The 70,931-nt window shown below is 48.3% G+C and overlaps 2 protein-coding genes across 2 annotated transcripts; one reads left to right on the forward strand and one right to left on the reverse strand.

Moving 5' to 3' along the window:
- The first annotated feature begins 4,352 nt into the window (after nucleotides 1-4,352).
- LOC143838845 (phospholipase A2 inhibitor and Ly6/PLAUR domain-containing protein-like) lies at nucleotides 4,353-24,121 on the forward strand. Its single transcript, XM_077340754.1, has 6 exons — nucleotides 4,353-4,449; nucleotides 7,684-7,761; nucleotides 17,187-17,303; nucleotides 18,181-18,336; nucleotides 19,971-20,114; nucleotides 23,961-24,121. Exons 1-6 carry the CDS (start codon nucleotides 4,353-4,355, stop codon nucleotides 24,119-24,121), a joined length of 753 nt encoding a protein of 250 aa, XP_077196869.1.
- A 3,410-nt stretch (nucleotides 24,122-27,531) lies between these two features.
- LOC143837212 (uncharacterized) lies at nucleotides 27,532-48,198 on the reverse strand. Its single transcript, XM_077336805.1, has 5 exons — nucleotides 48,041-48,198; nucleotides 35,605-37,338; nucleotides 33,540-33,695; nucleotides 30,987-31,127; nucleotides 27,532-28,025 (listed from the first exon to the last, which is right to left on the reverse strand). Exons 2-5 carry the CDS (start codon nucleotides 37,271-37,273, stop codon nucleotides 27,805-27,807), a joined length of 2,187 nt encoding a protein of 728 aa, XP_077192920.1. The 5' UTR covers nucleotides 37,274-37,338; nucleotides 48,041-48,198; the 3' UTR covers nucleotides 27,532-27,804.
- Between the last annotated feature and the right edge of the window lie 22,733 nt (nucleotides 48,199-70,931).

Below are 70,931 nucleotides of genomic sequence, written 5' to 3' on the forward strand. Positions count from 1 at the left end.
TATATATATATAAAGCATTTTTAAACATTTATCGGGTGATAGGACCATATATGGTCATGTTGACTTGCCCCCCCTCCCAAAATGGCCACTGGAGGGGGTGGGAAGTGGAGTGGCCCCTGGTAGGCATGTACACAACTATGCTTCCCAACCACATTATACACAATCACCCCTCTTCTGGGGTTTCTTAAGCCTAAAAAATATTTCAGGGGGTTCTCAATTGTAAAAAAGTTGAGAAAGGTTAGTAGTGTCAGACAAGGATCTGGGAGACCCAATTTTGAATTCCTACTCTGCCTTGGAAGCTTGCTGAGCCATCTTGGGCAAGTCACTCTCTCAGCCTTCACCTAACTCACAGGAGGATAAAATAGAGGAGAGGAAAGTGATGTCATCTGGCTTTGGGTCCACCTATGGAAAAAGGTGAGGTAGCAATAAAGAAAATAAGTAAACAAATAAATGCAGTCTACAGCCGTTGTTCATGGCCCATCAGGTGCCCAGATGGTCCTCCTGGCCTAAAGTTGCCAACTTGGGTAAATTGGGGAGGGTGGAGCTTGGGGTGGGCTCGGGGTGGGGAAGGAGCTTTGCACGGATAAAATGCCACACCATCCACTCATCCAAGCAGCCGTTGTGTCCAGGGGAACTCACTGATGTAGTCTGGAGGCCTCCTGTATTTCCAGGAGATGGCTGGTCTGCTTTGGGAAGTTGGAAGCCCCTTCCTTAGCCCAATGTCTGCCATTCCAAGGAAGCAGCAAAATGAATTTATAGAGCCTCTGACAGGCAGGTTTAGCTGGGTAAGTCACCAGTTATGCCAGCCGGAGCTTGGAGAGATGGAATGAAGGAACAAAATACACTTCCGCATCTATTATTCGATTGCCCTGAATTTCTGCCATACGATCAGTATCTTGGGGACTATATGGAAAAACCTGAAATATTTGTGTGCTGAAGAGAAACATCTGGTGAAAAAGATGCTGTGTGAGAAGGAGCCTTCAATGATTGTGGACACTGCAAAAATTTGGCTGAATATTTCAAGAACAACTCTCACTAACGTAGAGGGGTTGCATTATAAGGCACTTTAATTGTTATTCATATGCCTCTGTTGGGCAATATTGCCTTTTTTGTCTGTGCGCATTGAAGTTTATGCCAATAAAGTTTTCTGAATCTGAATGTCACAACGAACAAATCCTGGCCAGTGAGGAAATAGTGAGGCAAGAATGGGTGTCCACAGGTGTACTTAGCCAGGTGGGTGTGGGGATAATAGAGGCTTAAGCAGGAATTAATGAAGAAGTTCATGCTTGTTTGCTCCCCCTCTCTTTCTCTCTCTCTTGCCCACAGCAAAGGAGTTTGTTTAGAGCCGAGGCCAGGGTTCGAACTGCTCTGTTTCGAGCCGGTGAGGTAATTGACCTTCGCTTGCATAAAGATGTAGTTTTGCCAGTCGGGGTGAGGAAAGGACACTGGCAGATGGCCAGCTGCATGTGAAGTGATGGGACTAGGGTTGCGCACTCTGGCACACTTCAGTCGCTTCAGCGAGCACCAAAGGCCAAGGCAGCCAGCACTGTGGTGTGGTGGGAGGGGGTGGCCCCGGCGCCAGCAAACCAGCCAGCACCCACACACAGGCACAAAGCTCTGCGCCTGTGTGTGGACGCCAGCTGGTGTGCCGCCACCACCCCTGCCCTCTGCGCCTTGGCACTGGCCACCTTGGGCGTCAGTGCTCATTGAAGCGACCAAAACATGCTGGGGTGTACAACTCAAGATGGGCCTGCTTGGCCAGACTAGCCGACCCCTCCTCTGCCATGAAAGCACACACAATTCCATAGAGGGATCAGGATGGGAACCTGCCCTAGATCGGCAGGCTCACTCATCGGCGTGCAGGGAGGCAATGTTGGCCACATCAAGAAGGATCCAGCTTAACAGCAAATGGATGAGGACTGAGTGCCGCCATGGGGGAAAGAACTCTGAAAAAACTCCAAAGGCGCTTCCCACTTAAGGTGGCCTCCCTCCAGGTGGTGCAAAATTGTGGGAGTTTGGACAGGGCCCTGATCTCTTCAGCAAGCTCGTTCCACCAGGTGGGGGACAGGACCAAGAAGGCTCTGGCCCTGGTTGAGGTCCAATGTGCTTCTTTGGGGCCAGGGATCCGCAGCCAGTTGGAGGTGGCAGAGTGTACGGCTCTTTGTTATTTGTCTGGTTATTGAGAATGAACCAAGATCTTCACTCCAGTTGCTCGTGGGCTTGAAAAGGGCCCTAAATAGGCCAGTTCTGGCCCCCAGGCCTTATGCTTGACACCCCTGCCCTGGGGTTTTCAAGTCAAGAGATGTTCAGAGCTGGGCAGAGTCTGCACTTACTTTGTTTATTCCATTGTCAATCCTGTTGAATTCAGATCGCTTTGAACTTGGGTCTTCCTCTCTCCCCCCCTTCCCCATAGAAACAGGGAAGTCTTCTGCACGTGGTTACGGAGGCTCAGAAAAAGGGGGGAGGCAAATGGAGACCCTTTCTTTGTTTTCTTGAATGGGGGAGAGGATCCAAGAAGTCAGAGGAGCGAGGAAAAAAATCTTTTCTTTTCTTGAAGGTGGGGGGGGGAACGAAGAAGGCACAAAAAAAAAAATCCAAGGCCGACAGAAGTTTAGAGAAATTATGGGCTTCTCCTTTAAGGCAGGCTTGTCACATGATCACCTGTAGCCAATCACGGGTCCTCTACCATGGAGAAGAGCCCAGATTCAAAACAATGCGATTTTCTGAATATATTCAGGATTAACAGCACTCCAAGATATCGCACAATAAAGGTAGGGTCACTCCGGATCAATCCTTCTTGCTGCAGAAGGAAAATTTAAATCGCCCCAAATCCAAACAGAAATCGCATTCTGTGTAGAGGGCAGGGACTGAATCGATCTGGGGTTGGAATAAAAGCTCCGTGCAGTTTACACCCTGGTTTGCCACTGACTGCCTCTGCATGGGAGCCCTGGCATTCCTCTATGGCTCCTCCATCCAAATACTAACTAGGATTGATGCTGCCCAGCTTCCAATGAGATTGGGCCCACCTGGGTTATCCAGGCCACGGCCTCTTCCTCGTGGCTCTTCTGATTCTTCTTCACTGAAGACCAGACGTACAAAACTGTTCAGTGGTTTCATTTGGGGAGCTGCCCTTGTTTAGCCATTGTTTTGTAACAAAGAAAGTAGGGCAGTCTTCTCTTGCAGCGTTTGAGGCTGAGAGGGTGTTGTTACCAGCTCTAGTCAGGGGAATGTTGGCACAGTAATTAACACAGCAACAGTGCACAACCCGATTAAAAAGTACACCTTGATACAAAAAGGGGGCACTGGGGTGGCAAAAAACAGAATGGGAGGTAAATATTCAGTATTCATGGAAGTAAGATGATTTTTAAAGGTTATATAAATATCTCTGTCTGTCTGCCTGCCTGCCTGCCTGCCTGCCTGCCTGCCTGCCTGTCTGTCTGTCTGTCTGTCTGTCTATCTATCTATCTATCTATCTATCTATCTATCTATCTATCTATCTATCTATCTATCTACCTACCTACCTACCTACCTACCTACCTACCTACCTACCTACCTACCTACCTACCTACCTACCTACCTATCTATCTATCTATCTATCTATCTATCTATCTATCTATCTATCTATCTATCTATCTGGTATATAAAACAAAATGTCCTCGTGTGATATTTTAAGACACTGTCTATAAATTACTGTAATTACTGCATTCCTTACTTCAGACATTTTCAATTTCAAATTTCATAACAGATGTACTTATTATTGGTTTCATAGCGTGAGGAAGAGTGCTTGCACTCGAAAGCTCACGCCTTGAATAAATCTTTGTTGGTCTTAAAGGTGCCACTGGACTCTGATTTGATTGTACATATCCCCATGTATTTTGCCATTTATACTTACTTGCTATAACTTTTAATATATACTTCAGTTTAAAAGGAAATCTATTAAATATCTCACAGTGGAACACAAAGGATATTTTTTTTGTTTACGATCCACTTCCTTATACCTTTACTAGATTTAAAGCCCATTTTACAGGAAAATAAAATGGGCGCTAGAAGGGTTTAGCCTTCCCCCGGGGGACTGCTACAGGGTTCTGTGCGGGTGGGGGGGCAGGCGGTAGACGGGGATGGAGTGGTGTGGTTGCGCAGCGGGGCTGGGGCCGGCGAGTGGGGTGTGACTCACGGGGGGCAGGCTCCTCGGATCTCCTCGTAGTGTTGGCTGGGTGGCGAGTCCGGCGTGGCGGCCTGTCGTCGGAGCAATGGGGCGGGGGACGGCCTGTGTCCGCGTCGGCGTAGAGGGCGGCCGGCGATGCTTGGTGGGGCCGGTTGGCGTGGAGCAGGTCGGAGGCGTCGTCGTTGCCATGGCGGCCATCTTGGTGCGTGTTGGGAGGCTGGTGACGCGGCTAAGTCGCAGAAGAGGGCAGGAAGCGTTGAAGGTTGGCGGCGAGGCACGGCTGGGTAGGGTAGGAGTGTTGGCGGCGGTGGTTTGGTGGGGGCGGCGGGGGCGTTGTCTCAGTGTTGATGTTCGCGGCATCCTTCTCCTGGCCGCTGGAGTGGCGTCGCGGCGTCAGCGAGGCGGCGTGGCCACTCCAGCAGCCGGGAGAAGGCAGAGTTGTGCGTGTGTGCGGGTGGAAAGGAGCAGGGCCCTGCTCCTTTCCCCACATTGAGGTGGAGGCAATGGCAGCCAAGGTGGCAATGGGGAGGCGCGCTTCGCGCCTCCCCATTGCCTCCTTGGTCCAGGATTGACACTCAGAGGAGCGAATCAGGAGCCGCTTTGCGGCTCCTGATTTGCTCCTCCGAGTTTTTATCCCGGACAGAGCCCACCCTAACACCTCCCCACCAGCCCTTAGCGTTTTATTTAGTCCGCGGCGCCTGCGGCGCCCGCGGGCGGTTTAAAGATATTCAAAACTTGTTCTCGTTCTGCTTCTGCACTGTCATATGATTATATAGTTTATATTCAACTGTTTCTCATTCTGTCCTCTGCTTTCACAAGAGAGAGAGAGAGAGAGAGAGAGAGAGAGAGAGAGAGAGAGAGAGAGAGAGAGAGAGAGAGAGAGAGAGAGAGAAAGAAAGAAAGAAAGAAAGAAAGAAAGAAAGAAAGAAAGAAAGAAAGAAAGAAAGAAAGAAAGAAAGAAAGAAAGAAAGAAAGAAAGAGTGAGGAGGGAGGGAGAGAGAGAGATAAAAGAAAGAGTAGGGGAGGAAAAGAGGGGGAGGGAGAAAGAATGGAAAGAAGGAAGGGAAGGATAGAAGGAAGGGAGAGAAGAAAGGAAGAAACTAGGCCATGGAGAAGACTAGAGGGGGGAAGGGGAGGGGTGGCTATGGCCTTCCCCCCACCCATGAAGAGGCCCAACTTGGTACCACCTTCCAGCACTCCGGCCTCTGGCCAGGGGTGAAGAAGACAGTGGTTGACTGATGACCACTTGGCGCAGTGGTTAAAGGTGGCACCTTGTGACCTGGAGAGCCGGGGGGGGTGGAAGGCTGGAAGAGAGAGCCAGTGATGGTGGGAACATGGATTCAGCACTTAGCTCCTCCACTGGAGGACAGTAGGGCTGGTGCACATGATGATCCTGCTGAAGACGAGGAAGGTGTCCATGTGACACTACCCCCTTGCTTTCTGAGGCTTCCCTGGGGCTAATGGATTGCCTGTTGGCATGGATTTGTTCTGCCCACCAATTACCCGGACATCCCCTCCCCCCTTTTTTTTTGATGTGATGTTTGGTGGGCCTCCAGGTCTCTCCTGGCGGCTGGCACCCCTAGATCATTAGTAGTGCTACTGGAGCTGAGAGATCCCCCCCCCCACATACACATTGCCAGGCATCCCCCCATCTCCAGGGGAACCCAGGTGAGCTCTGAGTGGACTTCAGTGGGTTTCCAGTTCTCACCTGGAGGCTGACACCCATGCATTGCTTGGGCAGCCAGTCATAGCTGCCCCCCACGGCTCTGGTATGCAGTGCCCCTTTTCCCCAAGGGAGGTGATGGGAATGACGACTGCTCTCTGCTCTCCATCATCTCCTGCCTGGAGGGGTGGCATCTGCATGCTGGACCTGAGAGTGAGAGTCTCTCCTTGTTTTGGCAATTTTCATGTATACAAAGTCTTCGTGGTTTGAGGCTCCAAACTTTCAGGGTAGCTCAGCGAGCCTCTTCCCCCCAAGTTTCAAGAACATTGGACCAGTAGATCCAATTCTAGGAGCTCCCCATCTTACCTCCATTATATCCAATGATGAGAAACAATAGACCAGGAGTAGTCAAACTGCGGCCCTCCAGATGTCCATGGACTACAATTCCCACGAGCCCCTGCCAGCGAATGCTGGCAGGGGCTCCAGGGAATTGTAGTCCATGGACATCTAGAGGGCCACAGTTTGACTACCCCTGCAATAGACTCTCTGTTCTGTTAATACATTCTCACCACTGGAAGTAATGGCCCATTATGTCCTAGGGTGAAGATCAGAATAGAGAGTCGTTTTTTCCATCTATCATTGGATATAATAGAGGCAGGATGGGGGCACACAATGTGGGAGCCCCTAGAATTGGATCCCGCGGTCCAATGTTTTTGAAACCTGTAACGGAGTTAGAGACGAGCCTACCGAAGCCATCCTGAAAGTTTGGAGCCTCTAACTTAAACCGCCACCCCCTCAGGCCATGGAGACTTCATAAACCTGAAATTCCCCATTAAAGTCAATGGCCCCATTGACTTTAATGGCCGTAGTGCCTTGGAGACCTCGAAGCTGGACTTTGGATGGGCTTTTAATGGTTCAAAGTAGGTTCTTTCAAACCCAAAGCAATCAGATTTTTTTCCTTAGTGCCGAGCCGTGACCCTGGTTGAGACCAGCTTGATCTCCTTGGGGTAGGAGATCCTGAGCAAATTTTGCTCACTAGACTTAAAGCTGTTTTGCGGGGGAGGAATTGGGAGAGCCTGTCCTGTAGATACAATGGTTCCAGATCATGTAGGGCAGGGGTGGCCAAACAGTGGCTATGTAGATGTCCATGGACTACAATTCCCATGAGCTACTTTCGCATCATGTTGGCATGGGCTTATAGGAATTGTTGTCCATGGATATCTGGAGAGCCACAGTTTGGTCGCCCCTGGTGTAAGGCCTTGAAGGTGAGAACCAGGACCCTGACCCTGCTCCGGTCCTCAACCTGTTGCCAGGGCTCTTTTCACTTTTCATGCCAAGGCTTATGCTCCAGGGCATGCCTTGCCTGAAACAATACCTGGTGAAAGGGCAAGGTGAATGATCCTATCAGTGACAGTCCCCAGCCTCAGCACAGGGTTGTGCGATTCGGCCGTCGAAGCGGCCGTTCCCTCCGGGCGCAGCCAGCGCCGCGCCGCAGGGGGGGGAGGGCGGTGCCAGCAGCGGCGTGACAGTGGGCACAACCACGCAGGCGCGGAATTCCACTGTCATGCTGCTGCTGGCACTGTCCCCCCCCCCACGGGCACAGCGCTGGCTGCGCCCGGAGGGAACGGCCGACGAAGCGGCCGAATCGCACCACCCTACTGCCAACATTCTACTGACCTGATACGTTGATGAAATCTTGATCTCCATAGAGTGCCTGTTGCTTTCCCCACTCTCCTTGTGCAAGAGTATTAACCTAGCCATGCAGGACCGGCTTGCCACATTTCTCCCCATTCCACCCACTCTCATAGACTTCATTAGCCTTTTTGCGATAGCTGTGCTCCCTCACTAAATCCAGTGCATCCAGGCACCTGTTCCCCAAGCACCATGCTTGGACTCATTCTCTTTGGGCTGCTCTCCGCTCTCTTCACTTCAGGTAAGTCTGCAAGCAGTTAACTGGGAGTCGGGTAGACTCATGGAGAAATGGAGGAAGGGAAAGGGTTCAGGGGTGGATTTCCTCATTGATGCGAATCCCATACCATAATGATTTTAAAAAGCAAAATTACAAATAAATATAATATAAAATACAGACTCTATATCTAAACTAATAATAACATGCTTAGGATTCATCAGTATGGACTGTTATTGGTCTCTTTACCTTGGGCTGATTATGCACTTACTATGTTTTTTTCCGTTGTGGAGCCTGCTGAATTCAGAGCAATTTGAACGTGGGTCTTGCTCTCCCCCCCCCCACACACACATTGAAACAGAAAAGTGTTCTGCACATGATTAGGGAGGCTCAGAAGAGGGGGAGCCAAGCACAGCAGGAGCCTCTTACTTTTTTTTCTTGAAGGGGGGGGGAGTATTGGAGACAGTAGAGGAGGGGGAATAAATCCAAGAGGTAAATCTCTGCCAATAGAAGTTAGGGCTTCTGGAGCTTCTGCCGAGAGAAGTTAGGGCTTCCCCTTTAAGGGAAACCCTGCAACCTGGGAACGAGGAAGCCTTTGAACTGATGCCCTGGCCAATCAGGGCTTTTCTACAGTGCTGGAGGTTCAAGGCAGCAAGTTAGTTCAGGAAAAGCAGAGAGCTGCACCTTTACTCATGCCGACTTTTCAAATATTGAGGGTTATATCCACTCCAGGATATTGCGAGGGGAAGCTAGGGTCATTCCAGATCAATCCTGCTTGTTGCAGAGGGAAAATGTAAATCATCCAAAATCAAAATGGAAATCTCATTCAATGTAGATGGCAAGGACTGAATCAACCTGAAATTGGAATAAAAGCTTCATGCAGATTCAGCCCTGGTTGCAAGCCATCCAAATCTAGCCACTGTATAAAATGTCTTTGAATTCCTATCTGAAAGAACAATTCTCAGCAAACATGCCTTCCTGTAACAGGCAAAGTTGTGCAGATTGGGAGACTTTTTATATTACTTGCAGCCAAAAATGACATGTTCTAAGGCCTTTATAGTTTCAGCACAACAAGAACATATATGTTCATCATATGATTTTTTAACATATACCTGCCTTCAAGAACAGCATCGCATTGTACATTCACAATTTACTATGTGAGATTGGCAGGGCATGTGCTTTACTTTGCTGAAGGTACCTAAATCAAATAGCTGTTTATTTCATTCTGTTTAAGTCAAGCTGCTCTTGTCTTGTTTCTAAAACCGGGAAATCTCTTAGGATACGATCTCTCACACAAAGATTCTTAGGCCCTTTGGACTCTTGCAGCTTCCCAAACTCTGTATCCTTCTGTATCCACTATCCAGGGCTCCCTTTAAACCCAGTACAAACAGGCTGTCCCTAAACTGCCTCAGCAGGGTAAACCATGTGGGGTAAAAACGGCATCTGCCCAGGATGTCCCCAGAACATGGGTGCAAAATGGACATGGAAGTTGCAGTACAACAAACACAGCTGTTAGAATAAGATTAATTCACGGTTTATTATTTTCCCCCCGGTATGGAGATATTAGAGCCTCTTGTGGTGCAAAGTGGTAAGGCAGCAGACATGCAGTCTGAAGCTCTGCCCATGAGGCTGGGAGTTCAATCCCAGCAGCTGGCTCAAGGTTGACTCAGCCTTCCATCCTTCCGAGGTCGGTCAAATGAGTACCCAGCTTGCTGCTGGGGGGTAAACAGTAATGACTGGGGAAGGCACTGGTAAACCACCCCGTATTGAGTCTGAAAATGCTAGAAGGCGTCACCCCAAGGGTCAGACAAGACTCGGTGCTTGCACAGGGGATACCTTTACCTTTACCTTTTATGGAGCTATTAGATATGGAATGATAAATGTTCAGAACTGAAAAATGGATCCTGAAGAGAGGGTAAGCTGAATACAGCTGTTATAACAAGATTAACTCACAGAGTTTAAATTTTTCCATTTGGGACATGTTTCAAAGATGCAAATTAATTAAAAAAACAAACAGATATTCACTTGCTAGGTTGCCAGCTTTCAGGTGGGGCTTGGTGTCCTCCTGGAACTGCAACTACAGAAGACAGTTCTGCCAAAATGACAGCAGATGAGAAGTTTGAGGGGCAGGGCTGCCAACCTCCAGATGGAGCATGGAGATCTCCCAGAATTCCAACTGTTCTCCAGACTGCAGAGCAGAATTCCCCATAGAGAAAACGGCAGCTTTCATGGGTGGCGTTTAATGCATCAATCCCTTGCTGAGCTTCTTTATCCCCAGGCTCTGCCCTAAATCTCCAGGAATGTCCCAATCTATCTTACTCAGAGGCTGGGTGGGGGCAGGAAGCCTGTCAGTGTCCCTACGGGGGAGGCACAGGAGCCTGTGTTAAAAGGGCAGTGTGTGGTTTGATCACCCTGTTCTCTTTCCAAATCCCCTCCCCGTGGGTTTCCCCCTTCAAGGCTCTGGATCGCTGAATGAAAAAGCCCAGGGTTTGCCTGGAAGACGATGCCTTCAACTCTGGATCGAGCCCAAACTGAGTTCAGTTTAGCCAGGATATGAGCAGTACCAGTTACACTAAAAGAAGCCAGTATGGTGTAGAGGTGAAGACCGGTGGCTTCTAATCTAGGGAGCCGGGTTTGATTCCCTGCTCTTCCACATGCAGCCCGCTGGTTACCTTGGGATCATCACAGTCCTGATAGAGCTGTCCTTACAGAGCAATTCTGTCAGAGCTCTCTCAGCTCCATCTACCTCGCAGGTGTCTTGTGGGGAGAGGAATGGAAGGAGCTTTGAGACTCCTATGGATAGTGAAAAGCGGGGCATAAAGCCTAACTCTTCCTCTTCTTCTTCTTAAAAAAAAACTCCAAACACTTCAGATTGAAGGCTAGTGATCTAGATCAGGGGTAGTCAATCTGTGGTCCTCCAGATGTTCATGGACTACAATTCACATGAGCCCCTGCCAGCAAATTCACACTTTGAGGCTCACTCTGAGGTCAAATTGGACCATTTTGGAAGGGGAGGACGGACTTTCCCAGTTCAGACTGAGCAGGGTGGTTTTGCAAGGGGGAAATCTGAAGTGGCCTGCATTTGGTCATCGGAGTAGCAGCGTGTTTTCCCCACTTGACTGGTATAACCAAATATCCCTGAATAAAAACAAACCCCTAAATTGGCTTTTATTTGGAGTCTACCACATAGGTAGCCAATCAGATTCACTGATCTGTAGCTGACTGAAATAATAACTGAACTATACCCCTAAGGTATTTTTCAGGTATTATTTTCCTTTTCAGGTTGGAGGTCCCAGATGGTACCTGAAAACTGGCACACCTATCGTGGACGCATCTAGGAAGCTGACCCCTTGGTAGAATTTGGCAAAAGCTGGCAGCATCTATTGGTGAGGCCTGCATGATTCTCCCAGCAGCAGCAGGGCAACTTCATGTGGGTTTAGGGCGGAGGGCTGGAAACATCTGGCAGATCACAAGAGTGGCCTAACAGGTTTTAGGGTGGAGTGTCAAGAGCAGGAGATCTTTATCAGACCGGTTCTGAAGCCGACAGCTATTTATTATCGGCAATTATGTTAAATTCATTATACCATGTTACATTATTTCTCTGATGTCGCCAGTTTATTGAGGACTTTGCAAAAATTTTAGGAGCCAGCTTGGTGTCATGGTTAAGAGCAGTGGCTTCTAATCTGGCGAGTCAGGTTTGATTCCCCACGCCTCCATATGCAGCCAGCTGGGTGACCTTGGGCTCATCACAGCACTGATCGTGCTGTTCTGACTGAGCAATCCTGTCATGCACAAGTCACACAGCTCAGGAGACGGAGCAGAGGTATCAAACTCATCTGTTACAAAAGCCAGATCAGACAAGGGCTGATTCTGCACTTACGTCGCCCCCCCCCCGCCCCCATTGTTGATCCTGCTGAATTCAGACTGATTTGAACCTGGGTCTTTCTCCTTCCTCCCCTCCTTTCCCCAATTGAAACAGAAAGCCTTCTGTAGATTGGGAAAGCTGAGAACGGGGAGGGGAGCGCTGGTCATGAAGCTGAACTTCCTTTCCTGAACTGGTAATGGGGAGGGGTCGGGTGAAGTCCAGCCAGCACTAGTGCTTTATTTCTTCTCTTTGGACTTCCAAGCCAGCAGCAGCCTCTCAGAGAATGAGGCAAATCTCTGCTGAGAGAAGTGTGGGCTTCTGGAGCGCAGTAACTTTAAAACAGGGAGGGAGGCCTTACAACCGGGAACCAGGAAGTTTGGCCAATCAGGGAAGACTGCTTTGTTATGAGGCACAGAGCGGTAAGTTAATTCGCAAAAAGCAGAAATCTATAGTTACACTGGTGGCAGTCGTTCAAATATCAAGGCTTATATCCGCTCCTGGATATTACCAGGGAAAGTGAGGGTCACCGCAGATAAATCATGCATGTTGTACAGGGGAAATTTAAAGAACCCAAAATCAAAATGGAAATCAAATTCAGTGTAGAAGGGAGGGATTTATTCGGGCTGGGAGTGGCTAAAAAGCCCCATGCAGACTCAACCCAGGACATCATTTAGTAGGGCCAGGCCAGGTGACATGTACCATAAAATGTCATGCCAGGTACTGGAGGTATTATACCGCTGCCCATGACCCACACCCCTCATCAGCACCTAATGAACCATTCTTCGTTCATTATGCACCAGACATTTTATTGGGGTTTTATTGGTGACCTACCGTAAACCAACTTGCTGGGAGTGGTGGGATGCAATGAATGAATGAATGAACGAAGGAACAAATTCATTCATTCATTCATTCATTCATTCATTCATTCATTCATTCATTCATTCATTCATTCATTCATTCATTCATTCATTCGCACTGTGCACAGACCTACTGCCTGACAATCGAGGTGCACGGCTCATTTCAGAAGCTTTTGACAAGCTACAGCTTGAAGGGTTGTGTTCTGTTGCTGCAAGCATAGCAGCCAAAGACTGGTGGGCCAGGTGACACCAAGCAGGGGATCCCAACCAGCCTTACCTTAAAGACACTGCTGTGATCAACAAGGGGAGGAGAGGGGGTGAGGCAGCCGCACAATCCCACCCCTCCCTCTGTCAAAGCCCCAGATTCGGTAACAAGCTTAAACCTCAAGGGGGACTGGCACACCCCCCCCCCCATAACACCACAAGCGATCTCTAAGCGCTTCTACTCTTCAAAGGTGCCAGCTCCGCTTGAGTTATCTTTTGCAGGTATTTGTTTCCTGCCGGCTCCATAGGGCATTACTCCCCATGTGCAAGCACACAGACGCATGCCTGCTGCTGTCTCCGCCATGCGCATACCATTTTTCTGAATGCTTGCTCCGGTCTTTGTCCTTCGCGTCACCCTCCCACCCTTTCTTCCGTTCAGTCTGCTACTGAAGGCAGGCCTGGCATGCAGGGAGCCCAGGGAGCGTGCATGCGCTTCAGCTTTGCCGTGTATTTAATCTTCCCTGTGCTGCCGAGGGAGGGAGGCAAGAAAGGAGCCACACCTATTTGGGTCAGCAGGTTAGCAAGCTCTGGCTCAGGGGCATTCTCCCCCCTTGACCCTTGTCAGTCTGTGTGCGCTGTGCCCCTTGCACAAGAGACAAACTTTTCTCTCTTGCCCAGGCTGTTGCATGCAGCATGCCCCGCCACTCACACTCTTCACACACTTGCCTGCTGGCAAGTTTGGCAAGCCGGTTAGCGGCCTTCCACAAGTCCCTCTGCCTGCAGGCACCTTTCCTGGGTTGCCTGCATGTAGGAAGCAGCTTGGCTCGGCTTGGGGAGGCGGGGCCAAAGAGACTGTGCCTGCCACATAGGAACAAGCAGCCACTTTTCTGCTGCTCAACAGAGGCAGGAGTCCAATGCACTTGGCCAGCAGGGCGGGCATGGACGCAACAAGCAGCGCACCCTGGCCCAGCACCTTAGCCAAGGGCAGCAGGCAGGGGCTGGTTATTCAGGTCCATTCCGCACAATTTAAATGTAGCAGAGGTCTTACCTTTGGTAAACGCTATTAATTCGATGTTCCGCATGACATCGCACACAATCTGCAACACTCCCGCAAAAATTGCTTCGTTGTAGCGCTTTTTGGGGAATCGGGAAAAGTGGATTCCCCCTGAAAAAACCGCTACACTTCTGCGCACAAGCTGTAACAAACCAGCTAAAGACATATGCGTTCTCAATGTAGTGGAAGAAAGAATGTCCCTCCCCTGCTCCCGCCCCCAAACTTCCGGAGAAGCGATTGCCAGTTTTCACCCCTTAGACCGGCGAAAGCAACGAACGAGCAAGGCTTCTCCGGCTAAAGTCCCCCCACAGAAGTGATTAACAGTGAACCAAAGCTCCCTTCTGCAAGTGTCTTTAAAGTTCCCAAGCACAATACAGCCCCCTGTTCAACACTGCCCATAATTTCGGCCACAAATCGCACCCATAGGGGGAGGGTTTACTTGAGGAGCGTGTAAACGATTAAGTGCCACCTCCTACGCCAATAAAAAAGGTCTTTCAAAAACAATGATTGAACACAGATTTGTTGCAACTGGTGTGTTTGCGTTTTTTTAAAAAACAGTTCTTAAAGGGATAGGGCTTTTCGGGAGCATCAACACAACAGCCCATTGGCTGTTCCATTTGATTGACGTCCAGGGGAGGGAAGAAGCACAGAAAAATCTCGCTTCCTTTGTTGTGATTCCAGCAAGACCAGAAACCTGTTGGGAATGAATACAACACTACTGGAACTTCAATATTCCACTAAAAGGTATGTGGAATGGCAAAATTCCACTATTTAATATAGCGTTAATGCATACTGAAAACATTTGGCAACATTGGTCCTTGTGCAGAAAGCCCCTCAGTGTATGGGGCCTTAGACCAGGCCTCCTTGCCCCTTTTCATTGCCAATCCTGATTTGGGGAATCCCTGGAGATCTGGGGAAAGACCTTATTGGGGGCCTGTGTTTCGGGCAGGGGGCATAATACCCTGAAACAGGCTTTCTCAGCCAGTTTCCCAAATGGGTGGGAATTAATTTTTAAAACACTTTTAATTTTAAAAAATAATTTAATGGGTGATATGACCATATATGGTCATGTTGATCCCCCTCGCCAAATGGACCATGATGGGTCTGGAGGGGTTCGGAAGGGGAGGGGACCCAGGTGGGTGTGTCCACAGCTCTGCTTCCCAAACATATTCTGCTACTTCCGGGGTTTTCAGAGCCTGAAGAATGTTTCAGGGTTTTTTCAATGGTAGAATCATAGAATCATAGAGTTGGAAGGGGCCATACAGGCCATCTAGTCCAACCCCCTGCTCAACACAGGATCAGCCCAAAGCATCCTAAAGCAAAAAAAGTTTTTTACAAAACCTTTTTTTTTAAGTTGAGAAAGGCTGCCTTAATATAAGCCCTTCCAGACCACATTTGGACTGGTTTCCCATATTTCCTTGAAGGCCAGATAAGAAGAAAAATATCTTTTTTTTTTGCCCCCCCCCCTTAGTAAACAAAGGAGTCTCTAAGCAGCTTCCCATCACCTCCCCACAACAGACACCCTGTGAGGTAGGTGAGGCTGAGAAAGCTCTGAGAGAACTGTGACTGGATCAAGATTGAGGAAGGGCTAGTTATTATTATCATTAATAATAGGTTCTTGTTACTTTTTTTTTTACTGGGATATAACACCAACAGAAACCAAGTACTAATGCTGCCACCAAAGTCGGTAACTTTGGCCTCGTATGTCTCAAAGCAGCTTATAATCGCCTCCCCTTCCCCTCCCCACAACAGACACCCAGTGAGTAGGGGCTGTGAGAGCTCTGAGGGGCTGTGAGAGCTCTGAGAGAACAGTGACCCAGCTGGCTGCACGTGAGAGAGCAGGGAATCCAACCCAGTTCTCCAGAGTAGAGGCTGCCCCTCTTAATCACTACACCACACTGGCTCTCAGTTATGGTCCCTGGACCATCTGTTTGACATGTCTAGTTTGCAGCATCAGGTTTTAATCTGGTTGACACAGCTTGGGACTCTCCTCTCTGCCCTGGAAACACAATGGTTACCTTTGGGCCAGTTACACACTCAGCCCTACGTACCTCACAGGGCTGTTGTGAGGCCAAAATGGAGGTGGGGGGTGTTGAAAGTCACTTTGGGTCCTCAGGGGGATGTGAAGAAAACCAGGGTACCAATGAAGTCCATAGAAAGCAGGTGAAACATGCTGGAGTGCTTTAAAGCAGGACAGCCACTAAATTCTGAAGGGTTTGCAGAGATGGCTGAGGCAGACAGCGTATCTGCCCTTGAATAACACCTGCTAGCCAAAGCTGCCTGTCCAACAGCAGAGGTGTTGGAGGTCAATGGTGCTGTTTTCAGGCAATGGAAAGGGGGTAGTCCTTGATGGAGAAGGGCTGCTAGCCTCCAGGTGGGGCCTGGAGGTTGGAATTACAATTGGTCACCAGATAAAAGAGGTCAATACCCCTGGAGTGGGTGGCTGCTTTGAGGCGTGAACTCTACCTGCACCCTTCTGGAATCAATTCTCTCCCCAAATCCTGCCCCCACCCCAGCTTCATGTCCAGGAATTTCCCCCGCTGGAGTTGGCCACCCTATATTGTATGGCAAAAAAAGATTTTTTTGTGGGGGGGGAGGTTATATTGTTTCTCACCTTGCAAAAGTGACCTGTGCAGAAGTCACAGCAGTGCAAAATAAATTGTGTGCGTGTGCCATGAATGATGAAACTTTCAAACCCCGTTACCTCTCTCTCAAGAAAGGATGGCAGAGTCTCTAGCCTGGGTGTGAACAGGAAGTGATGGCAAGATAGAGGGGATTCATTTGAGGGCACCTGAAGTTAGTTGGATGGGGGGGGAAACCTCTTGGGAAGGTTCATTCAAAACATTGATCATTCTCTGGAGCAACTGGTTTCATGGAAAGCAACACTGCCACCCTGTGGCTGCTATCGGCATTACCCTTCTACTGCCCTTGTGCCAAATCATTTCTACCAGGGGTAGTCAAACTGCGGCTCTCCAGATGTCCATGGACTACAATTCCCAGAAGCCCCTGCCAGCGAATGCTGGCAGGGTGCTTCTGGGAATTGTAGTCCATGGACATCTGGAGGGCCGCAGTTTGACTACCCCTGATTTCTACCATAGGCCATCTCTACAAAATGCCACTCTGGGGACTGCACTTCTCTGAGAGTAAAGCATTTCCTAGCTGAGAATTCTGAGCATCCTCACCAAACTACAGTTCCCATGATCCTTGGGGCAGATGGTGATTAAACAGCTACAAATCAGACTGTCTCCAACCTTTACTAGGACAGTAGTTGAGCCAATGATAGTCAGGGGCCCTTCTGTCTGTCCAGCCCCTCTGTGACAGTCAGGCAGTTGAGCCAATCACTGCCACAGGCTTTGTCACCCTCCCACTAACGTGGCTCTCTTAAGTTCGGGTGGAACTGGGTTTGAAAAAGTACAAAGAGTATTGATGCCAGTTGGGAATACATCTATTAATAGAAATGTCTTGTTTCCAGGAAACTCTCTGGTCTGTGAGGTGTGTAAATCGAAAGACATCACATGCTCAGGAACTCTGCAAACCTGTGAAGACTCAGAAAACAACTGTGCCACACTTGTGGCAGAATACAGATTTGGTCAGTACCTCAATCCCCTTAGGGAGTGGATTTTGTTATTTAGGCAGAATAAGCAGAGAGATCCGTCCGTTCATAGACCTCCTTACAGGAAACAACCGGACAGAGACATGCAGTGCAGAATGATAGACACTTTAACCCTTCCTCTTTGGCAGGTTTTAGTAATACAAGAATGACAGCTCCCCCCCCCCCCAATGACCTGTTATTATTTTTATTCACTTCATTTAAATGGAATGCTGGGAGCTGTCCTGGGTCTTTCGGGAAGGGCGGCATGCAAATTTGAAAACAAAAACTTTTTTTATGGAGGAGTTATATTTTAAAAATACAGCAAATACAGGGCAAAAGTAAAAAAACAAGACAAAGATAAGAAACCACTCACTAGTTTGGCCAATGGGACCTATCTGCGGCATCCATTCTTGCCACTATCCCTGCGTTTCTCAACTTTATTTTACCGTTGAGAAACCCCTGAAACATTCTTCCGGCTTCAAGAAAGCCCAGAAGTGACGCAATTCTGCAGAATATGTTTGGGAAGCTTAGTGGTGCACATGTCCACCTAGAGCCCCACCCCTTCCCACCCCTCCAGGCATCAACCTTGGGCCTGCAAAACAACCCCTGCGGAACTGTTTAAGGTCCCACAGAGGCCTGATCTCATATGGCAGATTCCACTAGGCCAGTTCGACTTCCTTGGAGCTGGGGATCCTAAGCAGATTTTGTTTGCCAGAATGTCATATTCTTTCATGAACCTACGGGAAGAGGCGGTCCAATAGATATGAAAGTCCTGGACCATTTCCAGTCCTCGCTGAATGCAAATGTTCCCTTTATTTCTGCCCCCCGGGTCATGTCAGAACTAATCATAGCTCCCCCCCCCCCACTCCTGCAGGAGGATTACACATCCGGAGGACTTACAAAGAATGCATGGTCTCCAGCCCCATCTGTGACTTCCTCCCCTTCAGCATGACGTTCCGGCCAAGCATCACCATGCGGACGAGCTTTAACTGCTGCAGCAGTGATGGATGCAACCAAGAGCAGTCTGAATGTAGGCCTCCCCCTGACTCCATCCCCTGTCAGGATTCTGCTTGCCTACTTTCTCTCCCACAGAATGCTATGGAGGTGGAAGAAGATGAGGAGGTGGAAGAATGCTACGCAGGTGGAAGAACGACTGGGGTGGGGGGCATCTGCGATCTGAAGATGACCATGGTTATATCTCCTCCCCCTCCTCCTTAGTCGTTAAAAATCACTTTCTCCTCCTAACTGCATGGCTTTCAGCCCCCAAAGGGCATGCACAATACAAACAGGTGTCTTTTTTCTCTCCCTTAAGGGGGCTAAAAACAGGGACAACTTCTACCCACCTCACATGCGGAGACGGTGACACATTGCTTAGCTCTAGTGGGAGGGGCTGGGGGGACTGAGTGGTGTTTTTTTTGGGGGGGTGATTGGCCAGAGCCCTCAGAATAACTAGGATCACCCCTTGCTTAAAGTAGCCTTAGAACACATTTCATTGGCGGAAATAGTGCAGTGGGAGGAGCTAATTCACCCCTTTCCACAAGGTTGGGTTTCTGATAGGATTTGTGATTCTGGGAGGTCTCCAGGCCCCATCAGGAGATGACAGAACACAAGAATTGTCCCAAGAATCCAACTCTAGGGGTGGTAATCAAAGGTACAATATATTATCACAAGCAGGGACTCCACAACAATCAATTATACAAAATAAAGACCCCTGAAAAGCAAAGGCTGAAATTCACAGATGCACTGAAGCACTTTGAAAGGACAGTGCTGTTTAAATATAAATCCATGTTTGGCTCCGTGGCTCTGTGTTTAAAGTAGAACACAATTCAGAACTTCACAGCATGCTGTAAAGTCACTGTTGTGTAAGGCACAGTCAGAGTAGTTCAGCAGTGGAATAGGCTGCCTAAGGAGGCGGTGAGCTCCCCCTCACTGGCAGTCTTCAAGCAAAGGCTGGATACACACTTTTCTTGGATGCTTTAGGATGCTTAGGGCTGATCCTGCGTTGAGCAGGGGGTTGGACTAGATGGCCTGTATGGCCCCTTCCAACTCTATGATTCTATGATTCTATCAGAATCGGCAAGACGTCTATTTGGCTCTCCTGCGATGAATTGAAAAAGCGATTCGGAAGAGAGTGAATGACCTGGAATGTCTGGGTCAAGCCACAGAGCCAAATGCGGATTTAATGCAGCGCTCGCCAACAGAGTAAGACTCCCCACCATTCTTTCACATGGATCATGGTGGTGGTGGGGGGGGGGGTGGAAAGTGCTGTCAAGTCGTAGCCATTTTATGGTAACCTCTCATGGGGTTTTCAAGGCGAGAGATGTCCAGAGACCATTTGCTGTGGCTTGCCTCTGAGTAGCAACTCTGCATTTCTTTGACGGTCTCCCATCCAAACACTAACCTGGGTCAACTCTGCTTAGCTTCCAAGATCCGATGAGATCAGGCTTTCTTGGGCCATCCAGTTCAGGGCATATGCAACACACATGTGACTAAACAGTTCCATTTAAGCTAGCCAACAAGAGTGGAGCTGTCTTGTTCCAAACCTGGAAAAATAAGCTGACTTCACAGCAAAGACCGAAGCAGATTCTACAGGTCAGCTCCAGGGCAGGCCTCCTCCCCATTGAGATAAGAGCAAAAGATAACGTATTTTTGGTTTGTCTCTAGTGCCGGTAGCCCCAAGAATACCAAATGGCTTACAGTGCCCGTCCTGTTTCGCGATTGGGGCCAGTCGGTGCCGAAACATAGACATTCTGCAGTGCTCTGGAGATGAAGACCATTGCTTTGAGATTACGGGAACCCTGATGGTTGGTGAGTTTTTCTGAGCGACAGAAAGACCAGAGCAGCTACAGAGCACAGACTAGCTCACCTGCTTGAATATGGAGCATGGACAAGCTCTCCTGCTTTGGATAGGGTTGTTGGCTCTGGATTGGGAAATACTTGAGGTTATTGGGGGTGGAGCCAAGATTGGGCAGGATTTGGGGCAGGGAGGGACCGCATCAGTGGAGTATAATGCTGTGAAATCCACTCTCCAGGGGAACTGAGCTCTTTAGTATGATCTCTTTAGATATAATTCCAGGGGATCCCCATCTGGGAACTAGCATCCCTATCAATGCAGGAAGTCTAAGGAATGCTCCTTCCCACTCTCTTATTAATTCAATTTTTGCATCCTATCCTGATCAAAGTAGGACCCTTATTTCAATTATCTTAGCAGATAACAATCAGAAGCTGACGTGAAAGTTTGGCAAGCATGGCTGGATGGCCTATGAATTAGGCAAGAGTTTAAGGAACACAGCTAGGGTCGTAGCTGATTTAATTAATCTTAAATATAGGGTTATAGTTTTCGATGTAAGTTTCTTCATAACCGGTAATATTTTGTATTAACCGCTGATGTTGTAATCCAGATTGTATTGCAATCGTCTATTTTATGTCTTCTACTGACTGACTGATGGAATTCGGTAAATTACTAGGTATGCTGTTTGGCCTGTGATGGAACCAGCCCATTTTTGCTTTGCAAGCCTGTTACTCCTCCAGACAGAAGAGACTCTCTCTCTCTGGGTAACACGCTGCCACCACATGACCATAATACAGGACGGCCAGATGGAGGACCAGGATTCCTAGCTGCCCCCTTTCACTCCTGAGGCCTTGCTTCTGTGTCTCCCATAGCCCCAGCATGAGAGCATTGTGGGGACAATTTACTGCAGGGTACACCCTCCCGGTGGAGAAACTGCTTGCCAAGCTCCTTCCGCTGTCTCTGGGTCTTCTCTTTGCACTGGACTAGCATTTCCAGGATGGGAGAGCTTGATGTGGTCGGAGAGTCATGGTCAGCTTCAAATTTATAAAAGATTTAAAGCACAATGTTCAAAAGCAGATCTTTAGCACAGCACAGAGATAAGCAAAAGAGAGGCAAAAGAAACTGGATGAAAATGGATGAAACACGATCCTACCCCTCTGATAAAACATACCCCATCTGATGTGAAATATAGGGTAGGCACCATGGCTTAAGGAGTTCCCAGTTCCCATGGCATGGTCAGCTCACCTCACAGCCACATGTTCCAAGATGGCTGCTCACCTCTTCTCCTAAGAGCAAGCTCCTAATTACATAGTCACCAGGATAAAGAGACCCCACTCTGTGGTTAGCAGCATATATACATTCCTTTCCACTCCTAGGGAAATCTGGAAAGAAGACCACCACCTCCTTCCAGGAGCCTGTTTCCTGGCTAAGCCAATTAGCATCTGAAAGGAGGCAAGCAAATGATTAGCTGCCCCTCCCTTCTCTCCAAAGCACAGAGGAAAAAAACTGGGGGCCATTCCGCACCGGGATCCATGTAGCAAATTGTTTGCTGAATGAAAAATCGCCATTTTAAATAGTGGAATTCGGCGTAACGCATACCTGCCTTTGTAGTGGAATCCAGTTGCATTTCTATTGTTTCCCACAGGGTTCCAGTCTCGGCAAAAATCGCTAGAAAGGAAGCGCTATTGTTGAGCTGTGTCCCACCCCTGGCTGTCAAGCAGCCAATGGGCGGCTGTTATCATGCTCCCAAACAGCCCCTTTCCCTTTAAGGAAGGTATAAAAAAAAAAAAACACCCGTTGCAACGAATATGCGTTGATTCGTTGCAACGGAGAGACCCATCCAGCTAGCTGGTGATGTTTGAGCTGCCGTTTCATCGTTGCCACCCTCCCCCCGAGTGAAAAAAAAAATCCCCCCCCTCACAGGCATGATTTTCGGTCGAAAACAGTGTGAAAAATAAAGTGAAAATAAACCAGCAAACGGGCCTCTGTGATGCTTGTGCTTGGTGACTTTAAACAGAGGGGCTGCAGCCAGGGAAGCCTTGCCGGGTAAATGAAGGCTCGCTGGTGCGTTGATCTCCGCTCGGTCCGAGAAAGAAATGGTGATCGCTTCGCCGGAAGATCAGAGGAGAGAGCCAGGGGGAGGGACTTTGCAGAAACCGCAACAATGGTAACGCACAGAACTTTCCCGCTAGTGTTGCAGATTGGTTGCAGGAGTGTAGCGCTTTCCGGAGGGTGAATCCACTTTTTGGGATTTCCCTGAAAGCGCTACAACAAAGCACTTTTTGCGGATCGGTTTCAGGAGTGTGGCAGATTGTCAACAACGTTGTGCATAACAGCAAAACTGTAGTGATTTCAATTAGTAACCATTGTGCTATTTTGGACGAATGCAGAACGGCCCTGGGTCCAAGGAGGGCATTTCACCACATAGTCAGATAGATAGATAGATAGATAGATAGATAGATAGATAGATAGATAGATAGATAGATAGATAGATAGACAGACAGACAGACAGACAGACAGACAGACAGACAGACAGACAGACAGACAGACAGACAGACAGACAGACAGATAACCCACCTCCCCACCCCATAGACTCTTTTCCCCTTGGACCCACCACCCAGGGTTGCCAGCTCTGGATTGGGACTTAACAAGAGGAAAGGGAAGGCCAATGTAAGCTGCTTTGAGACTACTTCGGTTAGAGAAAAGTGGCATATAAGAACCAATTCTTCTTCTTCTTCAGTAATATAAGGGCTCTCTCACCCTTACCTCCCTCACAGGGGGTCTGGTGGGGAGAGGAAAGGGAAGGCAACTGTAAGCCATTTTGAGACTCCTTCCGGCAGAGAAAGGCAGCATATAGGAACCAATTCTTCTTCTTGAATGCCATAATTAGAAAGTCCATTGAGGAAATGCAGACATTTTCCGCACATCAGTGAACATAGCATTATGCCAGATGAATGACGTAGTGCTAAATCATATCACACCTCCCAGCCCTTCCTCACCTTTTTCCTGTCTCATCTTTGTCTGCCTTCTTTTCACGCGTCTTACCCTCCACATCTGCTGCTGGAAATGTGCCTTATACGCATCGTGCTTCCACCTGTCAATCAATCCAGGCAACCAATCCACTTTCTGCAAGTTTTAAAGATCCAACAATGCCCGCTATTTTTTTAAAAAATCATACTTCTCCATTGAAATGCCTAGGCATATAATCATAGATGCATAGTGCTTTTTAAACGCCACCCCCTTTGGGATCACGAGTCCTTTGGTACTTTTAAAAACTAATTTTGTTCCTGATTTTTGGGGAGGGGGAGAGAAAACTGTAGAGAGGCATGGTTTGTGTTACAACTTTTTGGGGGAAATATTTTATTTCTGGTATTGCTTGCACGCTTCTCTGCCTATTCGTTGCTCCAGGAAGTTAGCCATTTTTAAAAAGACATTCCTCTCCCCAAGAACAAGGGAAAGAGAGGCAGGTGCAAGGGTGGGACGAGGCAGGCGACTTTAGCCCATTTGAGCCTCCATACCTTCCCTCTGCTGGCTGCTCTCCAGTAGCTAGCATTAAATAGGTGGGTGAATCCACTGTATGCGATTCCCCAACTCACGCTTTAAAATGGAGGATGTAGCGGGCCGGTTACTGCCCAGACGCTGGATGTCGGTGACATCATATGGAGGGGCTGGAATATAATGACTACATTAGGCATGCATTTCACTACATTTAACAGGTGCAGAAATGCCCACAGTATTGCCAGTGCACCAAAGGCTCAGCTGCTCCTCCTGCTTCTGTGATTTTTGAGGAGTTTTGTTTGGAAAGGCAATCATATCGAACCCACTCATTCAACAGCCAACCCCACCCTCTTTCTCTCATCCAGAAAATTTTAATTTCACCAAGGCGACTGCGGGCTGCGGCACCGCTGGGCTCTGCTCCAAGAAGGCCGGCGTGCATCGTTATTCCAAGAAAGTGGTGGATGTCTTGACAGAAGCCAGGTGTTACCCAGCACCCCGAGTTGCAAGCGCCAGAACAGAGCTCTGAAGGAGCTGTCCTTCTCCAGTCCATCACTCGCAGGAACATGACCAGAAGGCTTTGATCTCTCTTGCAGACTAGCACTTGTTGTCAGACGTTATCACTTAGGGATGGTACCCTTCCTTCCTTCCTTCCTCCCCTCCCCTCCCCTCCCCTCCCCTCCGCTCTCCCCTCCCCTCCCCTCCCCTCCCCTCCCCTCCCCTTTTTATTTAATAAAATATTTTAAAAAAACAATTCAAAAGGTGACTTCATACTTTGTAAACTGGCTGTCCAGGTAAATCCCCGGGCTAGATCCTTATCTAAAAACTTCCACAGCTCCTTCATCTCCTGCAGGCTTATAAGAACGAATCTTTGCATTCAGCAAAGGTTCTCCTGGTTTCCACTTAATGGCATAGCCTGTCTTACAGTGAGTGGAGAGTTTGTCACATTCCCATTCCTCAAAAACCTCTCCGAAATCTCAATATTCTTTTGGGAGAGTTCCCCATGCTTCTTGGCTCAGCCCTGTGCATTCAGTCCGGGGGGGGGGAGGGGGCTGCAATGTGAGGCTGCCCTTGGGATCATCTTGGAGGTGCTGCCCAGCAGCAATGGTCTTGGCACCCAGGATCATTGAATGTCAATACTCGGGACCTCCAGCACACGCTTGGGGCATGCCACCACAGCCAGTTCAGACCCAAAACAAGTGGGAAGGTCGTCCCCGGGGCCACCAGGGGCTAGGTCTTTTTCCAGTGCTCCTCAATGTCTAAATGGGTAGTTGCCCCTCCCTTGTAAAAAAAAAAAAAAAACATCCATCTGGACAAAGTGGATGGGTCATGTCAGCTCCTCCAGACCCAGTCCCAGCACCTGGACCATCTCAGGAGTCAGTAGAGCCTGGGTGCAACTGCAGTCCAGCACCCCTCGTACTTGGATCCCCACTAGCATCTCCGGATCAGACAGAGTCACAGGGGTTAATAGGAGAGGGATGGGATTTACGGATCTCTTGCCCCTGGAAGGGCCCTGCCGGTGGGGCGGTCTCGCAGCACGCCATCCCATTTCCCACCCGCTTGGAGGTCTTGCTTGCCTCCTCTTCTGACTCTCCCGAGGAGGGTGGTATCAGATGCTTCTCCAGGGGTATCAAGAGCATTTGAGCCTCCTTGCACAGGGCTTTCAAACCCCCAGTCGGGGTGGCTGGTTTACTCGGATCCGGTGAAGTGTTTGTTGTGGTCACCTCCACAAGTGTTTTTTTCCTTTCTTTGAGGGGAATCATCAAGGCTAGTGATCCCCAACCTGTGGGCCGCGGACCACATGTGGTCCTTTGTCAAATTGGAGGTGGGCCCCGAAGGACGCCTTCTCCCCCCCCGGCCCTTTACTTCATTCCCCCCCCCCCCGGCCCTTTACAACACACTTCGGGTGTCATTGTCTCCCATCACTCCCAGATGGGACTATCTCGTTGCAGAGAAACAAGCTCAGGGTTCCCATTGATTTGTCATTGTCATGAGTTAAAATTTCCATGAAAATAAAATGTTCCTTATGTTCATTGTTGTGGCGTGTCTGTATCTTATTTTGAAGGGATGTTTAAACATTACCATAGCGACCAGAGAGCGCTAGAGCAGTGATGCCTCCCCCCAACGGGCCTCAGTAAAAGGCGTTGAGTGGTCCCCGGTGAATGGTCCCCGGCGCTGAGTGGTCCCTGGTGATAAAAAGGTTGGGGACCACTGATCAAGGCTACTCTGCATCCCAAACACAGACCTTTTTCCTGGCAACAGTTGTATCTGAAGGATTAGGGTGCTGAGGTTTGGTTTTCCGACCCGCACTAGTGCATTTCCCTACTGTTTCTCCAGCCTGCTGAGCCTCCACCATTTCCATGATCTGGAAGGGAGCCTCAATTTCCCCTGCAAGATGGACCCACCCTAGCAGAGTGGTGGGATTCGCTTACGCCATGCACTGCCGCAGAAGATAAGGAAACAGCCTTTCATGGAAGGACTGGGCCTTGGCGGCCTCATTCCAACTGTAGACCTTGGTAGCCAAACGGCGGAACTCAGTGGCGTATTGGGAGACCATCTTAGTCCCCTGCCACAGGTTGTACAACTGCTTGTGGAACGTATCTGACGGCGATAAGTCTTTAAAGTGCAGCTGCACGGCCTGCATGAACTGATCATAGTTCAGGAGACCCGGGGCATCCAGCTCATGCAGTCTCACATACCAGTCAGCTGCCTCTTTTTCAAGGAATGTGCCAACGTAGCGCACCCGTGATACCAATCACCCATGTAGGCTTGCACATGGACCAGGAAGAATGACAGCTTCTCTGCCGATCTATCAAAGTAGTTGTGGAGCTTCCGCAGCTCCTGGAACCCACCAGGTGCTGGGATCGTGGCTACCACTCCAGCAGAATTATCCTGTCTGGGTGTCTGTCACTGCTGTGGTTGCCACCTCCATGGCTATGGCTGAGATTCCTTCTCCCTCGTCAGCCTCTTCCATATATTTCATGAGGACATGCCAGGCCAGGGCCATCAACCCCACCAGATCGTTCAGCTGGGTTTTGAACTGCTGCTTCATCTGGAAGAATTCCTGTCACAGCGTCGTCTCCACATCAGGACAGCTGCGCTGACCCACTCTGGTCCAGTCACCCGGCTCATGGTCATAAGCAATCACCATCACTGTCCTTCACCAGAAAACTCATCAAATTCCTCCCAACTTATTGTCTACACTTTTCTTGGATGCTTTAGGATGCTTAGGGCTGATCCTGCGTAGAGCAGGGGGTTGGACTAGATGGCCTGTATGGCCCCTTCCAACTCTATGATTCTATGATTCTACTCCAACAAATGCCATCAATTCATTGTTTTGGAGGCTAATACGTTCAAACACCTCAGGGAGCATTTTAACTTGTAAAATCTTGTTCCAGTTGTGTGTGTGTTCTTGAACTCCCTACGCATCCCTGCTTGCATCTGGGCCTGCCTCCTCTTCCTATGAAATTCTGGTTGTTTGGCTGCTGTCCCTGCAGATTTCTGCCTTTGAAACTGGTAAATAACACTTTCTCTAAAACTGCTTTCTCCTCCCTGATTTCCTGTTAACTAGCCTTGTGTGGAGAGCCTCTTGTGGCGCAGAGTGGTAAGGCAGCCATCTGAAAGCTTTGCCCATAAGGCTGGGAGTTCAATCCCAGCAGCCGGCTCAAGGTTGACTCAGCCTTCCATCCTTCCGAGGTCGGTAAAATGAGTACCCAGCTTGCTGGGGGGCAAACGGTCATGACTGGGGAAGGCACTGGCAAACCACCCCGTATTGAGTCTGCCATGAAAACGCTAGAGGGCGTCACCCCAAGGGTCAGAAATGACCCGGTGCTTGCACAGGGGATACCTTTATCTTTTTACCTTTAGCCTTGTGTGGGTTTCCAGTGTGTTTTATGTGTGGTATACCCCCTTATTTCCTCTTAATAAGAGCCTTTCCAGTCAAGCACCCAACTGTTTTATTTCAACAGCTTTCTGAAGGGAACAATCTTGGTAAACATTGGTGGAGAATCCAGTAACTTCCCCCAAACAATTAAGAGCCCTCTCTGGGTAACGCCATATACGGATTTGTACAGGAAATAAAAATACAATTAGAATTCCGTTATTTAACTAATTTGCCCTTTGAACACGCAAACAACACAATGGTCCATGATATTCCTGTAGCTTGGATAGAGAAGGTTTATTGAAGCGCACACACATACACACCGATGGTGGTCAGTAGATGAATTTGGCTTGCAGGAGTCCAACCAAACTGGACAGGAGGAAGATTAATGGAACACTCCCTGGAGTCTGGCTAGCTCCATCTGTGGCATCTCTCATGGTGCTGCTGATAAATTGGTAGACGGTATTTCCAAAGACCATCGTGGTGCCTTTTGTAATAAGTTTGGCCGAAGGGGTGGCACAGCCCTGACCAAAAAATGTCTCAGTGTGGCTACCTGTGAAAGGACAATGGGGGGAAAAAAACAATTATCAAAATGCTTTTCAGCCCAGTGAGTGAAGTTTCCTTATGCCAAGGCCAGGGACATATGGGGCAGCCGACCCCCCTGTTTCCATTCATCTGAAACCCTTGAAACCTGGCAGGTCTCATAGGGATCTACCAAGGGTGTGTCCCTTCAAGAGCCATCAGTGATATTCATGCTTTCCTTGGGCTAAGAAGGACTAGGAAGGTTTCCTTGGCCAGAACATTGGTCCAAATGGAATCAAAAGTGTGCAGCAGTGTCATTCTTCTCCCAAGCTTAAACTGGGCACCACCAACCACAGCCAGCTTCAGTCCCAGTATGATGCCACTTTCCTTTTTTTTTTTGTGCTAAAATTTCCTGAGTCCAGCTGCAAATCGACAGAGGGACATTACTGCGGTATTTCCATCTTCTCAAACTCTGCCGCCAGTCTCAAAGCCATCCCTTAAGGGTCCCATCTAGGAGTGGCACATAAGATGTTCCAGCATGAGACCTCCCTGTCCCTTTTCCTTGCTCAATGGAGCAATGGGGGGAATTGAGGGGAATATGCAGCTCTAGCAGAGCCCAATGACGCAGGCCTCACTGTGTCTGGGATCCTGGCAAATGGCCACCATGAGCTGGCATGAAAGCCACCAGGACCACCTACGTCCATCTCGAAAACAAGTCCGCAACTATTAAGACTCTTTGACTCTGGAACAGCTCAGAAAAGTCAACGTGCAGCCATGACCAGCGGGTCTTTGTCATTCCCATGACTGCCCTTAGGCTTTTGATGAGGGGGGGGGATGTGATTCCTGACATGACACTCATTGCTGGATTCAGCATCCATTTTTGGCCAGCAGACATTGTTCCTAGCCAGTGCCTTCATATGCATGACACCCAGAAGGTTGATATGTACAGCACTCAAAACTTGTTACCTCTGCCCCTCCAGCACCACAAGTGCCCCCCCATGGGCAACTTTTGTGCACTGACAACACTTAAAATTAGACAGACAGACAGACAGACAGACAGACAGACAGAATGCTGCCTGGATGCATAAGACACAAAATCTGCACCTTATACATCCAGATATGCCCCCAGATATTTTGATGCCAAACCCAGTTCAGTACACAGGCTATGGTGGGGTCCTTAGCAGCATGTAGCAACATAACCCCATGATCAAGGGACAGAGCCTCAGAAGGGGAAGACAGCTCAAGGCTTCAGCATGACCCAGGCCTGTGCCCACCTGGTGGCAAATCCCTTACTTGTAAGTATTCAAAAACTAGCCCAGCGCGGCACTTAAGGCAAAAGAATGAATGGTGTTTGGCACTCTGACAAGAAGAGTCCTAGTAATGTCTTATGATCTGTCATAATGCTGAATGGTTGACCATATGCATAGTCATGGAATTTCTTCATCCCCACCACAATTACCAGGGTTAACAAGGGTGAACGCTATCACCCTTCTGTTGATGCTCCCATCCACACTTGCCTGCTGCTAGGGGTCATCTATCTAGACCAGCATCTGCTGAACTGGCCTAGAATTCCATCTTCATCTTAAGTATTATATATTAAGAATGGAGCCATTCTGACATTCTTAACTACAACCATTTTATTATAACCACAATGGCAGCAGGAACAAAACTGAACTGCAGGAGCAACTCACTGCCTTCATAATGAAAAAAGGTTGGGGGAGCTTGGTCTGACGACTGAGAGGGGATTTGATAACCATCTTCAAGTATTTAAAAGTCTGCCATATTGAGGATGGAGCACAGTTGTTCTCTCTTGCCTTGGTGGGATGGACCAGAACCAATGGGATGAAATTAATTCAAAAGAAATTCCGTCTAAACATCCGGAAGAAGTTCCTGACAGTTAGAGCGGTTCCTCAGTGGAACAGGCTTCCTCGGGAGGTGGTGGGTTCTCCCTCTTTTGGTGATTTTTAAACAGAGTTTAGATAGCCATCTGATGGAGAGGCCGATTCTGTGAAGGCTTAAGGGGGTGGCAGGTCACAGTGGATGAGCGATAGGTTTGTGAGTGTCCTGCATAGTGCAGGAGGTTGGACTAGATGACCCATGAGGTCCCTTCCAACTTTATTATTCCATGATTCTATAATTCTATATAACATCCCTGGTAAGGGATGTGCAGGAACCAACTCCCCATCTCCAACAGTCGTGTGCTCTTAAAGGCACAGGGCATCATATCATACATAACAGATCTGCAAATGGGCCACAATACAATGCCCCCTCAGTCCACCCTCAGTTGGCAACAGAGAGTTATTTGCCAGTTTACCTCCCCTGACACCAGAAACTTGAGAACAGAATGGAGCTGCAGTGCCAGATTGGCAGAACAGCACCCAACTCCACATCAACAATGATGACAAGAGTTTGCAGGAGCAGGACTGAGGTAGCTGCAGATGCTTGGCATGAGTTCTATAAGCAGCTAACAAGGGACTGGCTGTGTGGAAGCAGTGTTTCTGTCAGTTACTGACCTTGCAGATTGTATTCTGGATTGATTCCCTCATCTCTGACCTTGGCCTATACTTGAGAACTCTTCTTTTGAATTCACCCTAGGACTTGAGACCGCGAGTGTTGTTTAACAAATATCTGAACTCTGGAGGTGTATTTTAACAAAACCTGAAGGCTAGAACATGCAACTTATCTGCCTGCAGCGTGTCTGCAAAGATGAGAGTGGGCAGGGCTGGAACATCACAATGCTTTAGAGATTTTCAAATCTCTATGGTAACCACAGAGACTTGTAAATTCCTATGGTGTCATAACACCTCTTCCAGTTCTGAAGCAGGAAGTGATGTCCCAAGGGCTGCTGGCCATGGACTGGCAACTCCACACCGAAAGGAACTACACTTCCAAAGGAGGGGCAGTGTAGAGCAAAAAATTAAATAGCACACCCCCAACTCAAACAGTCTTCCTATACCCATAGCCCAGAGTATCGGAGTTGTGCACAATTTACCATTCTTGATCCTCCCAGAGACATCAATGCATTTGATCTCAGATGCAGCACATTTCATGAGGCTAAGCGTGCAGTTCGACTTGTCAGTAGAAAAGCAGGAGGGGCACACCAGCCTGCTGGGAGTGTTGTCCACCGATGGTGCTGCAATATGCATAAAAAGAGGTTAGGAGTAGACACAGCTTTCCTCAGGCCACAATCCAGACTAGACAAGTAACATCATGTTTCAGCTGCCTGAGGCCTGTTTTGCTGAGGGATGTCTTATTCATTTACGATACGATAACATTTATTGTATATAACCAAAGGCCATTACAAAGCATAATTGAAACAATATGGTACAAATATGAATAAAACAATATTTCTCCAATATTGCGTCCATAAAATTGTAAGCATGGGCTACAATAAGAATAAAAAATGGTTTATCAAAGTGGAGACTTCTTTAAAAATGCTTTGGCTTGGATCTTCCTAGCGGCCAGAGCGAAAAGTGCCACCCTATATGATATATAGGGGTTGATATCTGATAACAGATAGGTGACTTTGTCAAAATCAGAAATGGAGTATGAGTTTGGTAATAACTTGGCAAGGAATTTGCCCCTGGGTTCGGCATACAGGGGCAAGCCAAAACATAGTGGGGCAGGTCCTCCACAGATGGATTTCCAATATACACAGGCGTTGGGCTGTGGGTATTTGGAGATATTGCCCAGAGAGCATGGCTGATGGCATCATATCAAACCGCAGAGATGTTAGGGCCATTCTAAGATTGCATGTTGTTATGTTTACTAAATATGATGCTCTAGAAGGTCTTTTTAAATTGTTTTATACCACGGGGCTGATTGTGATAGCAGAACTGAAGAGTGATTAGTCATGTGAATCAGCTTTGAGCACCCAATCACGTACATCAGAAATATTGGCTGATGTATGCTGTACGTCATCTGGTATGGTATGCATTATCCTTATCCATTGTTGTTCCTTGATATATTTGTGAAAAAGCCTAGGGTGTGGGACGTGTCCGGCTGTCCAAGTTGGAATAGGGCCAATCAGGGTGCAGCCAGCTTTGCCCTGATTGGCCCTGCCCCTGCAGTTCCCGCCCTCCAGCCCTGGACTCTAGCCTCTTTGCTCTCAGATGCCTCAGTGCCTGGAGCCAGAAGCAGGTAAGGGGAGAGGGCCCTGGGCAAAAGGCCGTGGTGGAGGGCTTGCTAACTAGGGCCTCTTGGCCTGCTAAGCTGGGCCTGCTAAGGAGGGCCTTTTGGCCTGCTAGGCTAGGCCTGCTGACAAGGGCCTCCCGGCCTGCTGACTGCCTACTAAGGAGCTCTGTCCTGGCCCTGCTAATGAGCTGGCCAACCTCTGCCCGCCCCACTTGATCTGGCTGCGAGCTGCCGCCCAAAGCCACCTTAAGCTGCCTGGCCGGGGGCCAGGAAAGGGGACCCTTTCAAGGCCCGTTCTTATAAATGGGGCTTGAAGCTAGTTTAGAGGAGAGAGCTAGGGGGAGGGACTTTACAGAAACCGCAACAATAGTAATGCACAGAACTTTTTCGCTAGTGTTGCTGAGTGGTTGCAAGAGTGTAGCGCTTTCCGGAGAGTGAATCCACTTTTTGGGATTTCCCTGAAAGCGCTACAACGAAGCGCTTTTTGCAGATCGGTTTCAGGAGTGTTGCAGATTGTCAACGACGTTGTGCATAATGGCAAAACTGTAGCGATTTCAATTTGTAACCATTGTGCTATTTTGGACGAATGCGGAATGGCCCAGACAATAGGGATTTGATATTAAATTCTAAACACTCTAAATTAAAATTAGTCAAAGCCTTCTCCAGGATGAAAAGGGGGGGGGGATAATGATATAATACATACTCTCTGATGGATTGATTGGATGGATTTTGGACACAGAGGCCAGCAGATTTTAATGTTGTTTCAGGGCCTCAAGGAACAGCTCTGTCCTGCAGGCCCCACAGAACTATTTAAGGTCCCACAGAGTCCTGATCTCACTGTGGTTTCCTCTGGGTGTTTCCACTGGGTGTGCATGTGGGGACACTGTGCATGTTAATGTTGATGTTGATGTTGATATTACTATTAACATCAACATCAACAATATTAACATCAACATTAATAAAATTAACATTAACATTTCCATTACCGTTAACATTACCATTAATGTTAACATCACCATTAACATCACCATTAATGTTAATGTTAATGTTAAAGTTCTAGCCCGCCACTCCTGAAAAGGCTCATGGCAAATTACAAATGTGCATAAAATCCCCTATAAAATCACCCCTAAAACAATCCAAAACTATATCAGAATGCACAGCAAACCATACAAAGGATCCAAGATATACCTTAACGAAAAAACCAATACTAAATCCCACCCACTATCACCTCCGGGGGTAGACAGAGGGGATGCAGATCTTACTCCGCCAGTAGAGTAACCCAGGAGGGGTGGGGTCTAGATCTACTTTAGCACACTGACCTCAACCATAGAAGAGCTCCATCTCATGGGGCCTCCACCTTCATTGTGTCCTTGGATCCCACCCGTCTGAATCGGCAAGAAACTTCACATACCATCAAGGGAGTCAGAATTGCAGTTGGTGTCATTGCAGCATACAGTTCGGCTCCTCCAATAAACGTGTTTATTCAGGGTGATGGCAATAGTCACATTGCAAAAACCAACGTCGGACCCGCAGAAACGCTCCGTGGAACTCGAGATTCCATCTGTTGCTGTTTTTAAAAATCACACAGTATTCAGGGAACGTAATTGCAATGCATTTTGATAACTCTAGCCAACCCCCCCCCGCCTTTTCCTTCTATAGCAGGGGTCTGCTGAAGATATAGTCTTTCATCTGTGTATTTTTCTATCTGCAATATGTCATTCGTGCCAGTGGAGATGCCAAGTGTCGGAACTGCAATCAGGAAGTAATTGGGTGAATTCAACATTGAAGGGATGTTGTTAGGCTGTTTAAGCTGCTGAGCTGTACCTGTGTCCTCTCTAGTGCATCAAGTCATTACAGATAAGGTTGCAATGGAAACCCCCCCAAGCACATGTCCTGGAGACTCCCACCCACTTCCTCTCCAGGGCAGAGTCTGCACTTACATTGTTTATTCCATTGTCAATCCTGTTGAATTCAGATAGATTTGAACTCGGGTTTTCCTCTTCCCCCCACCCTCCCCATTGAAACAGGAAAGTGTTCTGCACGTGGTTAGAGGAAGGGAAGGGGCAAGCCTCTTTCTTTCTTTTCTTGAAGGGGGGGGGGGGAGAGGAGCCAAGCAGGGAGCTTCTTTCTTTTCTTGGAGGGGGGGGAGAGAGGATCGAAGAAGGCAGAGGAGGGGGGAAAAATCCAAGACCGACAGAAGTTGAGAGAAGTTAGGGGCTTCTCCTTTAAGGCAAGCTTGTCACATGACCAGCTTTGGACAATCAGGGGTTCTCTACCATGCAGCAAAGCCCAGATTCAAAACAGCCTGCTTTCTTAAACCAGATTTTATCAATATTGAGCATTAAAAGCACTCTAAGATATTGCACAATAAACGTAGGGTCACTCCAGATCAATCCTTCTTGCTGCAGAAGGAAAATTTAAATTGCCCAAAATCAAAATGGAAATTGCATTCTGTGTAGATGGCAGGGACTGAATCGACCTGGGATTGGAATAAAAGCTCCATGCAGTTTACACCCAGGAAGAGAAAAAGGATGTCAGTGTGTCATTTGCTGAAGCAAGGAACAGCATCCTCCATTAAGGCTCTCTGCCAAAGTGTAGGCATGTAGTCTGCTTGAATCAGCAACGTATTTTCTTTGTAACTACTCTTTAAGATTCTGTATAATCCAGATTTAATCTTTAAAATTCTGTATAATTCTCTGCTTTAAACCTCAGAACACTGCGAGTCTGGATCTATGCCTCTTCCACAAAGGCAACTAGTAACTTCACACTTTCCAACTGTTCCTCTGCAGCTCTATTTCTCTGGAAGGACGCAGCCAACAACAAAAGTCCCACCACCAGGGACAAAATCTGAGACTTGTGTAGGGAGGCCAGTTTCTAGGAGGGATTCCCTGAAATTACAGCTCATTGCCAGACTACAGAGATTGGTTCCTCTGGGGGGGAAAGGGATGCTCCGGAGGGTGGGCTCTGGCAGTGTCCGTCACTGAGGCCTCTCTTCCCCAGGCTCCACCCCCAAATCTCCAGGAGCTTCCCAACCTGGATCTAGCAAACCTACCCCATCTTCCCTTGCTTAGTGGCCAGCGAAGCCCTGTCAATCCTAGATTCTGGGTATCCCTAGCAGAAGCAGAACAGTTCAACTCCTGGCTCAGTATAAAGTGGTTTCACTTGTTTACCTTCCAAAGCAAATTTCCAGGGCCCAAGGGCCAAACTGTTGCCTCCAACTGGTAATAGGGATGCCAACCCGCAGGCGGGACCTGGAGATCCCTTGGAATTACAGCTCATCAGTACCCCTGGAGAAACTGGCCGCTCAGAAGGCGGATTCTGTCATTATACCCCATTGTAGTTCCTCCCCTCCCTAAACTGTACCATCAACAGGCTCCACCCCCAAAAGTTTTTCCCAGTCCAGAGCTGGCAGACCTAACTGGAAGCGCTGAGAGACCTGCCAGGAGACAGATCCCTTCAGAGATGCATTTGCTTACCAAGGGTATTCTCTTCTGCTGAGGTGGCGCAGAAGCGGTGGGATGCTTTCGCCGTGCAGAGGTTATGGGAACAGTTTGTCCCTGAGGTGCACTTACAAGTGAGGGATTCCGCTTTAGGTTCTGCTTTTGGGTCCGCTTTTGGGTCCCCTTTAGGGTCTTCTTTAGGTTTGGTTTTAGGTTCCCCTTTAGGGTCCTCTTTAGGTTGTGCTTTAGGGTCCCCTTTAGGGTCCTCTTTAGGTTTGGTTTTAGGTTCCTCTTTAGGGTCCTCTTTAGGTTGGGCTTTAGGGTCCTCTTTTGGGTCCTCTTTAGGTTGGGCTTTAGGTTCCTCTTTAGGGTCCTCTTTAGGTTCGGCTTTAGGTTCCTCTTTAGGTTGGGCTTTAGGTTCCTCTTTAGGTTGGGCTTTAGGGTCCTCTTTAGGGTCCTCTTTAGGTTGGGCTTTAGGTTCTTCTTTAGGGTCCTCTTTAGGTTGGGCTTTAGGGTCCTCTTTAGGTTGGGCTTTAGGGTCCTCTTTAGGTTCCTCTTTAGGTTGGGCTTTAGGGTCCTCTTTAGGGTCCTCTTTAGGTTGGGCTTTAGGTTCCTCTTTAGGGCCCTCTTTAGGTTCGGCTTTAGGTTCCTCTTTAGGTTGGGCTTTAGGGTCCTCTTTAGGTTCCTCTTTAGGTTGGGCTTTAGGGTCCTCTTTAGGGTCCTCTTTAGGTTGGGCTTTAGGGTCCTCTTTAGGGTCCTCTTTAGGTTCGGCTTTAGGGTCCTCTTTAGGGTCCTCTTTAGGTTGGGCTTTAGGGTCCTCTTTAGGGTCCTCTTTAGGTTCCTCTTTAGGGTCCTCTTTAGGTTGGGCTTTAGGTTCCTCTTTAGGGTCCTCTTTAGGTTCGGCTTTAGGTTCCTCTTTAGGTTGGGCTTTAGGGTCCTCTTTAGGTTCCTCTTTAGGTTGGGCTTTAGGGTCCTCTTTAGGGTCCTCTTTAGGTTGGGCTTTAGGGTCCTCTTTAGGGTCCTCTTTAGGTTCGGCTTTAGGTTCCTCTTTAGGTTGGGCTTTAGGGTCCTCTTTAGGTTCCTCTTTAGGTTTGGCTTTAGGGTCCTCTTTAGGGTCCTCTTTAGGTTGGGCTTTAGGGTCCTCTTTAGGGTCCTCTTTAGGTTCGGCTTTAGGTTCCTCTTTAGGTTGGGCTTTAGGGTCCTCTTTAGGGTCCTCTTTAGGTTGGGCTTTAGGGTCCTCTTTTGGGTCCTCTTTAGGTTGGGCTTTAGGTTCCTCTTTAGGGTCCTCTTTAGGGTCCTCTTTAGGTTGGGCTTTAGGGTCCTCTTTAGGGTCCTCTTTAGGGTCCTCTTTAGGTTGGGCTTTAGGGTCCTCTTTAGGGTCCTCTTTAGGTTGGGCTTTAGGGTCCTCTTTAGGTTGGGCTTTAGGTTCCTCTTTAGGGTCCTCTTTAGGTTCCTCTTTAGGTTGGGCTTTAGGGTCCTCTTTAGGGTCCTCTTTAGGGTCCTCTTTAGGTTCCTCTTTAGGTTCCTCTTTAGGGTCCTCTTTAGGTTCGGCTTTAGGTTCCTCTTTAGGTTCGGCGTTAGGTTCTGCTTTTGGTTCGGCTTTAGGTTCCGCTTTTGGTTCCACTTTAGGTTCTACTTTTGGTTCCACTTCAGATTTCCCTGTAACAAGGGTAGTCAAAAGGCAGAGGACAAGGAGTTTAATCATCCTGAGACAGTCTGGGTTTGAGTCAGGAGAAACACTCCAGTCAGGCAGTTTTTGTGGCAGTAAGACTGAAATGATAAGAAGAGAGAATCAGTAGAATCAGAGAATGGAAAAATGGGCAAATGCGAACAAGATGCAATTCAATAAAGATAAGTGTAAAGTTCTGCATCTGGGTCAGAAAAATGAAAAGCATGCCTACTGGATGGGGGATACGCTTCTAGGTAACACTGTGTGTGAACGAGACCTTGGGGTACTTGTGGATTGTAAACTAAACATGAGCAGGCAGTGTGATGCAGTGGTAAAAAAAGAGAATGCCATTTTGGGCTGTATCAACAGGGGCATCACATCAAAATCACAAGACGTCATAGTCCCATTGTATATGGCACTGGTCAGACCACACCTGGAGTACTGTGTGCAGTTCTGGAGGCCTCACTTCAAGAAGGATGTAGATAAAATTGAAAGGGTACAGAGGAGAGCAACGAGGATGATATGGGGCCAAGGGACCAAGCCCGATGAAGATAGGTTGAGGGACTTGGGAATGTTCAGCCTGGAGAAAAGGAGGTTGAGAGGGGACATAATAGCCCTCTTTAAGTATTTGAAAAGTGGTCATTTGGAGGAGGGCAGGATGCTGTTCCCATTGGCTGCAGAGGAAAGGACACGCAGTAATGCGTTTAAACTACAAGTACAATAATATAGGCTTGATATCAGGGGAAAAAAATTCACAGTCAGAGTCGTTCAGCAGTGGAATAGGCTGCCTAAGGAGGTGGTGAGTTCCCCCTCACTGGCAGTCTTCAAGCAAAGGTTGGATACACACTTTTCTTGGATGCTTTAGGATGCTTTGGGCTGATCCTGCGTTGAGCAGGGGGCTGGACTAGATGGCCTGTATGGCCCCTTCCAACTCTATGATTCTATGAGTAGGGTAAAGGGACATGACAGAATTCAAGGGTGTTTGTCAGGCCAACAAACCCTCTCCCTCCCTGACTTTATAACAGGGTGGAAAGTCTCAATATGTTTTCTGGCTGCCATTTTTCTTTTCTATGCTTGAATACATACAGCCGCAATTACCAGCCGGGTAATCACTGTGGCTGCCATTAATGTCATGGGGGTGGGGGGCCGCCAGAAGCACACCAAGCAGGCTGTCGTCACGCCGCTTGCGGCATGTGTGGGGGGCGGGGGCATGCACGAGCCTTATATTGGCTCCGTGTGTGTGGCCCTCCCTCTTTCGCCGGCTGGCTGAGCTGTTTCCCTCCCTCCCGCCCTGTGTTGATTTGTCATTTGATACTGGTTTTTATCGCAGTCGGATGAGGCACGGTAAGAGCCTGCTGGCAGGGAGCCCAGTCTGCGTACTGGGCTCCATGGGGTTGGGGGGTCTCCTTAAAGAGACCGGCAGTGATCGAGCATGGCCGACCCGGCTGGGGGGCCAGGGGCTCGTAGTTGGGCAACATACGAGACACCAAAGTGAGGTGGACGCCTGGTGGGCCTCAGTAGGGTCGCTTCCCAGTGAGGGATTCCAGATGTCGACCTACTCTCCTGGCTGGGATGGAGGGGGTCCCATGGAGTCCAAGGACCTTCGGGTTAAGCAGCCGGATTGTTCGGGAGTCAAGCTACTTACCATGCCCGGCCAACCCTTCAAAAAAAGGGGGGGCATAATAGAAGGCTGTGGCCATATTTACGCCAAATACAAGTTGTGTTTTCCCTGGCAGAAATGCCACCCTGCTAATCAATAGAATCCACCTTCAAAAGTGGTTATTTTCTCCAGGGGAACTCATATCTGTTACCTGGAGATTGTAATCTCAGGAGATCTCTAGCCACTACCCACTTTTATCTGTGGGTGTTCTTATTTGTCAACATGGTTCATAACTTTGGGGCTTTCCGCACTCCTTCAAAATCGCCAATTGGAATCGCTACTGATTTGCCATTATGCACAACGTCGTTGACAATCTGCCACACACCTGAAATCGATCCGCAAAAAGCGCTTCGTTGTAGAGCTTTCAGGGAAATCCCAAAAAGTGGATTCACCTTCCGGAAAGCGCTACACTCCTGCAACCAATCTGCAACACTAGCAGGAAAGTTCTGTGCGTTACCATTGTTGTGGTTTCTACGAAGTCCCTCCCCCTGGCTGTCTCCTCTGATCTTCCGGCGAAGCGATCTCCATTTTTTTTTCTCTGAGCGAGCGGAGATCAACGCACCGGTGAGCCTCCGTTTAGCCAGTGAGGCTTCCCCGGCTGCAGTCCGTTCCCAGAGCTGTTTACAGTCACTAAGCACAAGCAACGCAGAAGCCCGTTTGCCAATGTATTTTCCCTTTATTTTTCACACTGTTTTCGGCCGAAAATCGCGCCCATGAGGGGGGGGGATTTTTTTTTTCACTCGGGGGGAGCGTGGCAATGATGAAAGGGCAGCTCAAACACACCTGCCAGCTGGATGGGTCTCTCCGTTGCAACGAAGCAATGCATATTCGTTGCAACGAAGCAATGCATATTCGTTGCAACGGGTGTGTTTTTTTTTAAACCTTTCTTAAAGGGAAAGGGGCTGTTTGGGAGCATGCTAACGGCCGCCCATTGGCTGCTTGACAGCCAGGGGCGGGACGAGCTTGGCAATAGCGCTTCCTTTCTAGTGATTTTTGCCGAGACCGGAAGCCTGTGGGAAACGATAGAAACGCAACTGGATTCCACTACAAAGGCAGGTATGCATAACGACGAATTCCACTATTTTAAATGGCGATTTTTCATTCACAAACAATTTGCTACATGGATCTCGGTGCGGAAAGCCCCTTTGAATGTTTGGCAAAGCGTTGGCAGGAATTCTTGAAATAAGCAAACACATGAGGTCACAAAACCTGAAGGTCTTGTGTCTGCACTTTGTCAGCTACTGGTCTCTGTGAGGGAGGGCAATTCCACACAAAGGGCAATGTTGCTAAGTCTGAGCGCTATTGAAAAGCGCTGCAGGCAAAAGCGGCAGGTTGCAGTAATGCACAAAGCCCTTTCTATCGAAAAAAGTCTCTCCCACTAGCGCTGTTCTCGTAACGCACAAGTTTCCGGTCTCGCCGAAATCGCAACAGAGGAGGCAATATTTTTCCACGCTTCCTCCCGACCCCTGGACATCAGTCAACCAGTACTGCCAATTAACTGTTGTGTTCATGTTTACCTCTAAGAACTCTTTTTTAAAAACTCGAAAACACCAGTAGCAACGCATATTCATTATTTCCATGGATCAGAGAGACCTTTCCCGCTGGCGTAGGAGCTAGCATTTAATAGTTTGCATGCTCTTAATGAACCCCCCCCCCCTGCTATTCCTGGCTGAAATTATAGGCAGTGTCGAAGGCAGGTGGGGGGGGTGGGCTGTATTGTGCTTGGAAACTGTACAGACACTTGCTTGTGGAGTGATTTCAGCCAAAGAAGCAACACTTATTTGTTGCTTTTGCTGGTTTAAGGGGGAAAATGGTGATCGTGACACTGGAAACGCGGCTGCGATAGATTAGGGAGGGACATTCTTTCTATCGCTACATTGTGAACGCACATGTCTTTTCCGGATGTGTTGCAGGTTGTTCTCAAGAGTCTAGTGGTTTTTTTTAGGGGGAATCCACTTTTGTGGATCCACTTTCATGGATTCCCCAAAAAGCGCTACAACAAAGTGATTTTTGCAGGAGTGTTGCAGGAGTGTTGCTGATTGTGTACGACGTCGTGAATAACGAGAAATATATAGCGTTACACAATGGCAACACTTCGGCTTCATTAACGCTGTGCGGAATGGACCTAAGATCTTCTAGCACATGCAAGAGAAAAAACCACCGTGACTTCAGAAATATAAACTGGAGAAAATAGATTTCTCCAGCATGCGATGGAAGCATCAAATTTCCCTCTGCCTCAGCAATGTTGTGCTCCTGTTCCCCCTTTAAAAAAAATCATATTAATGATTGTTTCTTTGTGACTTTGGAGGAATGGCTGACACACCCTTCACGCTTACTCTTCATGGTTTTATCTCCTGTCTTTCCATCATGACTTCCACTCATGCTCCATCTTCTTCTCTGTCCTCTCCGTGTGTGCCTCGAGTTCTCTGTCCCATGGAAAGACTGATTGGTTTGGGGCAAGTTGGCCCATGGACTCTGGATTCCTCATATGTCAATTGGGGGGAAATCTTCCCTAGAACGCCACCGGCTTGATTCATTCCGTAAATGAAGTATACATGTCACTTGATCTCTCTCTGCCAACGTCACTGGTTATGGAAGCAGCATTAGTGCTTTGTTTTCTGTAGGTGATATGCCAGTAAAATAACAAACAACCTCACCCATCCCCAAATGTATGTAATCTGCAATTTGCATTGGCTTTGGCAGTGACCAATATATGTGGGATATATTTTGTGGTGAAAGGGGATTTCTGCTCCTCCAAAAAAACTGGCGAGCAGAAGAAGCAGAAGCAGAAGCAGAAAAAGCAGAAGCAGAAGAAGGAGCAGAAGAAGGAGCAGAAGAAGAAGAAGAAGAGTTGGTTCTTATATACCGCTTTTCTCTACCCAAAGGAGTCTCCAAGCGGCTTACAGTCGCCTTCCCTTTCCTCTCCCCACAACAGACACTCTCTAAGGGAGGTGAGGCTGAGAGAGACCTGATATCACTGCTCAGTCAGAACAGCTTTATCAGTGCTGTGGCGAGCCCAAAGTCACCCAGCTGGCTGCATGTGGGGGAGTGCAGAATCGAACCCGACATGCCACTCCTAACCACTACACCAAACTGGCTCATCCCACAGGATGCCCATTGTGGGGAGAGAAAGGGAAGGCAATCGTAATCTAGTTTGAGACTCCTTAAAGTCAAGAATGCAGAATTCAAGAGAAAAGCTAGAAGAGATAAGAATGCCTTCTTAAATGAACAGTGCAAACAAACAGAAGAAAACAATAGAATGGGGAGGACCAGAGATCTTTTCAAGAAAATTGAGATATGAAGAGAACGTTTCATGCAAATTTGGGGATGATAAGGGACCAAAATGGTTCGGACCTCACAGAAGCAGAAGAGATTAAACAAAGGTGGCAAAATTATACAGAACAACTATACAAGAGCGAGCTTAACATCCCTGATGACCACAGTGGGGTAGTTACTGACCTGGAGCCAGACATCCTGGAATGTGAAGTCAAATGGGCCTTAGGAAGTCTGAGCAACAATAAAGCTAGTGGTGGTGACAGCATTCCAGTTGAACTATTCAAAATCTTAAAGGACGATGCAGTAAAAGTGCTACACTCAATATGCCAGCAAATTTGGAAAACTCAACAATGGCCACAGGATTGGAAAAGGTCAGTTTACATTCCAATCCCAAAGAAGGGCAATGCCAAAGAATGTTCAAACTACCGCACCATTGCACTAATTTCTCATGCTAGCAAAGTTATGCTCAAAATCCTACAAGCTAGGCTCCAGCAATATGTGGACCGAGAACTTCCAGAAGTACAGGCAGGATTTCGAAGAGGCAGAGGAACTAGAGATCAAATTGCCAACATACGCTGGATCATGGAGAAAGCTAGGGAGTACCAGAAGAACGTCTACTTCTGCTTCATTGACTATGCTAAAGCCTTTGATTGTGTGGAGCACAACAAATTGTGGCAAGTTCTTAAAGAGATGGGAATACCAGAGCATCTTATTTGTCTATTGAGAAATTTATATGCAGGTCAAGAAGCAACAGTGAGAACTGAACATGGAATCACTGACTGGTTCAAAATTGAGAAAGGAGTTTGGCAAGGCTGTATACTGTCGCCTTGCCTATTTAACTTGTATGCAGAGCACATCATGAGAAATGCGGGATTAGAGGAGTCACAAATTGGGATCAAGATTGCAGGGAGAAATATCAACAACCTCAGATATGCAGATGATACCACTCTAATGGCAGAAAGTGAAGAGGAACTAAAGAGCCTGTTGATGCGGGTGAAGGAGGAGAGTGCAAAAGTTGGCTTGAAACTCAACATCAAGAAAACAAAGATCATGGCATCCGGCCCTCTCAATTCCTGGCAAATAGATGGGGAAGAAATGGAGGTAGTGACAGATTTTATTTTCCTGGGCTCCAAGATCACTGCAGATGGGGACTGCAGCAAAGAAATTAAAAGACGCTTGCTCCTGGGGAGGAAAGCTATGGCAAATCTAGACAGCATCCTAAAAAGCAGAGACATCACCCTGCCAACAAAAGTGCGTTTAGTCAAGGCTATGGTCTTCCCAGTTGCAATGTATGGCTGCGAATGTTGAACCATAAGGAAGGCCGAGCGTCAAAGAATTGAGGCTTTTGAACTCTGGTGCTGGAGAAGACTCTTGCAAGTCCCTTGGACTGCAAGGCGAACAAACCGGTCAGTCCTAGAGGAGATCAACCCTGACTGCTCTTTAGAAGGCCAGATCCTGAAGATGAAACTCAAATACTTTGGCCACCTCATGAGAAGGAAGGACTCCCTGGAGAAGAGCCTAATGCTGGGAGCGATCAAGGGCAAAAGAAGAAGGGGACGACAGAGAATGAGGTGGCTGGATGGAGTCACTGAAACAGTAGGTGCAAACTTAAATGGACTCCGGGGAATGGTAGAGGACAGGAAGGCCTGGAGGATCATTGTCCATGGGGTCGCGATGGGTCGGACATGACTTCGCACATAACAACAACAACAAAGTCAAGAAAAGCAGGGCTCTGCCCTGGATCTGCCTTTTAGTTATCAGAAATGTTTGTTTTCAACTTAAGTGGACCCCACAAGTGAGGGCTTGTTTCTGGAAGGTGCCCCCTTCTGATGTCACTCTCTACCCTAGACCTTGGAGAAATGACTGTAGCCATTTGAGCACTGTGCATCTCATCCCTGTGTTGGCTAGGCAGTGGGTCAGGAGCTCATGGTCAACCATGTCACACGCCACTGTCAAGTCTAATAAGAACAGGAGTGTCAACCCGCAAAAAACCTTGCAAAAGCCTCACAGCTAATATCCAATTGAAAATTTTGAGATGGTCCTTTAGATAAGGATGTCAGCAACCAGATTGTCTTGAACAATTGAGCTAGCAGAGGTGCTGGAATTGCAATCAGCAAGTTATTTGGTGAAGTCAGCCTTGAAGGGATGTTGTTAAGCTTTTTAAGCAGCTGAGATGTACCTGTGTCCTCACTAGTGCATTAAGTGGTCACAGGTGGGGTTGCAATAGAAAAACCCAGAGCACATGTCCTGGGGATTCCTTTGCTTAAAGTGTGCTCCTGCCAACTTCCTGCTTCTTCAGGAAGAGCAGATCTGTGTGTGTGCTTTGTTGAAACAAGGAGCAGGAGTCATTAAGGATCACTGCACTCTCCATCTGAGTGGCATGTGGTCTGCCTGCAGCCTGGCCATAGAGGCTTGCAATGTGCTGTTTTTGTAACTACTCTTTAAGTGTTTGTACTCTGCTTCAGTAAGGAGACAGAAGCAGATAAATGTGATATATTTTCTGTAAATAACCATGCAGTAAAGATTCTCTCTTTTAAATCACAAAGCTCTGTGAGTCTGGATCTGTGCCTCATCCACAAATGCTTTGTTTCTCTGCAGCTCTAGTTCTCTGGAGGGACTCAGGACTAAGCCTAGTCCAAAAGTCCCAACAATAGGCAATGGTAACTACAAAGAATTCCTTCTTAGCAGCTTTCACTGCCATCTCATAAGCATTAGTAAGCGTCTTATAAGATGTTCATGACACCTTGTTTTCCACCAGACATGCTCTAGCCATCTCAACTCCTATTTCCATTCTTGCAGCTCCCCAGAGTACCATGGAGCTGGCTTTGGATGGGTGTAGAGAGGGTTTCGGGGAGTGATTTTGTCATTAGCCTTGGAGATCTGGCAATGCCAGTCCTCCAATAGCACACGGATTAAGTCACTGGGGGAGGCGCATTGGATCCCACAGAATCCAATCAGATACATAAGTCTCTTTGGGCGACTCTCCATCCTCCTGTCAAGGACTGAAGGACTGAGAACCCAGGTGGGGTTTTCCCAGGACAACACTCTCATCCTCCCACATCCTTATTTCTCTCAGGTTCATATCCTGCCCTGCAACGAAATAATGTAGGATAAGGATCTTATTATTTATGGAACTGGCATTGCACAACACCAATGTCAGAGAGTAGGTTTTCTTCCCTCCATTGTTATTTCTTGAGATGAAATGGCGTATCTCCCACCCCTTCATTTTAACCCTTCCTCTCACCACCACAGTATTTGACGAATGCTGCGAACACATTCACACTTAAACTTTGGAGGAGAGAGTGCATGCCATGGTCAGTGATTCCCTGCTGGGTTGATTACTCTCTCCCTGCCTTCGATGGTCAACCAGGTGCAAAAGAAATTAACCAAGTCAAATTCTGCACGTGAGTACAATGCACACTTAACCGTATAAGTTAACACTTAACCATTTGCTTGAGGCCGACCAACTCAGAACAGCTGCTGGTCCCCCCAGATGCCTGCCCATGACTCTCCCAAAGTTACTGTTAATTGTTATTATATTATAATTGTGGTTTTGTAATCTTTTGATGTTTTTTAAAGTTGTTTTGATGTTATAGTCTACATAATGTTTCATGTAAGTTATAATGTTCTGTGTAAACCGCCCAGAGCTGCAAAGAAATGGGCGGTATAGAAATCTAAATAAATAAATAAACAAACAAACAAACAAACAATCTCTCGCAGTGCCAGGAAAAGCTTTTTCTGGGTGCTGTTAAAGGGAATGGAGCAGGGCCAGGAAGGGGGGGAAAGCAACAACTTAGTTCACTCACCCATTCTGCTGCCCTTCTATAACTCCCTTACAAGTCCCCTTGACCCGCTTCCCACACCATCCCTTTGTCCCCCAAAATCTCTCCTGGACGCATGCTCACTTTTTCAGCGTGTTCTAATATGTTCTAGTTCTGCTTTAAATTCTCTCCACCCTGCACTCTGCTAAGGTCAAAGATAACCCCCCCACCAAATCCAAACAGCCCTTCTCCTCTTTGGCCTGTCTGCTTTTGATAAAATTTCTTTTCCTTCCCCTTGACTCCAGTGAGGGGGAGCTTGGTTAGGAGTGCGGACTTCTAATCTTGCAAGCCGGGTTCGATCTTGTGCTCCCCCATATGCAGCTACCTGGGTGACCTTGGGCTCGCCATGGCACTGATAAAACTGTTCTGACTGAGCAGTAATATCAGGTGGGGAGAGGAAAGGGAAGGGGATTGTAAGCCGCTTTGAGACTCCTTCGCGTAGAGAAAAGCGGCGTATAAGAACCAACTCTTCTTCTTCTTCTTCAGTAATATCAGGGCTATCTCAGTCCCACGCACCTCACAGGGTGCCTGTTGTGGGGAGAGGAAAGGAAGGGGATTGTAAGCCACTTTGAGACTCCTTCGCGTAGAGAAAAGCGGCGTATAAGAACCAACTCTTCTTCTTCTTCAGTAATATCAGGGCTCTCTCAGCCTCTCCTCCCTCACAGGGTGTCTGTTGTGGGGAGAGGAAAGAGGAGGGAAGGCCGCTTTGAGACTCCTTCAGGAAGAGAAAAGCGGCATATAAGAACCAACTCTTCTTCATCTTCTAGTAGTTAAGAGTGACAGATTCTAATCTGATGACCCAGGTTTGATTCCCCATGCCTCTTCCACATGCAGCCAGCTGGGTGACCTTGGGCCAGTCACAGTTCTCTTAGGGCTGTTCTCACAGTTTAGTGGGGAGAGAAAGGGAATGATGTTTGTATACCACTTTGAGATGCCTTTGGGTAGGGAAAAGCAGGGCATAAACCCCCAGCTCTTCCTCTTCTCTTCTTCCATGTCAGATTGCTGAAATCTGTTCCTCTCTCTTTCTGTGATGGAGACTTCCAGAGGTGTCCCCCCCCCCTGTTAATCCATTGCTTTTTAAAATCTCTGCCTTCTCTTCTTGAGCAACCTGAACACATAAACTTCAGAAATCACCTTATGTAGAGTCAGATGTGTCCGGCTCAGTGCTTTCAAATGCAGATTAACAACTTCATTCTAGGGTTTAAAGTAGAGAAAGCTCATCGACCTACTGCGTATTCCTGTTAACTGGAGATGCCGGGGATTGAACCACGAACCTTCTCCATGCAAACCAAACTAGGGATGCACTGCGCCATTGACCTCACCCAGCTGCTTGGCAGCCTAAGTACCCGTTTATGTGCTGATGATGCGCAATTCCACCTAGGTCTCCCCAACCCGACCTCTCCTCCTCTGTCTAGTGTACCCAACTGCACAACCTCTCTGCTGAGATGCCTCATCACAATCTCAGATGCAGCATGGAGAAGAATTCTTTCTCTTGTCTTGCCAGGCATTCTCAGCATCTCTGTTGACCACAGTACGACCTCCCCTATTGATCAGTCACCCAGTCTTGCCATTGTTTTTGATCCTTTTCTCAGAGAACATTTCAAAAATCCTGTCCCATGGGCTAAGGCTCATGAATCATACTCGGGTCCTCTCCTGCCCTATTGCAAATGTCTTGTCTCTGGCCTTCATCGTTCATGCCTCTGTTTCTCCACCGGTTTCCAGAAGAGCATGGGGTGTGTTCTGATATTAATGCATGGTGCACCTCGCCTCCCCAAAATATATGCCCTAGAACATTCCACAAAAAGTCAGAAGGATCAATGGTGGGCCCAAAGGGATTTCTTGGATCAATATGGAAAATGTCTTCTTTAAGCAGGACGTTGAGAACAACTGGGTTACAAGAAAATACATGCATGGGGGACTCACCATATTCACATAAGTAGACTGGCAAATAGGCACCGAGCTGATAGATGCTGAATGTCCCGAAAGTTTGGGTCCTAAACTCCCGCCCTTGACTTAGACCCTTCTAGTTATATGAATCCCCCTTACCTTATTCTTCCCCTCTCCAAGGCCTCCGTTAACCCGATATCAGTCAAGGAAAGGAGCAATTGGGCTGGGCTCCTATCTCTTATACACACTCCGTCGAGCAGGGCGGGGAGGCGCTTGCTGCCACGGCTGGGAAGGGAGCAGAGAATGGGGGAGAAGGGTGACTGGGATTTGGATGTTTGAGGAGGAGGAGGGAACCTGGAAGTGGTGACGCACAGAGAACCAAGATGGAGAGGGCTGGGTGCTTTTGAGGAGGGAGATATGATTAGACAGGCCAAATCCATGCACACCATTCCATGCACAGAGAGCCAGTTTGGTGTAGTGGTTAGGAGTGCGGATTTCTAATCTGGCATGCCGGGTTCGATTCTGCGCTCCCCCACATGCAACCAGCTGGGTGACCTTGGGCTTGCCACGGCACTGATAAAACTGCTCTGACCGGGCAGTGATATCAGGGCTCTCTCAGCCTCACCCACCTCACAGGGTGTCTGTTGTGGGGAGAGGAATGGGAAGGCGACTGTAAGCCGCTTTGAGCCTCCTTTGGGTAGGGAAAAGCGGCATATAAGAACCAACTCTTCTTCTTCTTCTTCTTCTTCTTCTTCTTCGTGGCTGAGGACTTTGCAGCTGTGAGACAGAAGTCTGAAGGTGCCTTCCCTAGGAAACTTCTGGAACTAGACAAGGAAGAAGAGCTTCACCTTCACCTGCAGTCAGGGTAAAGGGTAACATCAGGCTGCTAGGAGTAGGAATAGGGTTGACAACCTCCAGGTAGGGATTGACCATCTCCCTGGATGATAATTCATCTCCAGGTAGGGGTTTGGGAAGCATGGCAATTACAACCTACCAAGGTCCCGCACCTTCCTGAACACCACCTTTCTAGGGGAAGGTTGGTTACCATCTCAGATCTTCACATGGCCATGTGAAGGTGCTTTATACTGAGTCAGACCCTGGGTCCATCAAGGCCAGTATTCACGCCATATTGGTGACCTTGAAGGCCAACCAAATTTGATTCAAAGGATAAGCTTTCATGCGTATGCACATAGCTTTGTATCTAAGGAAGTGTGCATGCTTATACCTTGAATTAAACTTGGTTGGTCTTAAAGCTGCCCCTACTCTCCATTGGCCTTAATGGTGCTCCTGCTCTGACTGGCAGTCTCTGTTCAGGGCAGGGCCAATTCCAGGTTTTGGGTGGTCCTGGACAGATGGTAGCCAGGGGATCCTTCAGCTCCTCTGATGAACGCCAGCCCCCCTTCCCCACAGATGCCTCCCTGCCCAGCTACCCACTGTCTAAGTGTCCCCCCTCTGCTTGTATGATTGAATCGGGATATAAGAATTTTGGCAGTTGTGAGAAGGACAAATATTTTAAAGCCTTGGATTTTTAGCTCTCTTCATGGCATTTCCTGAACAGATGAGATCTGTCTCCGGGGTTTGATATAACTTCTCACCAAACAATAAATAAATGAAATAAAAAATATGAAACCAAAAGGCAATGCTTAGTCCACATCAATTGGTAGGTGATCACAGCCCAGCAGCTCAACCACCCTCAATCTGGAGCAAAAGACTTGGGGAACCCAAACAGAAATCAATGACACTGCCCCCTCTCAATAATTCCAGTAAATTCTCCTGGCTCCTCCAAAACTGTAAAATCATTGAGTATATTAAACTGTTGATTTCTATATGGGAAAAAAGTGTTGCCAGTGTTTTAGGTACTATCCTGAATCTAAATGTCAATAAACAAGAAAGTTTAGATCAGCCTTTCTCAACTGTTTTTATCGTTGAGAACCACTAACACATTCTTCAGGCTTCAAGAAACCCCAGAAGTGGCACCATCATGCAGAATATGGTTGGGAAGCAGAGCTGTGGACATGTCCACCCGGGGTCCCTCCAGGCCCGTCATTGGCCTTTTTGGGGGGGGGGGGGGCAAGGTTAACATGACCATATATGGTTATATTACCTGATAAATGCTTAACACATATTAAAAATATATAAACACATAATTTACTCCCACCCAATCCAGGAAACCTTTCCATGGCTGTCAAGACGCTTTCACGAAACCCTGGTTGAAAAAGCCTGGTTTAGATGCATGAGATTGCTCCCCAGGAGCAAGCGTCTTTTAATTTCTTTGCTGCAGTCCCCATCTGCAGTGAGGCATCACTGCCCAACAGGAACATAGCAGGGGGGATGGGTGAGGGGGGGGGCCTTTCCCTGACCCATTGGGCTTTTCCTTACCCATTGGATCCCTTTCAAAGCCCATTTTTAAAATGGGCTTTGATACTAGTATATATATAAACACATCGTCGTAGTCAGATGTGTATGTTAAAGACACGATGAGAGTCATCTAATGGACCAGAATCCTGGAAGGGAAAGGGACAAGTGACAGGTGGGCTGTCCTTAAACAAGAGCTATTGTGTGCTCAAGACATGAGTATTCCAGCAAGACGGAAAGATGGCAAGGGATCCATGAAACCTATTAAGAGAGGACTTCAGGAGGATCTAAGGGAGAAAAAGGAAATGCTCAATAAATGGAGGACAGGATAGACCTCTAAAGAAGCGTATCTACAGAATACAAGGCACTGTAGGTCAGCCATCAGAGAGGCCAAAGGTGGGAGTGAGCTGAGACTGGCCAGGGAAGCCCACTTCAGATATGTGAGATACAAACACAAGGCAAATACATCAACAGGCCTCCTGTTGGGGGAAGGTGGAGAGGCTCTGACAGATGACAGAGAGAAGCAGAAAGGCTCCGTACCTATCTTGCCTCTGTTTTTTTTCCCCAGAAGAAAATAGACACATCTAGGGATGGTGGTAGGCAAGGTACAGTGTCTGGGTAGCAAGTTAACAGGGACAGAGAGTGGTCGAGAGACACCTGGCTGCACTGGATGAGTTCAAATCCTCTGAGCCAGATGGTGTGCACCAAGAGTGCTCCAACAACTTTCTGGAGAGCTTGTGGGACCTTTGCCCATTATCTTTCGGCCTGATTGGAGATGTGCCAGAAGACTGGAGGAGAGCAAACGTTATCCCAGTTTTCAAAAAAGGGAGATGACCTGGGAAACGACAGACCAGTGAGTCCGACCTCAGTCCAAAAGTCCCAACAGAGAGATATTGGCTGCTATTAGAAGCAAGAGAGAAACCCTGAGCCCCCGTGTGTCTATTTCCACTGCAGGATCTTACAGAAGTCTTTGGAAACCTGCCTCCCCCACCACCCCCTTGCTAAAGGATATTGCCAATGTCATATTCCCTTGGAGATGTAAATATTTGACTGTGCAGGTCTGCCTGTTTCTGCCTCGGACTTTGGACTCAAAGGGACGGGGGGGAGAGAATAGGTCAGGCTTGGGGTTTCCCCAAACAATGAGGGAAATGTCATTAGTTTTAATTGATTTGTGTATTGAATAAAAGGTCCACCTTGGCCGAAACATGCTTTGGGGTTTCAAAAAGTCTCTTTTGTGCTTTCAGTTTCTTGTTCAGCCTTCCCAGAGCCAGCATGGTATAGTGGTTAGGAGTGTGGACTTCTAATCTGGCGAGCCAGGTTTGATTCCCCGCTCCCCCACATGCAACCAGCTGAGTGACCTTGGGCTCGCCACAGCACTGATAAAGCTGTTCTGACCGAGCAGGAATATCAGGGCTCTCTCAGCCTCACCCACCCCACAGGGTGTCTGTTGTGGGGAGAGGAAAGGGAAGGCGAATGTAAGCGGCTTTGAAACTCCTTCGGGTAGCTTACAATCACCTTCCCTTTCCTCTCCCCACAACAGGCATCTTGTGAGGTAGGTGAGTCTGAAGAGAGCCCTGATATTACTGCTCAGTCAGAACAGCTTTATCAAGCCTGTGGCGAGCCCAGGGTCACCCAGCTGGCTGCATGTGGAGCAGGAGTGGAGAATCAAACCGGCTCACCAGATTAGAAGTCAGCGCTCTACACCAAGCTGGCTCTCTTAACCATTACACCACTCAGGCTCCCATGCTATGGCCATGAAGGACTTTATAGGTAATAGCCAGTATCTTAACCCGAACCCTGAGCATCGATGGTCAGCCAACAGAGTTTCGGCAGAACTGGAGTAACAGGAATGCTCCATCTAGCTGCTTCACGCTGAGCAACAGACTTGGCAATGGGCTTTCTCAACCAGAGTTTCATGAAACTCTGGGGGGTTTGGACAGCCTTGGAAGAGTTTCCCAAATGGGTGGGAGTTAATTCATTTGGATAATTTTTTAAAGAAAATCATTAAACATTTATTGGGTGATGTAACAATATACAGCCATGTTGACCCACCCACCTCCTCCCAAAATGGCCAGTGATGAGCCTGGGAACGGGAGGGATGGGGCCCCAGTTTGAGGTCCAAGGCAGGACTGGAAATCTCCACTGCAATTAGCCAATGCATGGCTAGATCTTGACTGTGGGATCCAGTTAGTTTAAAGTGAATATTGGCCACCACTATTGACAAGATCGCTCCCAGGCGTACTGGCGGGAAGATCCCTTTGTCTGTGCGTGTATATAAATTGAGGTTTCGGGGAGACTGTTGGTTCGGTTTCAGTTCAGTTTTGGTTCAGTCGCCTGTTTGTACCATCATGTAGGTGTCCTAATCAGGAACTCAAATCACTCCCCGTGTCCGTGTCCACCTTGAACCCACCGACTTAACAGGAGTCCAAATGGACGTCTCCAGAGGGTGAAGTTTTCCAATCAAAGTCAGGGGAATCCCCCAAACTACGAGGAAAAATGGTATTTCCTTGATCCGGATTTCTATATCATGTAAAAGCGCCACCCTTGATAAGAGAAATCATTGCAGGGAACTCTGGGTCTCTCAAACGTTGTATTTATCCATTGACATTCAGAAGGGAAGGTGATAAGAAGAAAGGCAGAATGCTTTCAGTTTTGTGATTGTTGAATGCCCTCCTTTCTTGACTTTTCACCTCCCTCTCTTCAGTAGTGCCTTTCCTTGACATTGTCCCACTCTAGGGACCTATACCAGGAACTTTGCCACTGCAATTGAAAAAAAGAGACAGGAAAAGAGAGACTCTTTTTTTTCTCTACTTAAAAAGTTAATAACAGCTGGGGCGGGGGTGGTGTATTGATCCACTAAACCAGGGGTGGCCAAACTGTGACTCTCCAGATGTCCATTAACTACAATTACAATCAGCCCCTGAAAGCAACATCGTAGCAGTTGCTTAGTCCAGGGGTAGTCAACCTGTGGTCCTCCAATGTCCATGGACTGCAATTCCCATGAGCCCTGCCAACGTTTGCTGGCAGGGGCTCACGGGAGTTGTAGTCCATGAACATCTGGATGACCACAGGTTGACCACCCCTGGCTTAGTCCATGGACATCTGCAGAGCCACAGTTTGGCCAGCCCTTGGGGTACCTAAGCCCCCGTATTCCCACACTATCTGCATCCGTGTGCTAGTTCCATATATGATAGCCAGACCTGGGATGGGAGAGCCCCAGAGATTTGGGGACAGAGCCTGGAGAGGGCAGAATTTGGGGATGGCATGAATCTCATCATGGAAGTGACGCTACAGAGAGTCCACCCCCCAAAGCAGCCATTTCCTCCTGGTGTTACTGATCTACACTGTCTGGAGATTAGTAGAGCATTAGGTGGTTGTCAACCCACTCATCATGTATCCCGTTGGGCCTTTGCTTACTGGAGGTTTGGAAGGAGAGCTGAGTGCTGACCTTTGGAGAATCCATCCCTTCACTTCGCTAAGAAGACAGGCAGCCCCATGCCATATCACAACTGACTTCTTACCTTTGATTTTTACATCCACGGCCTACTTACCAACCCCTCCAAGTGAAGAAGAAGAAGAAGAAGAAGAAGAAGAAGAAGTTGGTTCTTATATGCCATTTCTCTGTACAGAAGCAGTTTCAAAGCGGCTTACAATCCACTTCCCTTTCCTCTCCTCACAACAGACCCCCTGTGAGGTGGGTGAGGCTGAGAGAGCCCTGATATTCCTGCTCGGTCAGAACAGTTTTATCGGTGCTGTGGCGAGTGCAAGGTCACCCAGCCGGCTGCATGTGGAGGAGGAGAAGTGGGGAATCAGACCCGGCTCTCCAGATTAGAAGTTCACATTCCTAACTACTACACCAAGCTGCTGTCAGCTAAAGATGGTCAGTTCCCTAGCTTGTGGCCAAGTCTATAAAGGAAGGAGGGGGATAGTTGTGGACCCCTTCTGAAGCTTCTGTGAATCCCTGTGAACCCCTGGTTAGGAATCCCTGCTATTGAGATGTTGCCAGTCCTCAAGTGGGACTTGGGAATCTCCTGGAATTTTCGCTGATCTCCAGGCAATAGAGATCAGTTTACCTGGAGAAAATGGACTCCATACTCGACTGAGGTCCCTCCCTGCCCCAAATCCTGCCCACGCCCAGCTCTTCCCCCAAAGTGCCAACCCAGAGCTGGCAACCCTACACAGAGCCTCCCCATTAGGGAGGGGAGGGATTCAATGGAGTATAATGGCATTAGCTGCTAATCTGATGACCTGGGTTTGAATCCCTGCTCTTCCCTATACAGCCGGCTGGGTGATCTTGGGCCAGTCACAGTTCTCTTAGGGCTGTTCTAACAGAGCAGTCCTGTCATGGCTCTCTCAGCCCCATCTACCTCACAGGGCATCTGTTATGGGGAGATGAACAGAAGGCAATAGTAAGCCCCTTTGACACTGCTTCAGGGACTAAAACGTGGGGTATAAAAACCAACTCTTCTTCTTCTAAGCAGCCAATTTCTCCATGGGAACTGATTCCTGTTGCCTGGAGATGACCAGCAATTCTGGGGGATCCCTGAATCACACCTTGGCACTGGCCCCCATACTTCAAACTTACCCAGGGGCACCCAAATCCCCAAGTATGATAGCTCACTGCATACATCTCCGCAATCCATCAATACCGGCTTGCTGATTTAAACCCTGTTTTTTCTTCAAATCGCACAAACCTTCCACCATTTCTGGGTATAGGTGTGCCACAAACCATTCCACGATACCCTGGCAAGTACAGGGGTGAGACCAGCAGGCGGATACACTCGTCCTGAGATATGGAGAACACGAGAAAGCATGCCAGAGACTGCTGCACACTCTTTGCTTATCCAAAGCAGGGGAGATAAAACCCTGCTTCTCCTTGCAAAAGCCACAAGGGAGGGGCCAGGTGAGCTTTGACTAAGATAAGAAAAAACAGGAGGGTGACCTAATAGTTGGGTTGTTGTTTTTATCATTCTCCCTCCGTCATCAATTGCAAGAAAAGGTGTGTGCTGCTGACCCTGGTGGCCATGGTGAATTGGGAAGGAGATATGTCCCCGTAAGAACATAAGAGTAGCACTGCAGGTGCAGCCTTCTGGTTCCCACACTGGACACTCCAATGTCACAGGTATGGAGGCTCTGCAGCGCCTCACCCTTGCACCTGCCTCCCTCTTCCTTGTTCCTGGGGACGAGAATTACTTTTATAAAAAAGGCAAACTTCCTGGAGCAATAAATAGGCAGATACGCGTGTAGGCGATGGCAGAAATAAAAGAATATTTCATTCAACAAAGCGTTAATCTTGAAAGTTTTCTCCCCCCTGATAGCCCAGGGCCTGGCCTGGGCATTTTGGAATCTTTTGCCTAGTGTGCAGTACCCAAACAGAGTGACCACTAGACTGGAAAACCTTTTATAATTTTATTCAACTGCAGAAGAACAAAATGACACAGGGGCATTGTCCCAGAAAAGCCTGTGTGTCGAACAAAGGATTACATGAGATTTTATAATATTCCATTGATGGCAGGGAAAGGTGATGCTTCCCAGGTCAAACCAATAACCTGGGGTCTCCACCCCTTGCACCTCCCACAGGACCACGCCAATAAGGCCATTGTGCTAAGTCACCGGGAAAAGGTTACAAAAGGCAATTTCCCCTTCTATCTCAATCCTCCGGTAACATAAACAACGGCATGATATAAACAATTTTTCCTGGCCTTGAGAATAGAACATATCAGATGCAGTCAAAAACAAGTTCCTGGGCCTTCTGTTAGTCTGGTACACCAAGCTTCTCTTTACAGAACAATAATTTTAAAAAGTATTATTTCACTCTCCTATACATCACCCCCTCACCCCCAAAAAAATCAGGAACGATATTAATTAACTCATTTATCAAAGGACTCAGCCATTTTGGCTTCAGCACCCATGGATGTCAATGCCACCATAGACTGTAATGGGAGTGTCGGCATTCCCTACTTTCCTGGGGCCTGGGGGGATGGGGTTTGAAGTATAGCCTCCAAACGTTCAGGGTAGCTCTGGGAGGCTCTTTCAAAATGTTTGGTCCAAGGGTTACACATCTAGGGGCTTCGGGAAAGGGTGCCCCCATCCGTCCATTATTTCCAACGGAGAGTCAATATAATGTCGCGCTTTGCCATTCTGTGGGTGCGATGCTATTTTTACTAATGTGCGGAAATGCCCTATAGCATCACAGAAATAAGCATTTCTGGCTGTTTTTCTGCTGGCCATTTACTGCACTGCAATATGCTCCCATGGAAGGGGTTGTGCCTTGCTGCGTTATTTCTGTTTATTTTTAATTTTTATGTTGCCCTTGCTCATCCTCCTTTCTTTAGCTAAGAAGCTACCAGGAGGAACAAGGAAGAGGAAAGGGCATCCAAAGGCAATATTTATGTTGCTTTTGGGTTGAAAAGGAGAATTAATATCAGCTCCTAGGCTAGGCATGAAAATTCCTTTGCCTTTAAAGGCAGAACATCGTTGGAAACTGGCCTCAACTGTATTCCCTCCATATGAAACAAAAATTATTTCCTTGCAACTGGCCAGAAGAGGGAAAATTCCAGCCATGTCAAAAACTGGCCAGATGGCCATCGTATGTGCTAGTCCTGTGCAAGATTGTGACTGTTGGAATTGCAATCAGCAAGTAATTTGGTGAAGTCAACCTTGAAGGGTTGTTGTTAAGCTATTAATCCAGGCTCTCTCAACCAGGGTTTTGTGAAACCCTGGGGTTTCTTGATGGGCCAGGGTTTCCCAAATGGGTGGGAATTAGTTTTTAATATATTTGTTAATATGTTACTGGGTGATATGACCTAATGTTGACCCCCCCCCCCAAATGGCTAATGATGGGCCTGGAGGGAATGGGAAGGGGGGCCACATTCTGGAAGTAATGTGCCACCAGAGGAGATATCATCCAGACACTCCCACCAGATGTGACATCACCAGACCACTCCCACATCACAGGAATTGGTGGAAACAGGCATCTTCCTTTGTCATCACACATCTGTGAAGTCCTGCACTGTTTCAACACCACCGGTCTCAAAGTGAAGTGGGAAAAATATCGTCTAGGCATCCCATTTGTGGAATTCCTTGGGTTCCTTCACAGTCAGCAAACTCATGGACCAAGCTCCCTGCCAGCAAAACATCACCAAAATAAGGGATCACACCCAGAACCCCTTTGAGATCTTCCATGAAGTTCTGCAAGATCCTGGTACAACACTTATGCTGTCTATTAGACTGACCCTCCCCCTATCTACATCTGACTTTCATTCATTGCTAGAGATGCCAATGTCCAGAGGGGCTGGTGATCGTAAAGAAGTTCAGACTGATCTCCTTTTCTTCATGAACCCAACAATAACTGCAATCCGGGCTGACCAGCTGATTGTTCTTCTTCAGGGAAAAGGGGCTTTAGATGGATTTGAGAGGCAGTGGACGAAGCCACCACTGATCTATGAGGCAGGCACGAGTGTGACAAATTAGGGAGCCCCAGGAACACCTAGAGCTTTCACTTGGACCACGGGGCAGGTCCCACCGGGATGGCATGAAACTTGTCAGGGGTCGAATGTATTTCATCTGCATCTACAAGGAATCCCAGACTTCTACTGCAGCTTCTAGGATCCTCACGGGCATACGTTGAAGGGTCCATACCCAGCCTATGCTGAGGCATTGGTTGCCTATGTTGGCCCAGATCAAGTTCAAGGTCATGGTGTTAACCTCGAAGGCCATTCGCAGCTTGGGCCCTGCTTGTCTGAAGGACCGCTTGTCTCCTTATGCCCCCTACAGGGCACTTTGTTATGCGGATGCTAATCTACTGGTGGTCCCATTCTCCTCTCTTCTCTTGTAGTGCTCTGTCCAGCAACAGTGAGCCAAGTGAGCCCAAAGGGCTGCTGGAAGCATCTTTTGCCTCCTCCTTTGCCACGGATGCCGGAACCCCGGGATAGTGACATCAGCAGAGGGCGTTCCGTGGGCACCGGCTGTCCAGGGAGGCTGATCTTGTAAACTAGGCTGGGGGCAGGGGTTGTAAGTTGCCAAAGACTGCAGATGCTAGGGTACTCACTGGCACACGTAGAAGGATCCATACCCAGCCTATAATGAGACATTGATTGCCTGTGCTGGCCCAGATCAAGTTCAAGGTCATGGTGTTAACCTTGAAGGCCATTTGCAGCTTGGGCCCTGCCTGTCTGAGGGACCGCTTGTCTCCTTATGCCCCCCACAGGGCACTTTGCTCTGCAGGTGCTAATCTACTGGTGGTCCCTGATCCCAAAGATGCACACCTGGCCTCAACTAGGGATAGGACCTTTTCAGTCCTGACCCCGGGCTGGTGGAATGAGCCCCCAGGAGAGCTGAGGACCCTGATGGAGCAATCACAGTTCCACAAGGGCTGAAAAATGGAGTTCTTCCGCTAGGTCTTTGGTTGTGGTCAGAGCCAGAAAAAATGGGGGGCCCTCCTCAGGTTACGCAATAGCATCCAGTGTACCCCACCCTGGGAGGTGGATGGCTGTGGGGATGGGGGGAGGGATTATACCGCCAATCTTGTTTGACCCTTTTGATGTTTTGGTGTTGTGGGATGGGATGGGATTTTATCATGTTTATATTGTACCCTGCCACGAATCCCCAGAGAGTAGCGGGCTACAAACAGAATGAATGAATGAATGAATGAATGAATGAATGAATGAATGAATGAATGAATGAATGAATGAATGAATGAATACACCTTTCCATTGCGCCCATCACCAGGACATCATTAAAAGAAGGCTCTACCCTCAGGATGATCTTCGGGAGATCTTCCTTCAGCTGCTGGGATATGCCAGGAGCCACACTGACCCCAAATTGTACTCAGTTCACCTGGAAGGCACCCGTTGGTGTAGCAATCGACTGAGCCTCAGCTGAGGCAGCCTCACCTGACAGTCGCTGGTAAGTCAGGAGTTTGGTTTTGCCGCCTTAATCCATAACAACCGTAATCAAAACAAGTGTGTTCAGAAACAATAATTCAATTAAATCCAGACTAAATAATAATACATTAAAAACCCTTATACCATTAATTAAAAAAACTACATTGAAAGTATTTACAGGGCTATTTACAAAAAGCATTTCAACAGGCTTCTGTACACGTTGGATTTTAACACTTGACTCTTACATGGCTTCTATCTGAGCGCGCAGGGAACGCACTTCCCGGCTAAGAGCACGCAAGCCCTGCCTGTTGCCAGCCATGCGGTTCTCCATTGCTGATAATGCAGAGGAAGGGAAAACAGGAATGCTTGAGACTCCTCTGTGCCAGTCAAATGGCACCATGGAACACAGAGAGCGGGATGGGGAGCCACTTACGTCTGCCCAACACCCGCTGCTCCAGTGAGCAGAGAGCGGACATCAGGTGCATGATGTCCTCCTGTGTTGCAGTCTCACTCTCAGCTCCTGCAGGGGAGGACCCTGGGCCAATCTGTGCATGAAGCACTTTGCTTGCTCACAAATGCTGGGTGTTTTTTCGTGGGAGTGGAGATGGAGTCACTTGCTAGAGCCTCCGGCCTGCCCCTGAGATTCCGTGGGCTCGTCTCCAGCTGGGACTGGAATCCCTGTGGATAAAAGTGGCCAGAAACAATTAGACTATACACACTTCACCACAAATTGCCCCTGGGGAGTTGGGAGGGTGCAGTGAAGAGGCTAAATCTGCAGATGACACTGTTGTTCACTGTGAGGTGCACCAGAGAGATCTCTCACAGGTGGGCGAGTGGGCATCGATGGCAAATGAGGTTCAAGGTAGGCAAGTGCAAAGCCATGCAGATTGTTGCCAAAAACCCTCACTTAGAAATACGGTATCCCTTGATGGAGTCAGAAGTGGGATGGAAGGATCTTGGAGTCTTGATAGAGAACTCCCTGAAAAGTATGAAGGCAACTAAAGAAAGGGAAATGTTGTCCAGGAGATTATTCGGAAGGAGACTGAAAACAAATTGACAACCTAAATCTATGGCATGGCCTCATTTGGAGCACCATGTACAGTTTTGGTGACTGGACCTCAGAAAAGGTATTCTAGCATTGAAAAGGGGGCAGAAAAGGGCAAGTGGAATGATGGAGCACACTCTCCCTAGGAAGAAAGGTGAAAGAGGATAGGGCTCCTTAGCTTGGAGAAATAAGGATTGAGGGTCATGGGACAGAGGGACGCATGGGATAGAGAAGGGAGAAAAAGAAGTCCTTTCCCTCTCACTCTCCTCCTGGGCATCCTATGAAATCACTGATCAGCGGGCTTTGTTGTTGTTGTTATGTGCGAAGTCGTGTCTGACCCATCGCGACCCCATGGACAATGATCCTCCAGGCCTTCCTGTCCTCTACCATTCCCTGGAGTCCTTTTAAGTTTGCACCTACTGCTTCAGTGACTCCATCCACCTCATTCTCTGTCGTCCCCTTCTTCTTTTGCCCTCGATCACTCCCAGCATTAGGCTCTTCTCCAGGGCGTCCTTCCTTCTCATGAGGTGTCCAAAGTATTTGAGTTTCATCTTCAGGATCTGGCCTTCTAAAGAGCAGTCAGGGCTGATCTTCTCTAGGACTGACCGGTTTGTTCGCCCAACTGGGAAGACCATAGCCTTGACTAAACGCACTTTTGTTGGCAGGGTGATGTCTCTGCTTTTTAGGATGCTGTCTAGATTTGCCATAGCTTTCCTCCCCAGGAGCAAGCGTCTTTTAATTTCTTTGCTGCAGTCCCCATCTGCAGTGATCTTGGAGCCCAGGAAAATAAAATCTGTCACTATCTCCATTTCTTCCCCATCTATTTGCCAGGAGGCTTAGCCCATAACAAAGGAAGTCCTTCTTCACCCAAAGAGGAATTAGCACATGGAATTCCCTGCCACAGGAATTGGTGGTGGCTCTAAGCATCGATAGCTTCGAGAAAGATTGGAACAGAGGCCCAGGAGTGGCTCTTACCCCCAAGGTATGGGTGGAATGCTCTATCTGGGGAAGGGATATTCTGTCTCCTTGGAGCTTGGTGGGCTGCAGAGGGAAGGCTTCAGGAGGTCTGGCCCTACTGGAGGACCTCCTGATGGTGTCAGGATCAGTACCTGTTCTGTGTCAGGATAAGTACCTGTTCTCTGCCATGATCTTGGAATACTGGGCCTGTGTGACTCCATCTTGCCTATGCATATTGTGCCTTATTCCTGTAACCCATGTCTATTCTCTGTTCCCATGTAACTATGCTTTGTAGTTGCCTGCTTTGAAATGTTTGCTTTGATCTTTGCCTGTTCACTCTGCATATGTTCCCCCCTCTTTGAAAAACATTGTAACAAGGATCCTGTTGTGCCTGCTAAAGGCTTTATCAACAAGTCAGCGCCGGCTGGCTCAAGGCCGTGTGAATTTCAACACCTCTGGTAGGAAGCCTGTGATGGCACCTGGGAGAGGGGGCTCCCCTCCCTTGGGAACCCTCAAGATTTGGGTGGGAGAATTGTATTGATAAGTGCTTATAGTTCTGCCGGTTGGCAGATTTGACTTCTTGAGTTATAGTAACTAGAGATAACTTCCATTAAAGCTTTCTTTTCATAGAAGTTTTGTTGTGAGTTTTGTCAGCACTTGACACATGGCACCTGGGGTTTGGCCACTGCCACCATGAGCTTTGGATTGGAGGGGGCATGGGCCTGATCCAATGTGCCTTCTCTGATGTTGTCTTCTTCCAAAGCTCTGTCCAATGTACCTTTGAAAGTGGATCATTTTGTGGCTCGTATCCCTCTAAGGCACAGGTACATTTCACAGCAGGGTTGTTCTGTCAGAGACTAAAAAGAGCATCCTTTTTGCTCTTGGGCCGGTCTCCAACCTAGAGAGTGCACCTTTACTGGGTTGTTAATAGAGCCCAATGTGATTTGGGGTGCATGAACTCTCAGACTTCCTCCTCTCCTCTCCCCTTCCCTGAAATTACAACCAATCATAAGATGTCTGTCCACCTGATGTGCATGGTGTTGGTTTAAATTCTGGGTTTCCATAGGGGCTGGCTTCAAAAAAGAAGGTGAGTTCTTTGGAGAGTGGGCAGTGGGCTTCCCTTCTTCGTTGGCTGCATCTCTTACCAGCATCCTCAGCTGCGGGGCTTCCCAGACCGCCCTCTGGGACCAGTTGCTCTGCAGGAGGTCTTCCTCCTGCTAAGCCCTCCTGCCCTGGCCGCTGCCCTCTATGTTGAGTGGCTGTGAATGAGAAGAGGGTAAACTTTTTAGTGCCACAAAACTCTTAGCACTACAAGCCCAAACGGGACCTAAGGAGGGGAGGGGACTGATGAATCAGAATCCCACAGAGCTTCAAGAGACTGTAGAAGGCCATCCAGACCAGCCCCCCACATTCTGGGGGAATTAAAAAATCATACAAGCCAGTCTCCCCCTAAACCAGGGGTAGTCAAACTGGGGCCCTCCAGATGTCCATGGACTACAATTCCCAGGAGCCCCTGCCAGCATTCGCTCCTGGGAATTGTAGTCCATGGACATCTGGAGGGCCCCAGTTTGACTACCCCTGCCCTAAACAGTCTGCCACCCTTCGAGGCAGCCCATTCCATCTACAAACAGCCCTCCCTGTCAGAAAATAATTCCTGATACTGAAGTGGAATCTCCTTTCCTGTTATTTGAAGCCCCCGTTCCCAGTGCAGGACTCCTAGTCCACACACCTTGGAGAATGCACCTTCCAGGAGTGTCTGCCGTTGAATTTTCCTGTGCAAAACACACAAACTTATTTTATAAGTGCGTTGTCCAAGTTGTGCAAAACCGGTACTTGTCTCTAAAGCTGCAGCAAACAAGTGGCCACCTCCTTCAATGTGTCTCCCTTTCACGTAGTTGAACCCAGCGATCCTATCAGTGACTGACCTCTGTAAAGGACAGGTGCACCCCCTGTGGCTGAGCCTAAGGATGGCCCTGGAGATCACTCTCTTGGAAGCCCAGTGGTGGCCCCCACATGGCCACCATGCCGGGGACCCTTCAGGATGAGGGCACGGCCTTCAAATTAAGGAGCCACAACCAGACGTCTCTGCTAAGGTGAGTGGGGTCATGGCTGCCTGTGTGGTCTGGCTGCCCTTCCTCTCCAATACCCTACCTTCACTCCTCCTCCACATGCAGCGAGCTAGTCAGAGTCCTGTCAGAACTGTTCTCACAGAGAAAGCAGGGGGATGAAAACCTTGGGGTGGGGGGCTGCTTGAATGTGGCACACATCTTTAGATTATAACAATGACAGGAGAGGGGAGAGAATTCTTGGTGGGAAGGGGGGAGTCCTCTAAGCCATCTTTGTGTTAGGATTAAGAGTGGTGTCCTCTAATCTGGAGAGTCGGGGTTGATTCATCACTCTTCTTCCACATGCAGCCAGGTGGGTGTCCTTGGGCTAGTCACAGTGCTGTCAGAGCTGTTCTCACAGGGCCCGCTCAGCCCCACCTATCTCACAGGGTTTCTGTTTTGAGGATGGGAAGGTGATTGCAAGCTCCCAGCAGTCTGTGGAAATGTCACACCCAGTTTGGCCCTTAGATTGCGCTTGAATACGTGAGGTGACATTCGGGGACAATAACTGCCTGGTAGTATCTGATAAACGGTAATGACTGGGGAGGCACTGGCAAACCACCCCGTATTGAGTCTGCCATGAAAACGCTAGAGCAGCGGTCGGCAACCTTCCGGCTGCCGCGGCCCGCTGCTGCTGAGTAAGGGGAGAGGGCGGCCCGGGGCCTCGCACACGCGCGGCTGCCCCAGAGCAAACGCGCATGCGCGGACTTGCCGCGCGTGTGCGTTTGCATCCGACGGGGGTGCAAACGTGTGCGTGCGCAGAACTGCTGGGCGTGTGCGTTTACGGTCCCGCTAGACGCAAATGTGCATGTGCGGCAGTCCGCGCGTGCGCGTTTGCGCTGCTGGCATGCTGGCAGCCGCGGCTCCCTCTCCCCGCCCCTCCAGGCCGCCAGCAAATCGGCCGCTTCGATTTGCTCACGGCCTGGCAAGTTTCTCGTTGCGGGGGGGGGGGGGGGAGAGGGAGCCACGGCCTGGCACCGAGGCCTTTGTGGCCCGGCGCCGGGCACCGGGCCGCTGCCTGAGAGTTGGGGACCACTGCTCTAGAAGGCATCACCCCCAGGGTCAGACATGATCCAGTGCTTGCACAGGAGATACCTTTACCTTTAGTATCCCTTCAACCAAAATAGCTATCCATTATGGATTCTGTTTAAGTTTGAACCTGGTTCCACCTGCTGTTCTTATAGGTTTCCTCTAAGAAATGGGGGGTCTATCGAGGTGTTACCCATATCCATAAGTTGGCTGCTTGGCTCTGGAGCATCTTTGGTGGTGGATGGTATCGTCTCAATTCCTCGACTGCTGGGTGTGGCTGGATCCTGCAGTCACCCCACACCAAACCACAGAGTGCTCTTGGCTCTTTTACTTTCTTCATGCATAGTTTGCCTTTCTCACAGGGACGCAAGGCAGATCTTGCATGTCCTCTTTTGCCACTGGTGACCCATGTGCTTCAGTTGTTGCCATTGATAAGTCTCAATTTTCTGGATCCTGGATGCCCCTCTTACTCCTTTCTCAATCCCTTGCCCTGTTTTCTCCCCATTAAAATTGTGTCTCTCTGAAGGCCTAGCCTGGTAATCCTCCCTGGTTCTTGTCATAGACTGTCCTAGTTTGTGAATGGGTACATCTTTCCTCTCCCCTGAATGACTCTTAACGTGTTTACATGGAGACTGAGGCACCAGGAAGTGCAGGTTGTCCTATTCCAATATTCAGGGGCTTTTTGCACGCCTTCAAAATAGCACAATGGTTGCCAATTGAAAACGCTACTGATTTGCTGTTATGCACAACGTCGTCGACAATCTGCCACACACCTGAAACCAATCTGCAAAAAGCGCTTCCTTGTAGCGTTCAGGGAAATCCCCAAAAGTGGATTCACCCTCCGGAAAGCGATACACTCTTGCAACCAATCTGCAACACTAGCGAAAAAGACCTGTGCGTTAACATTGTTGCGGTTTCTACAAAGTCCCTCCCCCTGGCTCTCTTCTCTGATCTTCCGACGAAGCGATCGCCATTTTTTTTTCTCCGAGCGAGCGGGGATAAACGCACCAGCGAGCCTCTTTCAGTTTAGAGGCTTCCCCGGCTTCAGTCCCTCCCCTTCAGTCACTAAGCACAAAGAACAGAGAAGCCCGTTTGCTGATGTATTTTCCCTTTATTTTTTATACATTCATTCAGCTGAAAATCGGGCCCGTGAGAGGGGGGGGGATTTTTTTTTACTCGGAGGGAGCGTGGCAACGATCAAACGACAGCTCAAACACACTAGGCAACTGGATGGGTCTCTCCGTTACAACAAATTAACACAGATTCGTTGCAATGGGTCTGTTTTTTTTAAAAAAAAACCTTTCTTAAAGGGAAAGGGGCTGTTTGGGAGCATGCTAACGGCTGCCCATTGGCTGCTTGACGGCCAGGGGCGGGACGAGCTTGGCAATAGCGCTTCCTTTCTAGCGATTTCTGCTGAGACCGGAAGCCTGTGGGAAACGCTACAAAACGCAACTGGATTCCACTACAAAGGCAGGTATGCATAACGACGAATTCCACTATTTTAAATGGCGATTTTTCATTCAGTGACCAACTTGCTACAAAGATCCCGGTGCGTAAAGCCCCTCAATCTTCTCTCCTATTAAAACGTAGTGTAAGATAGTGATGTTGTTACAGTGGGAGCAGATGGTCACACTCTTGGTTGTGTTATTCCCTGTTTGGGTTGACCTACACTGGCTTTCCCAAGAGTTTTGCAAGAGCTACCTGTGCCCCTGTGTTCATACGTGTGTTTATCCATGTTCCCTGCTGTGCCAAGACTGGCCATCCAACCTGCTTACCGGGGGGGGGGGGGACTTGCCTATTCAGGAATGACCACCCTCCTAAATATCAGAGAAAACAAGGTCCTACAAACACAAATTCAACCCCACTGCTTCCAATTCTTCCTCTGGCTTTCAAAGGAATGTAATAATTTCAGAAGATCTACCTATGTGGAGGCCTCATTCTTTTTGTGGAAATGCTTGTTCAATACATTCCCTCTTTCGATCTCTGGTCCAAAGAAAGGCTTCTGGGAGAAACAAACACTCCATCTGGCAACTAGTTTCCACCATCGAAGGCTGACTTAGGCCATTTCTGCACACACAGCTTAATTTTCAGGATCACTGAATGAAACTACATTGGGAGTTCTAAGCTACCCATGGGTCTTACGTTTTTTCCACACACAGAGTTTAAATTTCATACATGCTTCTACTAACCGGTAGGGACATACCAAAAATGCCTTCTGCAGTTTTGCAGAGCCTGCAAAATGGAGTTGACCTCATCCAGCCATTTGGTTGAGGTTGACAAACGAAATAATACCTGGTCTCCAAACTTCCCTGCCTTGAACCAATGCGACAGATCGGAACAACCATGGGTCTGGTAGATGGTTCATTAGGTTGAATGTTATCTTCACTGTTTATTGTTGTTATTACTGTTACCTTTTGTGGTGAAACCGACCGCCTGCTTGACAGACGCCAAAGCCCGTGGGCCCTGTTCCAGCCCTCCACCTTTTCACTGGGTGGGGCCTATCTCTTCCTGCCTGTTGCTGCCTCCACTCACTGACTGTGATACTGCTTCTCAAGGGACAGTGAGACCCCCTCGACTGGGCTCCTGGTGTTTTTGCGTCAATACCATCAATCTTCAGGTCCCGCCTGGAGAGTTGGCAACCACCAATTTTGCCTGGTTTTCCCACCCCTGGGCCCTCCCAATGCACTAGTAGCCCCCGAGCAGGGGAGACTAGGTAATCCAGAGCACCAGCCACCTGGTTACATGCAAAACTCAAGTTTATTAAACTATTAACACACAGATAAATTTTCACTCCCACCAGCACACCACATGACCTCAAGCCATGGCACTTATACACACTCCATTCCTGAACTGAATGGATGCCTAAATGCACTCCTCTTTTCCTTCACTCCCTGTGGAAGAGGGGGAGAGGCTCCTGTAGCCACTTGCCTGCCAGTCTCCCTGCCCACCTCCTTGGTGGCTGCCTCTCTTGTGGCCAGGCCAGGCCCTATCCCTCTGCCTGGGGCAAGCAGGGCCTTCTCTCTGGAGAGGAGATCTGCCCCCTTCTCCCTTGGAGATCCTGGAGAAACTCCCAGGAGATCTGGAGACTAAATACTCACACACTCCTCCCCCTGGTGGAGCCTGACTCCTCCTTTCTCATTGGGGCATGTGACCCTCTCCCATCTCTGAGGCTCCTGGGAAGTATAGGCAATTAAAGCCTTTCCACCCCCCTAGCAGCCATTTTAACATGCAGGCCCAGGGCAGCCATTTCAGAGCACCAATCCACCTCCAGGACTCATTTTGCCACACCTTTCCCTCATTATAATCAGTGAGGTTGAGATATGTTCTATGTGAACTGCCCTGAGCCTAAGGGTGGGGCAAAAAACAAATGTAATAAGTACATACTTTGGACAAAGCCTCCCTCCATTAGGCGAATTCCTGGGAAGGCCTCCCAGGATGGTCATTGGTGTTTTGGGCCTCCTGTGCCAGTGTGGACTGTAGGAAGGCAAGTGAGAAAACATCCCTTGTCCAGAGTCATATAATGCACAGAGGTGGAAAGGATTTAGGAGGTTTTTGCCCTTCTACTTTTGTCCCATCCTAAAATTTGATAACAATTTTTTCCATCCTTTCATGCAAAACATTGATAGCCCTGTCAAAAAATTGAGGTGGAGCTCTCTGACACCCTCCTCAAGAAGACCTCCCTCCAGACGAACAAAAGTGCATTTGGGAGTCTGCAGTACTTGATCCAGCTGTGAATCCACCCAAGGGTACTATCACCTGTTCCACAATTTGGTAGCTACAATATCACTAAGAGGCCGGTGGCCCTTGTCCTTCAAGAAGTGCAACTGGCCTTGACCAGGGCTAGGGCCTTTTCAGCCCTGGCCAGAGCCTAGTGAATTACACTGCCAGCAGAGAGGAGGGCCCGGACAGAGCAGGGCCTGCAAAAAAAGCACTATTTCATCAGACATATGGTTGAGGCCAGGAGGTATTCTGCAAGGAGCCAAATAAAGCAGTTTAAAAAACAACCAGTTTAGACCGCTTTATTATACTACAATCGTTGTTCTGCATTGAATATAGTCTGTTGAAAAACTACGTTGCAATGCTCTCTGCATGAAACAATTCATAGCCTTGCCCCCTGTAGTTTGGCCAACTCTGCTTTGTTCTCTAATGCAGTCACTAATCTGCATAACTAAAGAATTTCTCTGCATGGCTAATAGTTCGTCACAGGCAGGCAGGAGAGAAATGAATCGGTGAAAAGCATCTTTCAGAAACAACGCTTAAAAGACGCTTAAAGCACCGAAGAGGCAGTTCACCATGCAGAGCAAAAGAGTTTTGCAGAATAAATTAACTCTTCTGCGCAGAGATCAGAAAAACAACGGTATATTTAGTGAATTTTCATCAGCTTATCCATCATGCAGAAGAGGCCCAGGATGTACAGAAAAACTTTCCCCACCCCACCCCACCCCACCCTGGGCATCCCATGCCAAACGTGATGCACGCGTCTCCAAGCCTGGTAACAGAGAGGACCAATCAATAAATTAAAAAAAATAATTTATGCACCTCTATAAAGCCCCAGGTGCTTTTATGGGCCCCTTGCAGAGGATTATCCTGACTATAATTCCTGGATTCCCCTATTAGCTGAAGGACCATGATGAGACCGACCACCCTAATTCCTGCTCACATCGGGTCCTTTTTTATGTATTATGTACTCACTGGCTCTTCAACGCAGAGCTGCCTTTCAGGCCTTTGTGCCAGACCTGTGGAAAAGTTAGATCATACCGAGCATCACAAAGAAGAAGAAGAAGAAGAAGAAGAAGAAGAAGAAGAAGAAGAAGAAGAAGAAGAGTTGGTTCTTATATGCTGCTTTTTTCTACCCGAAGGAGGCTCAAAAGGCTTACAGTCACCTTTCACTTTCCTCTCCCCACAACAGACACCCTGTGAGGTGGGTGAGGCTGAGAAAGCCCTGATATCACTACTCGGTCAGAACAGTCATGGGAATTGTAGTCCATGGACATCTAGAGGGCCACAGTTTGACTACCCCTGCTCTAGATAAGTGGTTCTCAACCTTCCTAATGCTGCAACTTTAATACAGTTCCTCATGTTGCATTGACTCCCAACCATAAAATTATGCAAGGGTTCTTTCACAGAAATTAAACCGAAACTGACCAATGGCATGATGACCCATTGTTCATGATTGTATATAAATTGGTTTTTCCCGGGCTTTCTCAGTTCAGTTCTGCCTCTTGTCCCACCATGCCGATCTTGCTGTATTCTGCTGCTCCAGACAGATGAACAGTCGATCTCAATCTACCCCGCAAGGGGATGGAATGGAAGAGGAGCGATGTCGGCCACTTTGGGATCCCCTTGGAGAGAAGGGCTGCTTGCCCTGCCATGACCCCCGTAGAAGGGTCGTTCGACCCCAATGGGGTCCCGACCCCCAGGTTGAGAAACACTGCTCTAGAGCACCGCTGCAATGAAAAGAACATTCTCAGGATAGCCGAGGAAACTGGAGGGGGGATGGAGAGCGTCATCATCAGTGGGTCCCAAGAGAGTGATGAGCCCTTGCTTCTTGGACCTGCTCACACAAGACCCCCATGTTCCTCCACTCAACGGATGGTCCTTCCTCCTATAATTTCACACTTACTTACCCTGTACCTCTTCACTACGTTGTGAAATGATTATCTTCATGACTTGGAAGGCGAAATAGATTACAGCTGTGAGGCAAAAAAGGCCTATCCACAGAAACTCCTGTTTGGATAGGAAACAAACCAAATCAAAGTCACCTGCAGGAAGTCCCTCTGCATTACCTGGATCCCATCAGCCCCCCCAGACATTCCTGGAAGATTCCATTCCCTTCCTCAGTTCAGGAAACAGATCCCTAAATTCCTCAGTTCCTCACTAAACTCTCATCTGCATTGTAGTATCATGAACATAGGACACCGCAGCTTGGCTGCAGTCTGACAAAAGGTTTTATTTGCTCTCTGGCCCAGACTCTCTTTGGCTGGGCCTTCTTGCAGTCAGCCTTTCATGACAGCTTGCCCAGCTCCAAACTGCTCTACAGAAGCCTTGCAGAGCCAAAACTCTAGGGGTAGTCAACCTGTGATCCTCCAGATGGACTACAATTCCCATGAGCCCCTGCCAGCACTGGAATTGTAGTCCATGGACATTCCTGCATTGTGCATGGTTTTGGACTAGATGACCCTGGAGGTCCCTTCCAATTCTCTGATTCTCTGATTCTGTGGCATCTGGAGAGCCACATTCTGGCCATCCCTGCCCTAAATGCTTGGACGTTATTGCAGAAAATGCCATCCTGAGTCTGGTACGATTGGCTCTTGAGTCAGAGACCCAACAGTTTGAGGACAAGAAGAGATGGTGACTGTTTGAAATCTTTTCTTTATTCTTCTTTTGTACACTTTTAAGGCAATATAAATGTCATGATAAAGTGGGGTTTTCCCCCCCCCTTTTTTCTTCTTTATTAGTGTACTAGAAAATAAGCCCGCTGTACTCGAAATACAGCGGGCGCTAGGGATTCGTCCTGGCGCGTGCTCTCTTTTCACCAGGGCGGGAATCGGCGGGGCTTTGAGCCTGCCGATTGGCCCCGCCGATGGTCTGTCCAGAGGAAGGGGCCAATCGGCACCCTTCCTCATCCCGGACAGAGCCCGCCCTAACTCCTCCCCCTAAGCCCTTACGGCTTT

Source organism: Paroedura picta, chromosome 5 (genome assembly GCF_049243985.1).
Source record: "Paroedura picta isolate Pp20150507F chromosome 5, Ppicta_v3.0, whole genome shotgun sequence".
In the NCBI taxonomy this organism is placed as follows: domain Eukaryota; kingdom Metazoa; phylum Chordata; class Lepidosauria; order Squamata; family Gekkonidae; genus Paroedura; species Paroedura picta.

Coding starts and splice junctions, on each gene's coding strand:
- LOC143838845 (XM_077340754.1), top strand. CDS start 4,353: ATGGCGGCCATCTTGGTGCGTGTTGGGAGGCTGGTGACGCGGCTAAGT. Junction 4,450..7,683: donor TGGCGGCGAGGCACGGCTGG/GTAGGGTAGGAG, acceptor CACTAAATCCAG/TGCATCCAGGCACCTGTTCC. Junction 7,762..17,186: donor CTCCGCTCTCTTCACTTCAG/GTAAGTCTGCAA, acceptor TCTTGTTTCCAG/GAAACTCTCTGGTCTGTGAG.
- LOC143837212 (XM_077336805.1), bottom strand. CDS start 37,273: ATGATTAAACTCCTTGTCCTCTGCCTTTTGACTACCCTTGTTACAGGG. Junction 31,128..33,539: donor CAATTCTGACTCCCTTGATG/GTATGTGAAGTT, acceptor TGCATATTGCAG/CACCATCGGTGGACAACACT. Junction 28,026..30,986: donor CTCTGGGAGGATCAAGAATG/GTAAATTGTGCA, acceptor GTCCTTTCACAG/GTAGCCACACTGAGACATTT.